The following is a 72,089-nucleotide window of genomic DNA, read 5'->3' on the forward strand; positions in this document are numbered from 1 at the left end:
TCAGCTCAAATTTGAGCTAGGTACCATAGCTTAGCTCATTTGAGCTGAGTTGAAAGTGAGCTGAGCTGAAAGTGAGCGCCCCAACTTCCAACGCATATATCTCGGAATTTTGAAAAAAAATGAAAAAATTTTTTTTGATGCCAAAAGGTAGCGGGGACTCTAACCTACATTTGGGTACATCTCTCATCCCTGTAGGTCCACGCGTTCTCAAACCGGGAGAACTTAAAGTAAAAAAAAAAAATAGGCACGATTCTGAAAAAATAGGCATGATGTGGCGGTTTAACATGGAAGGCGATTTTTTAAAAATCTGACAATGTGCAAAGCGTAGGCCCATGACACAAGCTATCATTTGGCATCACTCCCAAAAATTACTCCCAAGCGGTTAAGCTTCCAGGAGCGTTTAGAGATTCGGGGATTTTTCGAAAAAAAAATTTACCCCAACTTTCAAAACCGATTTTCTCGGAATTTTAAAAAAAAGTCGAAAAACCGGATTATACCACTATCGGGTAGCTGAGAATATAAGCTTTCATATGGCACCACTCCCCTGTTTCTAGATCAAAGCGTTCCAACGCCTATATCTCGGAATTTTGAAAAAAAAATGAAAAAAATTTTGTTGATGCCAAAAGGTAGCGGGGACTCTAACCTACATTTGGGTACAACTCTCATCCCTGTAGGTCCACGCGTTCTCAAACCGGGAGAACTTAAAAGTAAAAAAAAAAAATAGGCACGATTCTGAAAAAATAGGCATGATGTGACGGTTTAACATGGAAGGCGATTTTTTAAAAATCTGACAATGTGCAAAGCGTAGGCCCATGACACAAGCTATCATTTGGCATCACTCCCAAAAATAACTCTCAAGCGGTTTAGCTTCCAGGAGCGTTTAAAGATTCGGGGATTTTTCGAAAAAAAAAATTTACCCCAACTTTCAAAACCGATTTTCTCGGAATTTTAAAAAAAGTCGAAAAACCGGATTATACCACTATCGGGTAGCTGAGAATATAAGCTTTCATATGGCACCACTCCCCTGTCTCTAGATCAAAGCGTTCCAACGCCTATATCGCGGAATTTTGAAGAAAATTAAAATAAAATTTTTGATGCCAAAAGATGGCGGGGACTCTAACCTACATTTGGGTACAACTCTCATCCCTGTAGGTCCACGCGTTCTCAAACCGGGAGAGCTTAAAAGTAAAAAAAAAATAGGCACGATTCTGAAAAAATAGGCATGATGTGGCGGTTTAACATGGAAGGCGATTTTTTAAAAATCTGACAATGTGCAAAGCGTAGGCCCATGACACAAGCTATCATTTGGCATCACTGCCAAAAATTTCTCTCAAGCGGTTTAGCTTCAAGGAGCGTTTAAAGATTCGGGGATTTTTCGAAAAAAAAAATTTACCCCAAATTTCAAAACCGATTTTCTCGGAATTTTAAAAAAAAGTCGAAAAACCGGATTGTACCGGAATTTTTTTTTTATGATAAAAAAAGAAATATTTTACTAAAAAAATAGAAATATATTTACTATCAAAAACACCAAGAGAAAAGATCACGAAAAATTATCTGTCTTATTTATAAAAATATCTATGTGTTAAAATAATTCCATTAATAACTAGAAACAAACAACTTAAGCTATGGTGTTTTATAAAAGTTTAAAATATCTTCATATTTCATTATACTTTCCAAATAAAAATCAATGTATCCTCTCACCCATCACAGCTCAGCTCAGCTCACTTTACCTTAGCTCACCCAACAGCTCAGCTCAGCTCACCGACAGCTCAGCTCACCCAACAGCTCAGCTCAACCATCAGCTCTGCTCACTTTCAGCTTAGCTCAAATGAGCTGAGCTATGGTACATAGCTCAAAAGTGAGCTAGCTCAAAATTTGAGCTGAGCTGCGAGCTGAGCTCAGCTCACTTTTGAGCTTTGTAGCAACCCTGCAAGTTGCATATTGCTACTACTAGTGCTGAAGCACACACAATCCTCATAAAATTACCATATAGCATATTTTATGCGCAATTTGTTTACTTTCGTTAAGCATATACCGTACGTTCTGAACCGCACAACATGAGTAAATTTCACAGATTAAATTGAAAACTACATGGATGCAAGGAGGATGAAAGAATTAATTTATTGTTCACTTGATAAAAATGTAAAAAAACGAAGTGTGGATTAATTAATTTAATAATAGAAATTAAAAATATCAAATGAAATTCATTTATATATACTGAATGAGAAGTATAACTTCAGTCGCGTGTACATGTGTACACACACTCTTTTTTTTTTAATATTGTTCAATTCATAAAAATAAATCGTTAAACGGTATTATTATTATTACGCCATTTTGACTTCGAAATAAAAATTTAGCATGGGCAAGAATTTAGTATGGGCACTTTTGGGACTATTGGCTTTTTGGGACCAATTACAGGTTTTTATGTCTCTTCGAAAAAAAACCCTTTCACCAAAATTTTTTTTATGAAAACTCTTTATTCTTGATTTCTATACCAAAATCAATATTTTTACCCAATTTCAGATTCTTAATTCTTATACCAACCAAAACATTTACACCAGGTTTTAAAAATGAATAAAATTTAAGTCAGCTGTTATGATACCTTCCTCACACACAACTTAACCTATCAAAAAAAACACCCTTTCACCAAAAATAATTTTAAGAACTTTATGAATCCTTTGTCCCTGCTTTATCTAAAACCTTCATCCCGAATTTTATTAGTGTAACGTGTTTTTCAAATGGGTTTCGGTTATATTTTACTTGTTGAAGTATAAAAACAAGCACAATTGTTTTTAATCGGCAATAACTTTTCTTAGAGCAATCGTATTGACTTTATTTTTATGTCATTAGATTCAACATCAAAAAATAATTTGAAAACATGTGTCATGATGATATTCGACAAACAATTTTTCAGTATGTTTTTGACCTTCACCCCCTCCCTCTTGTCCGCGAAAAAAACACCCTTCCACCCAACTTTTTTTTTATAGACTTTTTTTGTACTTGGTTCATATCCCAAAAGCAAACTTTTTGCCAAGTTTCATGAGTGTAACAATTTTTTTTTTTTTAATGTCTATTTTACTAGAGGGCTAACTTCAATTTTTGAAAATTAAGTATCACACATTAATAATTAGAAAAATGATTTCAAGAATTTATAATTGAGAAAAAATTAGACGAGGGTTACCTATAGTAATTAAAAGAGTACTTTAACTATTGTCAGCTTTATTGCTTAAACGAGTATTTAACAGGAGAATGGTCATTTTGGACGTTCGGCGGCCATTTATAAAATTGTTATCAAAAAAAAGAAAACTTTTAAGTTTTGAGCACTTTTTATCAAATTTTTGAAAAAAAACGTCCAAAAAGAGATTGTTAACCTAAAACTTCTCTACAACTCTGCTATATAATTTTTTTCTGTATCGCTATAATTACTAATGGTATTAACAGTTTTTTGTTAAAAAAAAAACCATTTTATACCAAATGTAGAGACTACATACGAAGCATTCAAAATTTAAAGATTTTGTTGAAAAAAAAAAAATTAAGAAAAAAGTAAGAAAGATAAAGATAAAAATCACAGACAAAAAACTATATTTTTTGACAAAAAAAATAGTACAACGGAGTTGTTGTGAATTTTAAGGTGAACAATCTTTTCTCGGACAATTTTTTTCAAATTTTTGATAAAAAGTGGTCAAAGCTTTTACCTAGGATGAATAGAAGTCGAGATATTTAACAAAAACTAAAATCCAAGATGTCGACCAAAAGGTTTATTTAACGAGTGCGAAAAATCAGAGTTATAATAATATTTAGCCAATTCTCTATCGAATGATCAAACAAAATTTGGGTATTGTACAAACTGCTGGTTCAAATTATACACAGAGAAAAATAGACCACATAAAATAGAACAAAAACAATAAGATTTCTCTATGGTTTTCATCCAAGAAGGAAACCTTATTAAAACAATCGGGTTTTCCTTATTGTTTTAAAATCTGCAAAAAAATAAAAAAAACGATGACCAGGCTGGGAATCGAACTGGAGACTTCAAATCATTAGTCGCCCACCTTACCACCTGAACCAACCTGCCATGAAAATAATGATCGCGATTTTTGTTCTACTGCTAAGTTGCAAAAAAAATCAACTTTTCAGTCAAATTTTAATAAGATTTTCTTTATAAAAATAATAAGAAATCTCCTTAAAAAAACCTTATTAATCGTTGATTTTAATAAGATTTCCTTATGAAATGTATGGACGGTAAAACAATATGGCAATCTGTTAGTTTTTAGCGGGTCATATTTTTCTCTGTGTATATGACCTGGACTAATAAATTTGTTTTTTTTGTAATGATTTTTAAGATTTATGGTATTTTCGAGTATTTTTTAGCTTAATGGTAACTTCGTAGAAAAAAAATATTGATAAACCTGTGAAATTCACCATCAAAAAAATAGTTAATATCGTCCGTGAGAAGCAAGCGCAATCCGCACGTTGATGTTATGCGGAACATTTCAACATTGCCGATAATATAATAAAAAGTCAAATAATTCAGCACAATCAAGATAATCGAATCGATTATTTACCATTCCGTCAAGTATATTTTTGGGCCATCACGTTTTGCCGTGTATATGCCATCATGCGTTTGTATTTGTATTTGTTCTTTCCCATCACTCTCTGCCTCTCTCTATTGCTTCTGCTATTCTCACGAATGAATGCTTCGTTTGACACTGGTGGCTCGATGGCTCCCAATGCGAGTCTTCCAATATCGCGCTCTGCTCTCAACTCAACCTCTATATCTCCCATTCATTTATAGTTCAAGGACCATCACACCGATGTCTCGAGTACACACGCACAAAATGTTGAACCTGTTCAAGCATACTAAAAAGCCACTGACTCTCAATATAAATGCAATAAAGTCGTTGCGGAAAATTTTTTTTTTTTTATTTCGGGCGGGTTTTCCATTTAACTCCTTTTTGGAATTTAGAGTAGGAAGATCTACTACGACAACTGTGCGAAGGCCTTCAAGAGATGAGATATATAAATTGTGAAATTTTGTGAAGGATGATATTGGTTATTTTTTTGGTGTAAGTGGATGGAGAGACACGGTGGATATCTAGCTTTATAGCTGACATTGGAGGATTAGATTTTGTAATGGGTATCTATCTCTATTCCTGTAAGACATCTGTCTTTTCGGAGGAAAGAAGACAAATTGTAAGGAATTATGCACGTAATAGGCGTAGGCATATTCGTTTAGACTTTTTGATTCGCAATACAACAGTGAAGTTAATCCAATTTGATGCCCAAGCTATTTCGTTGTTGATTAGAATAGTTAAAATATATTAGTTTTTTGTATATAGGGTGTGAATTCTACCGATGTTGAAAGTTCAAATGACCTTAATTTAATTAAATCTTGAGGTTTAATCTTGAACTGACTTAATTTAATTTTCTCTTGTACCGATTCACGGAGTAAAAAAGGGCGCCTTTAAATAAGATGATGTTCACTTTAAACCTTACCTTCTTCAAAAAAAATACTATTTACGCTTAAAATAAGCGTAATCCGCTTAAAATAAGTGGAATCTGCTTAAAATAAGCGGAATCCACCTAAGATAAGTGGAATTCGCTTAAAATAAGTTAAATCCGCTTAAAATAAGTGGAATCCGCTTGAAATAAGTGGAATCCGCTTAAAATAAGTCGAATCCGATTAAATTCTGTTAAATTAAAGGTGGACTTCATTTCATTTTAAAATAAATTTTAATGTTAACAAACCGACAAAAAAATTAACATCAGTCTTTAACTTTTGTTATACGAGTAGAGTAGTTTATCATACCTACTTATTTCCAACCGCGATGGTAAAGCACTCACCTTGTGACAAAACAGTTGTAGGAGCAATTACTAGTGGCTGCCAGTTTTGTTTTAATTAAAATGTTTCCACGTAAAAAAATAAAATTATTTTCCGCTTAAATTAAGTGGATTTTTTTTAATTGCACATTCAAGAAATTAAGAAGATTTATCAACTTAATTTAAGACCGAAGTTATTTGAAAAAAAAAAAAACATGCAGAAATCCACTTAATTTAATACCGAATCCGCTTATTTTTAGGTGTTTTTTTTTTCTCCGTGCGTCGGATATTTTTTTTTTTTTTATTTTTTGATCCAAAATTATTTATCATGGTTCGGCGGAATTTTCATATAAAAAAGGGAGCAGCTGTGTTTCTGCAGCGGCGGTGATCGCGAAATTTTCCGCTAAAATTAAGTGGATTTCTTTTAAATTTTCACATTCATGAAATTATAAGAGTTATCCACTTAAATTAAGACGGAAATCATCTTGACAAAAAACCACACAGAAATCCGCTTGTTTTTAGTTGTTTTTTCCGTTTTCCTTTTTTTGGTTCATTTCACAAAAAATGCCCGCGTAAAATGCTCACGCAAAAGTAAACAAATTTTGTTTTCTTTTTTATGCTGCACAATAATTATAAAAATAGCAGAAACTAAAGAAAGAATGTACTAAAACAAATTGCTTTGACAATTGGAAACCCAGAAGAAACATGTTCCATGTAAATTCTGACAACATAAATGAAGACAAAGTCCATCCAACCTCCAAAGGTAGGATAATCTTAAAAAAAAAAAAAAAATGTGTAATCATTTGTTAAAAAAAAAACGAAAAAAGACACGAAAACCAAAAAAAAATTCTTTAGAATAAAAAAAAACGCAACAACTTTAAGCAAACAAATGACACTGAATGTTTTCCTTTATCCCACATCAGTCATCAGGATGCAAACAGACACCCAGAGCAAACGGAAAACGGATGAACGAAATGCACTTTTCCAGCATATCCTTGCTCCCGTTTTATCTGTGTGTGTGTGTTCGTTTTGTATACCTACCAACTACTTGCTTGCCAGCTTCACAGCTTGTCTGCCAAACATTTACAGTCATGCGAATTTTTACAAAAGCATCCGGCATGCTTGAATTTTTTTTTTTTTCTAAAAAAAAAAAATATTGTACCAAACGAAATCTAAATTTGCACACTCCCAGCATAAAAATAAAAAAAACCATACACACGCACACATAAATAATAATAGTACATTCAGAAAAACCGACCCCTTCACAACAGGAAAAGCACATTTTGTGGTATTAAAGTAGATTTTTTTTTCTCGTCATTTTCTCTTTTTTTTTATTTCTATTTATGTTTTTCTTTCAATTTTTTAACAAAAAAAAAAGCTGAAAAGTTGAAAAGTTTTGACCAAGAATCCATTTAAAGTTTTATGTTTTTTTTTTTGCTTTTCTTTCTTTAAGTTTAGTTCTGATAAAGAAGAAAAAAAAAAACATGGCATGGAGTATTGAATCTTATGATTTACAGATGCAGATGCAATTGTGAAATTGAATGGATTTTTTGGTACCTAAGTCCGTTTTGTAAAATAAAAACTTTTAAAAGAATGAACAAAAGACCAACAAAAAATAAACAAAAAACTGAAAAGAAGCAAAACTTTGACTTCTTCAGTTCATAAAATATTTCTGAGCTTAAGTTACCTTGCACCAATGTGTTGTATATAACTACAAAAATATTTATTTTATAAAGTATAAGTAATACATAACTACAACATCAATGAAAGTCAAATACATAAAATAAAGTAAATCACAAAGATAGACGAAAAAACAATAGTCCTTTGACCTGTCTGTCTGTAAAAATAGTCAATGGCTAAATGGATGGTTCGATTTGTTTTCAACTGGATTTGTCAGAATGATGAAGAATCCCAGATTGGGATTTGTCTTGCCTTAAGCGAATTATTATTAAAAAATATTTTTCACAAAAATGTCACCAATTACCTCTTCAGATTGCTGTGAATATATGTAGTTTTCACCCTACCTGCAATAGAACATTTTTTTTTTAAATCTTATTTTAATTAATTAACGACTAAGCCACTTTGACTTAAATATTTAAAAAGAATCATTAAAGTTAAAATTTTAGTAGGTATCTAAAAAAAATTAAGATCAATGAAATCATTAGGGTTCGAGAACAAAATTAAATAAAGTGACATGACTGGGTTGCATCCACTTGCTTTTATTTTAAAAGAAGCCTGAAATATTATAGCTTTTTAAAATTCATAACTTTTTTTAAGGAATTTATATCTATTATGTATACATTTTGGTCAAAAGATACAAAAACATCTTTTTCAATGGTTTTGTATTCCAATTTGATTTTTTGGAGACGGAATTTTAGAAAAAAAAAAAATTGGAATGCCATTAAAAAGAAAATATATATCAACGACACAAGAAAATAAATTTAAAAAAACTCAATGGTCCGTTTTCAAAAATTTTACTTGTCAAACAAAAAATTTGATTTTTTTTTTAATGCAAAAATTATTTTTTTTTTCCGAATTTCAAATTCTGCCGGGGTCAAAAATCCTAGGAATAAAAGTTTTTTATATTGACATTTATTCTTTTGATAGACTAACTGACGATTGAAAAATCAGGGCTAAAAGAACAAATGAATTAGATAAACAAATAAAAAAATAAATAGCTAAATAGCTAAATCAGCAAAAAAGAGGTTGTCTGTAAAGCCGGTTTACGGAAGATGATTTTACGTGATAACGTCGTAAAAAAACAGGTTGTTTGCTTTTAAAATGAGTCAATTGAAGCGTTTACTTATTTCAAACAATCATAATTTACAAGGAAAAGCTAAACAAAATTACCTTTTTTCTTTTCTCATTATATTAATTTTTTTATTTTAAAAGCTTAAAAATAAAATTATACCATTAAAAAGCCAAATATTTCTTCTAAATATGTAATGAAATCATTTTTAAATTTTTACAATGAGCAAAAAGTATTAAAATAATTTATTAACAATGATTTCTTATGAAAAAAGTGAAAAAATCATTTCCATCACCCAAAAACCTATAAAAAATTTTATACCACCTGAAAGCTTATTGCATCAGCTCAAAATTTATGTATCGATCATGTCTATTAGTCATCTACAAAAAGAGCTAGAATTTTTTGAACTCGATCAAATTTCATTAAAAAAAGCAAAAAAAAAACATTTATTTGTATGTTCTCACGCTATGGAATCAATTTTTTTGTTTGACAACCTATACAAAATTTTATACCATGTGAAAGCTTATTATTTCACCTTTCATATGACGTATCAATCTCATTTCAAAGATGCCTACAAGAGAAGTTAGAATTTCATAAAGTCAACCATGTGGAATTTCCAGATTGAGATTACGTTACTTCCCACACTGGTGGCTGTTCGGGGGGCAACAGATCTCAACTGGTGTTTTGAGGTTTTTCGCAAGTTTCTTGAATTAACATTGTGTAACCTGTAGTTAGTCTACCGTTATGTGTGATATACCAAATGAAAGATAATTGTTTCAGGATGCTCATAAAAGTTAAATAAAATTTCTATCTGCTCTTGGTCAAAAGTTTTACCTGTTGAATTCTTTTTTTTCCGTTATCTCAAAATTATGTTTACGAAAATGATTGAAACTTCGCACACATATAGTCGTAATCATGGTCTATCATTATTCCGTGTATTTTACTCCTGTATCTATTAAAGAAAAAAAGATAAAAATAAAAAAACGATGAAAATCGGTTAAAAACGGTCAAAAAACATGTTTTTTATAAAACTCGTTTCTTCCGTCATTCAGTCAAAACTTACTAAATGATTCCCAGTTATGCATAAAGCCAAAACCTACATGTCCTATAAGTTTAAGATTTTTCGAACGCTCAAAAAAAAAAGCTAAAAATCAAAAATTACCCAAAAATACCCCTAAAAAACAAGGTGTTTTTCAAAAATTCATATTTCGAAACGCCTAATTTTTTTTCAATCATCTTTCACCTGGCATCTTTAGAATTGTCAAAAAAAATTTCCTTTACTCAAAATCATCATTCTGTCATAGCCCCAGCACGTGTACAACGTTCAAAAAAAACGTTTTAGCTTAGTTTCAAAATATTTTAGAATTTTTTCTTAAATGCAGTTATTCTTAAATCAATCTCTTCTATCTATAACAAAAAGAATCAACTCTCTACGATCACGCGTTTAGATTTTAGCCCAAATTTCATCTTTCCGTTTTACCCCCGTTTACCCTTTTAAATGACGGAATTTTTAAAAATCCTTCATTTGGATTAGGCTTTAGATTATTATCTTTCAAATAAGCTTTAGGAGATTTTTGTATCTGTAATAGTTTATTTTTAATTTTTAATTGAAATTTTTGCAGCACCGCGAAAGTGCGAGAGTGTAACGTTAGAATATGGCGTCACTTTTTTGTGGTGGCTGCCATGGTTCTCCAGAACTCCAGAAGACATTCGGTCGGTTTCAATTGGTTTTTCTATTTTTCAGAGCATTCTCCGCGAGACCAATTTTTCGACAGTTCTAGTGTCGGAAAATTCTTCACAGTTATGGAAAGGCATCTAGAAGAATTATAGGTAACGCTTTATTTAAAAAAGTTTAAGAACTTTAAAGGCTTCATTCTTCAATCCTCTTCAAATTGTATACAATCTGGACCTAAGAAACTTCCTCTTTAAATAATAAGCTACGTAGATTACTCCGTTTATTATGCGTCTTTTTGGGGTCAGACTACACAAGATATATTTTCGTAATCTAATAAAAAAAATCCCTTTAAAAAATCTTATTTAAAAAAAAATTTATCTTTTAGAAAAAAATTCCATTACTCGTTTAAAATTCGTCTTTTTAGTCGGAATTTCAACCTAATTTTCGGATTTTTCTTATTCATCAAATTCCTTAGAAAACAATAGTTTCTTAGATTTGTTATGTTTCATTTAGACCCTGATCTCATTTTTTTTAAATCTAGACAGGTGTCTGCAAGGCAAACAAATGTCTTGGCAGCCTAGGAATAACCTATGACAAAGTTATGAAAATTGTTTTTCTCTTTTTTTTTTTAAGAAAACATTATAAATATTTGTATGTAAATATTTTTTTCAAGTTCAATGATGCTTGCAATACAAATATTCTTAGCCATTATCATTTTTCATAACTCAAAGTAAATTATCAAATAACAGATGTAACAAAAATCCATTTTGTTCGTGCTTCAGTTACTTTTAATCCTTTACAAACCGACCAACATCATCGTTTACTTTCATGACAAAAAAATAAACAAAATTTTACGTTCATTTGCCCACAAAATACATCGCACAGACAAAACATATTCATATTTCTAACCCAAAAAAAAAAAGAAAAAAAAATCTATAAAATCGGATTATCTTCGCCTTAATGTTTTTATCCTTGGGCATAAGTCTGGGACTTATTTCGTATTTATATTATTTACCATCAAACATTGAATTGTATTGCCAACAATAAAAATAGACCCGAAATAATGTCTAATTTATTTCGTCTAAATTATTCCATAGAACCTATTACCTCTCTCCTTACTCTTTGACTTTTTCTTGAATTCTGCTTGATTGTTGTGTAGTCTAGGTACCTCGTCTTTACTGCAAATCCGTTTATGACATTTAACCCATATAACCCTATAAGCTTTTAGAGGAGAAAACGCGTGTATATTCATGTTTTGGGATACAACATGAAACAACCACAAGTAATATTGCCTTCATTTTGTGTAGTCGATAAAATTGATTTATCCAATAATACTGTACAGAAAGTTAGTTCTTATTCTTATTGTCGGTCGTCCCAAACTGAGTCATGCACTTCTTACATTTTTAGGCTAAAGTTCATTTGCGTAGGCTTAGGATGTCTTTTTCTTGGTTTTGTTTTTAGATAGAAATTCATATTTAGTAGAATCACGCACATTTGTGTTTTTGTTGGGAAGAGGTACAACACAAAAAGCTGTACGGTGCACAAAACTATCATTTGTGTCGTTGTCCTGGCAATGAACATAAAGACAGCGGACGACAACTTGTGACATTTGTGGTTGGAAATAATACTTCGTACACGTATCTAACCATTTGGACTTCCAAAAACTAAGTAAGAGTACGTGTACCTTCAATATTATGCTTTTCTAGACATGTTTCAATAATGTGACCAGGATAGTGTATTGTGTTGCGTTTCCACTTTAATAAATGTATTTAGCTGCATCTAGAGAAGGTTCAAGTTATAACAGTTCATAATCATTTGAAGTATGAATTGTTGAACGTGCTTCGCTTAAAAACGCAATTGGATCGCACGTACTAGTTAACCTTTGAAGACTCGCTGAACTTGGAAGAACACGAAAAGATAAAATACATACAAGGACACCGTCTTAGTTTTTTGCATAGAATGATTTTATTTTTTAGACCCGTTTTACAACAGAAAAACAAATTTTTCACCTTTCGAAAATAAAATTAAATGTAAGACGAGGATGCACTTACTTGCTTTAATGATTAAAGTTTCTAAAATACTTAAAATATTATCAAATTAATTTTTTTTTTAAATTGTTAAAAATTCACATATCTTTATTTACCTATTTGTTTTTAATGTTACAAAATCAAAGTATTTTTTTTTTTTTGAAAATCGTTAGTGTTAATTTTCAATATATAGCAATAAAACAGAAATTAATTTAAATAAAAACAAAATATTAAAAAAACTGGTCAAAAAAATTGAACTTTTTTGTTGCCACAAGAACCAGGATATAGTATTTTTCTAGAGGTTTTTGATGTGCTGAACTCGATTATGAAGTCAGAAAAATTTGATTGGCCTCCGTTTTTGAAATATTGCCGTTATAAAATACTAAAAAAATATCATTTTGGCTATTTTCGAGCTTCTGTTTTTATGTGATGTAAATCATTATAAGCAAATTTGTAACGGTGATCATAAGAACAAATATCTTAAGTTTCAGTTAACAAGCCTAAGAGAAATTAAACTTAATCTTAAGTTTAAGTCGCTGGTCACATAATTTTGTGCCACAAGAACCAAAATATATTTTTCTAGAGTTTTTGGGTTGTTGAACTCGAATCCGCAATCAGAAAAAATCTATTAGCCTTCGTTCTTAAAATATAACCGTTATAAAAAAAAAAAACTTTTTTTTTTGTATTTTATAACGGTAATATTTCAAGAACGAAACAAACAAAATTTATTTCAGCTAATATGAACCCCTTTCATTCACATAGCTTGACCACTCAAAAAAACACTCCTTGACCAAAAATATTTTACAAGACATTCGAAATTTCAGTAAATAATGTTTTTCACATGGTTTTCGGTTATATTTTACTAGATTAAGTATAAAAAAAATTAATGTGTGCAATTCACACGTGTTAGAAGTGACACCTTAAAAACTCGAAGAAATCGAAAAAATCTATCTTTTTTTCTTCCATCACCTTTAAATCCATTTTGTTTTAAATGACAACCTATAATAAATTTAATATCATCTGGAAGCTTATTATTTTACTTTTTATATGACGCTTCAATTATATTTCTACGATGCCTACAAAAAAGTAAGAATTTTTTAAAGCCAACCATGTCGAAATTTCAAACTGAGATTATTTTACTTCCTACACTGGCCATCGGCAATAGATCTCCACAGGTGTTTTGAGTTTCTAGTTTTCCAATTTAAGATTATGTAACTTGTAAAGCACGTACTGTAATGTGTGATAAATCAAATTAAAGGTTATATTTTCAGAATGCGTATTAAAGTTAAATAAAATGTTTATGTGCTCTAGATCAAAAGATATAATGTGTTTAAAAAAAAAAACATTTTTTCACTGTTATCTAAGGAATTTGAATATGAAATTCATTAAAATTTTGTAAACAATAATAGTTTATTCTATTACCTATCTACATCAGTATATTTCATTCATCTATCTATTAAAACACAAAAGTTATAATTATAATATGATTTATCCTGTCGCTTTTTCGTTTCATCGTGTTTCAAATCACTACGATACTAAAGAAGTTTTCACTTCAAAAAATATTTTCAAAATACGTGCCATATAAATATATTTCACAAACAATTTTTATCACTATTTTGTTGGCATTTTCACTCTCTCCCATTCTATCGCGAAAAATTTTTTTATGAACTCTTTTGATCCTTTATTCTTATAATCATCCTTCATCCAAAAGGAAACATTTTGCCAGATTTCGTAGGGGTAATTTTTTTCTTACACAGAGAAAAATATGACAACCTTTTTTTGCAACTTGGCGCTGGAACAAAAATCGCGATCAATATTTTCGTAGCGGGTTGGTTCAGGTGGTAAGGTGGGCGACTAATGGTCGTCGTCTTTTTTTTTTTTTTCTTTTCAAAACCCCAAAAGTGCAGATTTAAAAAAAAAATAAGGAAAACCCGATTGTTTTAATAAGGTTTCCTTCTTGGATGAAAACCATAGGGAAATCTTATTATTTTTATTCTATTTTATGTGGTCTATTTGTCTCTGCACGGTTAAAAATTCTGGAGTATTTTTTAATACTTCTTGGGTTACATATAGGTCTACACCAGAAATGTATTAAAATTTAATACAAGACAAATATTAAAATTTTTTATTTAATAAAAAATGTATTAAAATGTAATATAGTTGTATTAAAAAATAATACAGTTTATATTAGAATTTAATACCAAATGTATTAAATTTCAATAATTGTATATTAAAATTTAATCTTTTTATATTAATTTCTAATAACAATTTTATTAAAAGATAATACAAAAATATTTCAATTCAATACCAAATGTATTTAAAGTTAATAATAAGTATTCTTTTCCTAAATTCATTACTGAAAATAAATATTAATCATAAATAATATAATAATGGTGATATTATTGTCTCTATTTTATATGTTTCACAAACTGTGGCATGTAAAATCTTATTGCCCATCAAAATTCATCTGCAATGTATGTATTTTGCTTCGGAAAAACACAAAGCGCCTTCAAATTAGTACAAATTTACAAATATTAATTATATTTTTTTTAGAAAATGTACCTCAAACAATGGATTTTTTCATTTTCAAAATGGCTGCTGCTGACCACAGTACACATATAAAAAGGTAATATATTCCAAATCTTATTTCTTTTTTTTACCTACGAAAAACGCACAAAAACCGAAAAACCACGCACACCACTAATTTGTTAACAATTATTCACCATTCACCGCGAAGAAACACAAAGAAATTGGTTATTTTTTAATTTATAATTTTTTCAAATGACATTTTATAAATTAAAACAAAAACAAATTTCCTGTTTACCGCGATTAAAATATAAAAATTAAAGGCCGACCTGACAGATTGGTGGCAGCGTTGCCACTTTGCTGCAATTGCAGTAGATCTACTGCATTTCTTGCAAAAAATAAATCTACTGCCACTTAATTAAATCTACTGCACTTCTTCAAATTAAATTCCAAGCGTTTTAAGGAAATAATAAACCAATTAATTTGTAATAAATAGTATTGGGCAGGTTCAGAAACGTTAGGGACTAAATATTTAGGTAATTTCTCGGTCTCTGATTGGTCAACTGTCAAAAAAATCCTTCCAATTTAGGTAATTTTATTGGAAAGCTAACTGGAAAGTTAGGCAAGAAATTTTTACCTAAACAAGGAAAGTTTTTTTTGTCAACATGACAGCTGATTGTTTTCAATTATTGAATTTCGTTCAATATGTGTGAAAAACGAGTAAAATGTGCATTATCGGTTATAATTAATGTTATTTATTTATTAAAATGAAGTGAAATTTGGTATCTGCCCCATGCGATCTATAAGTTGTTAAGTAGATTTCGAAAATTGACAATAACATCACATTCAAACTAATTTAGGGAATTTACTCAAATTTTCGTTCAGAAAATGACGTTGCCTAAATATCTAGTCCCTAATATTTCCTGAACGTTCCCATTGAAATGTACAAAATCTGCTCTTAACCCCAAACCAGCTCTAAAAAAGCTGCAAAACACCAAGATTAACACTGTTTAAAGTGTTTTTGGCCCAACAGATAGAGTCTGAATTTGCGAAAAAAAATCTAAAAGGAAGTATAAATGTTTAATTTAAAGTCTGTGCATTGGTTGTAATAAGAAAGGTATTCTGACTGTTAGTTCAACATACGGGTATTTTGATTGTTAAATAAAAAATCTACTGCGAATTTGTTTAATCTACTGCATTTTTTTTATGGATCTACTGCGCAAATTTTTTTTGGAAGTGGCAACACTGATTGGTGGCCATTTTTGACAAACAAATTTTGACAACGTTCGGAATATATTACCTTATTATGTGTACTGTGGCTGCTGACGTTTGATTAAAATTTAATATTCTCGTATTACAAATTAATACTTTTTATATTATTTTTTAATAAATTTTTATTAAATTTAATACAAAAATTTCAATCGACTTTTACAATTTAACTAATTTTTGTAACGATTTTTTATATGAAAACAATGATAAACCTTGTTTACTTAAAATAAAATTCATTTTAGCCGCTTTTTCATAATAGTTCTAAAAATACTTTCAGTGATTTGGCCAATAGGTATCTGCGATGAACTTGTTTATTGTAGATAATTCTATAACAAAGAATTCTATTTGAGGTGGTTCCTCCAGAAAATGTCATTACAAATGGTTTTTATGCAAAAACAATTTTTGCAAGGAAATTCTGAAAACGTAAAGTTCCATTTAAGCATACGTTGAAATACACGCCTTTGGCAATTTCAAAGAATCAAATAAAAAAATATCAATGTTGTTAATACTTAATTAGAATTTCCTAGTACTAAATTGTATAAACCACAACGAAATTCGATTATCTAAAATGTTATCATCCTACTTGTTTTTCATCAGAACAACAGTAACTACAGGCCATTATTTTTTCATTGTATTCCATTACCATAATATTCGTAACCTTGATAAAACTACCATTTCCAGGAATTTGGTCACATCAATATACTAAAAATGTTTTTCACTTTAGAACATTTGCATCGACAATCACCATTGTAACCATTGTTTTGAATAAGTCTTCTATATTCATCTGTAAATTGTGTTTTGCAACAAACCAACAACACCACAACAAACAACCAGAGTGTCTGTTACGGCAATTTTCTCTTAGAATTATTATTTATTTTTCAGGATTCTATTTTGATTCCGATTTATGCATTGCCCAGCATTTGTGTTATTTTGTTACTTTTTTTTTATTGGAAAATTTGTGACAATTTACAAAAAAACAAAAACTTAGCTCTCTTTCTGTCTCTCCTTGTGGTGTCGTTAAAATTGTAAGTAATCTGAAATCTGTTTTGTGGACTCTTCAGCAAAAAAAAAAAAAAAACACAAAAACCTTAGATACACGTTTGTTTTTTTTTTTTTTTTTTTTTTTTTTTTTTACGAGAGATGCAAAATACTGGTGGTTTTACAAAAAAAATCGGCTATATTGCATCGACGTTATTTGTTTATCGATCTCCCAAAATTCAATTTGTGTAACGAAATCAAACAAAATCACAAAAAAAAAAGTTTGCTAAAATAACCAAAACACATGTTTCCTCTTGGATGCTATAAGAATTTCCCAAATATATAGCAGCCTTATCCGAAACTCCCAAAGTCCGATAGGGAATTTTCATTCACAATGTTTACGGCCAAAGCCAAACAAACACAAAAAAAAAAAAAAAAAAAACATGCGAAGTTTTTATAGCTCAACACTAATCTCATTGAAACCCAAAATGCTATTACTGTAAATTGAATCCCCTAAAATCGCCACAAAAGCCAAAAGGAAAAATGAATGGTTTTTAGCGGGCGGATGCGAACAAACCATCGTGGTTAGGTCAAATTAAAAAAAAAAAAAAATTCAAAAACGTTTGAGAGAAATTGGAAGTCGTTTTTAGCGCATTGGAATGTAAAAAAAAGAGTGGGTGTCATGGGATTTGTAAGCTGAAAAAAAAAATATACCTAAACAAGACTTAATGACATAGCTTGCGTGTGTTATGCGGTTTGTTACCAAAAAAAAAAAAAAAATACATTTAAAGCCCTAAAGCAATTTATTATGTCAAGATTTGAAAGTATTTTTTTTTTTACTCTCGTTTTGGTCCTGAAATTCAGAACATTAACAAAAGTACAAATAATGAGGTACCAACTTGGAGGTTATAATCGTGTGTTTTGAACTTTTGTACTCGTTAACAATAATACTCGTAAATTCAAAATGAGTTTTTAGAATTCATATCCGCATTTAATTTGAATTTAAAATAAAATGAACTTAATGCCATTTTAAGTTTGAAAGTTCATATCGGCTTAAAGGTTTTTAGCAAAAAGATTAAAAAGGTTATTTATTCCTATCACGACATTTTTTATCTCACAAAAAACTGTTGAACTTAAATCCCACCCTCAAAAAAAAAGACTTAATCCAAAAAACATATCACGTTCCATTGAGTTGTTGATATTTCGGAAATTATTAAATTTTATCAGACCCAAATTAAGAAAAAAGCTTAACATAATTCGTGTCGCCAAATGATCACGTTTTCAAATCAAAATTTAATTAAACCTAAATATAACACACACATGATTTTGTATACCCTTCCTTCCTTCGCCCCTCTCTCACATTTATCGTTTTTTACCTTTAAAAATATCCTAAAAGAGAGACAGTGGAGAAGGGAAAACATTTTTGGATTTTGAGCAGATGGAGCTTTAGTCATTTTCATTTACTCATAATTAAATGTTAACCGCGATTCATGAACTTTTTTTTTTTATTTTTTTATTTTTGTTATAGTCAACAAAACGTGTGGAAAATGTGTGCGAAAGGTAAATAAAGGATATAATACATTTTTTTTTTTTTTTAGGTATTTTCAAATTATAAGACTGGAAAATATTAAAAAGCTTCATGCTTGCGGAGGCTTAATGTGTATTAAAAGACATTCTTTTTATTTGTGTTTGTTCAATATAAGGATGATGTAGAGATAGAGGATTAAATTAATTTGAAACAAATTGGGTTACATGGAATGTTAATACCTTTTAAGCGCATATATATGATTTTGTATAGAAATAACATTGTAACTAATTTTGAAGATTTCAAAAATGAATTAACCGATAGTATTTGTGGAAAGAGTTGTAGACTTTACAATTTAATGTTTAGTTCGATTCTTTTTACTTGTGGTAAATTTTATATTGGCCAGATCTAGAATTCCCGAAAAAAAAAAAAAAAAAATTCGCGAAGTAGAGAGTTGATTTTTTTTGCTATAGATAAATGAGACTAATTTAAGAATAACTGCAGGTAAGAAAAAATTCTAAAAAATTTTAAAACTAAGCTATAACGTTTTGTTTGAACGTTGTACACGTGTTGCGGGTTATGACAAAATGATGATTTTGGGTAGGGAAAATTATTTTGACAATTCTAAAGGTGCCAGGTGAAAGATGAGAGAAAAAAATTAGGCGTCTAATACGGATTTTTTTTCCAACACTCTGCGTTTCGAAATATGAATTTTTGAAAAACACCTTGTTTTTTAGGGGCATTTTTGGGTAGTTTTTGATTTTTAGCTTTTTTTTTGGAGCGTTCAAAAAATCTCAAACTTATAGGACATGTAGGTTTTGGCCTTATGCATACATGTGCAAAAAATTGGAATTTTAGTGAGTTTAGTGAGTTTTGACTGAATAACGGAAGAAACAAGTTTTTAAAAAACACGTTTTTTTTTTAAAGTTTTTAACCGGTTTTCATCGTTTATAAATAAAAATAATCTTTTTTTCTTTAATAGATACAGGAATAAAGTATAAAAAGTAATGATAGACCACGACCACGACTATATGTATGCGAAGTATCAATCATTTTCGTAAACACAATTTTGAGATAACGGTAAAATAAAATTTTACAATTCAACAGGTTATAACTTTTGACCAAGAGCAGATAGAAATTTTATTAAACTTTTATGAGCATCCTGATACAATTACCTTTCTTTGGTATATCACACATAACGGTAGACTAACTACAAGCTACACAATGTTAATTCAAGTAACTTGCGAAAAACCTCAAAAGTAACGTAATCTCAGTCTGGAAATTTGACATGGTTGACTTTAAAAAATTCTAACTTCCCTTGTAGGCATCTTTGAAATGAGATTGATACGTCATATTAAAGGTGAAATGATAAGCTTTCACATTGTATAAAATTTTGTATAGGTTGTTAAACAAAAAAATTGATTCCATAGCCTGAGAACATAAAAATAAATGTTTTTTTTTTTCCTTTTTTTAATGAAATTTAATCGAGTTCAAAAAATTCTAGCTCTTTTTGTAGATGTCTCATAGACCTGATCGATATATATATTTTAAGCTAAGACAATAAGCTTTCAGATGGTATAAAATTTTGTATAGGTGGTGAGGGAAAAAAATGGAATTAATGACGTTAGAAGATAAAAATTCATGTTTTCTTTGCTATTTTTTGATGAAAATGATTGTTTTCAATAAATTATTTTTATACTTTTTGCGCATTGTAAAAATTTAAAAATGGTTTTATTCTTAAGAAAAAATACTTAGCTTTTAAATTGCATATTTTTTTTGTAAGCTTTTATAATAAAAAAATTAATATAATGAGAAAATAAAAAAGGTATTTTTTTTTAGCTTTTTCTTCTAAATTATGATTGTTTGAAATAAGTAAATTCTTTAATTGACTCATTTTAAACAAAAGCACACAACCTGTTTTCTGACGACATTATCACGTAAAATCATCGTCCGTAAGCCGGCTTTACAGACAACTTTTTTTTTTAAATGTTATAAATTTTCCAGATACTCTCTGTTTCAATTATAGTCTTTCCTTATCTACTTACTTATTTTATGTTGATTGGGTCTTTATATAGTGAACGGGTTTTTAATAAGCTTTATGAGCTTCTAAGTTCTATTTGTAGCATCGTCAAGGTTGATGTCTTCATCTTCAGCCTTAGCGGAAATGTCAGAGCATCAGTCCTTATATTCAGAATATGAATTTGTGTCAATTTAGCCGACTCTTAGCCGAAAACTTGCTATTTTTTTAAACTCCCGAAAATCATATGTGGCTGCATTTAAAACTGCCAAACTTTTGAATTCGCTGTTAGAACGCATAAGGCTATATCAAACTGCATACCTACTCACATTTTGGTTATTTTGGACTATAATGTAATGTCCAAAAACATAAAAAAAAAAAAAATTTGTGCACATTGTGTGACGATATCCAAACAATAGAATCTATCTTTTTAATGATAAATAACTTTTACAATTAATTTTTTTTTTTTTTGACGACAATATTGCAGTCCTTAAAATAAATTCAAAAAATTAAACATATCTCATTAAATGTTTTGACTCTTAACTCTTCGTAAATTGATTTTTTTTTTTAAATAAATTCAAAAAATCTACAAAAAAATTTTGTCACTTTCATAAAAAAATATTTGACATATTTCCCAATATTTCGAAGCTTATATTAAAAAAGTAAAAGTTGACAAAAACCTTACAAAATGTGATTAATTTGTTTTAGTATCACAAAAACATTCGAATTCATGATCCACTCTCAAGCTGGACACAACTTCCTAGTTTAACATCGTTAATCAATAGTTTGTGGAAAATTATTCCTCATAAAATCATTATCCACACTAAATTATTGGGCTTGCAACAACAAACAAAAAAAACTCTGAAACACAATTTTTTTTCTCTTTTCCAATTTTCTATATTTAATTCACTATAAATTAGGTATATATTTCATACTTAATACTTTCTTAATTATAAGCTTGGTTTCATTTCATCTCTACGTGGATCGCTTTGAAGTCTTTTAAATCTTGTTTGTCTTAATTTCCTTGTCAAAAACCTCTCTCTGGTATAATACCGAAAACCTAACCTAACTCAAAATCATACCACAAAAAAAAAAAAACAAAAAGAAAAAAAAAATTCATTCAAATTTTTGTCTAACCTTAAATTTTATTTGAAGTCATGAAAATTCATTTACCCCAAAATGTTGACCTTAATATTGAAAAACACAACTTGTTAGGATCTCATTTCTTACTCGTTTAACATCATTGAACTAATAAGCCCAAAGGAATATTCTCTTATTTTTTGTTTCTTTTCCCAACCAACTAAAAAAAAAAAAAAACAATTCTCAAATAATACTTCATATATATCTGAAATGTATCATGCCGCCATCAACCCTAAAAACGAGAGAATGATGATAAAGACCCTTGCATAATTCTATTAAAACCATTCCAACCCAAAATTACAAAAACAACAACCAGCAACAACCAGCAACAACAAAAACAAAACAACCATAAAAAGTACAAAACGACAAGGATATTCTTTATCCGCTGCGTATTTCATGGAATATAACCATCTCTCCCTTGCATGCTATCAGTATACAGACAACCTAACCCAGGCTAACTCATCCCAAAAACCATCATCACCCACCACAAAAACAACATCAATGCGGGCGTAGGGTTGCCTTCGGTCAAAATGGTGGAAGTACACCAACAGAGTCTATATAAACAGAGCACACGCATAATAACAATTTGCAGTAGCTTTGATGGTTGTTGGCAAAAGGACCTTGATGGTGGGGTATGAAAAAAAAAAAACCCTACCCTCTTCTTTCCGGCGAGTCATCAGTCGCCGAACAAGTCATCAGAAATCATCAGACAAATAGCTACTACTTCGGAGTAAAGACGAAAGACGACATCATATTACCATGCCATTTGAGTCCTTATTTTTTTTTTTATTCAGTCAGCCAACCAAACCAAAACCATCCAACAACTGAGAGAGCTCTGTGAAGCTGAATATTATCCTTGGACTATTTGTGCTCTCGGAATTAATTAAAGTTGGCTAAAAACTGTACAACATTCCTGATGACAACGACACAACGTCAGAGCAGAGGCATTAAAGTCTTCTCTTTGGTGTATCCTGTTTGCCAGGATAAGGCCGAAATTATGTTTTATTTTTTTGCAAAAAAAAAATCATAATGGATTTAGCTGATGACTGTGAGTGTGTGTGTGTGTGTGAGTTATATTTTTTTTAACAAAAATCGATTTGATATTATTTGTGACACGGTTACCTTGGATTATGGCAGAGAACATCAAGGCCATATTTGTGTACCTTTCACAGGCAGGGCTGTACAAAGGTAATTTGAAGGGCTAGACGCAATATTTTATTAAAAATCATGTTACACTTCGTGAGATTTAAATTTAAAAAAAAAAAAATTTGTGGAACTCGAGCTGGTTCGATGAACATCGCAGAGCTCAAAGGTTGGAGGGCATAATTGAGTTTAAAATTTCAAAGAGTAGTTAGGTTCAGTGAACGACAAGTTGTTAAGATTGACTGTCAAGCTGAAAGGCTTTTATGTAATATATAAATTTAATCCCAGAGAAAAAAAAAATCGTGACAGGAAAATGTCAAAACAAAAAAAAAAGGAACATGTTATTCCTGTCAACTTCAGAGGGCCCAGGTTTACACATATACGCCTTGTTTGTAGTAAACAAGAGCTCATGAGTCATAACGTCTGTGTCTAAATTGAAAAAAAAAAATATAGCAAAAAAACAATTACCAACCAGGACGCGCAACTTTTGCGTCACTTAACACCATGGCTGGTATACCTACAAAAAAAAAAAAAAAACAGGTAATTAATCTCCCAGGGATATAAGCCCACAAAAAGCTACAGAATGTTCATACTTGCTCATACATTTGTACATTATGAACGACATGACGGCCGACTTATGTGTGTGTGGTATATTCGTAGTATTAAGCTCATTCGTATCCTCTACACCCAATTATTATTACCTTTACCTTGGCTGCTCTTATTACAGGCAATAAAAGATTACATTCATAACGTTAATATTCACAATGGTGAACAATATAAAACCATTAATGTCAGAATGGGGGGGGGACGGGGATATGCGAATGGCTGAGCTGTAGATGATATGGTACATATAACTGGATGCTGGGTTTTAGCTGGAAAAGAGAGGTGTTGTATAAATAGCGTATTATCATAATATGGGTAAAAGTCGTACAAAAAGAACATATCAGATTGTGGAATGGATATGGAATTCTTGTGAATTTCACCAAGACTATGTGGATTTTTCTTAAACCATAGCCTGATTAAATAAATTGCACGACTGGGGTCGCACGTACTTGCTCTTATGCTTAAAGTGACTATAATGTTAAAGCTTTTTATTTCAAGAAATTTAAAATTTGATATTTTGAAGAAATTTCATAAGAGTATAAAAAAATTAAATCTGTTTTTATAATTAATTAAACTCCGTTATAAATTATCTTAAAAAAAAAAACAAATATGCCATTTTTTTTCTTGTATAAAAAGGTATTTTTAGAAAAAAATTTTCGAAAATTGTAGGAGCCGTGATATATGATGAGATGATATATATATATAGGTTGTCATATAAAAAACATGGATTTGAAGGTGATAGAATAAAAATAGGTAGATTTTCTCTATTTTTTTTTTGCAAGAAAAATTATTTTTTTAAGGTTTCACTTCTACCACGTGTGAATTGCACACATGATTTTTTTTTTTCTTTAGGAATTACTAGATTTTTTCAAAGGTACAAAATACCAACTTGTAAAATTGATTGTATATACTTTTTTGTTTTAAAACCGTAATTATGAAGCCAGGAAACTTATGAATAGCAGTCTTGAGTCGTATTTTGATGTGTTAATGGTTTTACTTAGAAATGAATGGTTGTTAATATTTGTCGAATTGGCAGAATTTTTATCTATCAATTACCAAAAAGTTTATAAAGATCGATTATCGGGCTCAGATTTAAATTTTAAACAGCTTTATCAATATGAAAGGAAAAATACGGATTGGTTTAGTAAACAATTTATTGGTAAGTCATTATTGTAAATTAATAGTAAATTTTGTACAATAAGTTTTTTTTTTTTTAAGTAATGTCAAGTTTCAAAACTGTTGAGATAATTTCAACTCTGAATCAAAATTCAATTGAGATAACCTATTAGCCTTAGCCATGAATAAATATATTTTAAGGAATTCACAATGAAAAAAAAAAAAAAATGCAAAACTGGGTCGCACGTATTTGATGTTATGTCAAAAGTTGCTTGAAATATTAAAGCTTTTTAAAAATTCATAAAAGATTATTATTTAAAAGTTAAAAAAAAAAACTTAAAAAAATATAAAATTTGGTTTAAAGTTAAAAAACTTTTTTTTAAATGTATCAAAAAGAATTTTTAGAAAAAGTTTGGAAATCTGGAGCCACTTTTTTAAAAAGAAGTTTTTTTTATGTGAAAATGTTCACAAATTTACCAAAAAAATGGTATAACATTAAAAAGAAGAAATTAATTGATAAATAAAGACAAATGTTCAAATAAAGACAAAAATTTATTTAGCCGTTTTTAAAATAGTTTTTCCATACAAAATTTCGATCTTTTTTTTTAATCCAAAAATGATTTTATTGAAAATTTTGCTTTATTTTAATATAAAGGCCACTAAAACGTTTTTGTTCAAATGTTTATTGAAATCGGTGGTGGTTTACGAGAAAAAGGTTCTGAGGGAAACACCGTTAATTACGGTCCAAATTTTTCACATTACATTTTCATGTCATTTCTGATTATTATCTCGAGTTTGATTGGGCACGTTCAAACAGTTAACATAAAGCTATCGGATAGCTTTTTTTTGTTTTAAACAATGTAACAAATTAGCAAAGAAACGAACCATTTTCTATCAAAAAATAATCTGAAGGCATCCGAGAATTTTTGGTATACCTCATGTATCCGAATGATCAGCTGAGAAACATTTAGTTTTTTTTTTATAATGACTTCTATTCGCGTGATTATTCAGCTTGAAAACAAAATAAATTTGCAAGAAATAAAGTTAAATCGATTGTGCAAGTATGTACTATGCAACAATAAAAAAAAAGGAATTTGCTCAAAAGAAACAATTTCCTCTTTTCAATATTTACATATTTTTTTTAGCTGCTTTGGCAAGCTCTCTTGATAGCTTTTCGTTCAAAGAAATATTCCAGATACGGGTATCCCAGATAGCCTATCCGTAGGTGTTTGAAAGTACCCATTTTTTATGCTGCTGTCAAATTTACTTTTGACTCGCAAAATAGCACGAACAGATGTTCATAAACTCAAATTTTGAAAACAGTAAACATTTGTATTGGATTACACGGTAAAACTTTTTTTCGCTAAAGCGAAACGAAAATTTGTCTAGGTTTCCAAAGTCAAAAAACTTTTTTAGTTTTTTTTTAGTGAAACTGTAAAGTGATAAGTTTTATCACGTTTTCATAATAAATTCGGTTCCAGATTAATGAAAAAATTAAAACAAACTTCCAAAGTGTAATAAAAAAATTAAAATAAACTTCAAAAATTTTTATGACAAAATGATGATTTTGAGTAAAGGAATTTTTTTTTGACAATTCTAAAGGTGCCAGGTAAAAGATGAGAGAAAAAAAAGTAGGCGTCTAATACGGATATTTTTCCAACACTCTGCATTTCGAAATATGAATTTTTGAAAAACACTTTGTTTTTTAGGGGCATTTTTGGGTAGTTTTTGATTTTTAGCTTTTTTTTTGGAGCGTTCAAAAAATCTCAAACTTATAGGACATGTAGGTTTTGGCCTTATGCATACACGTCCAAAAAATTGGAATTTTTGTGAGTTTAGTGAGTTTTGACTGAATAATGGAAGAAACAAGTTTTTAAAAAACACGTTTTACCGTTTTTAACCGATTTTCATCGTTTATAGATAAAAATAATCTTTTTTCTTTAATAGATACAGGAATAAAGTATACAAAGTAATGATATACCACGACCACGACTAAATGTAAGTATGCGAAGTTTCAATCATTTTCGTAAACACAATTTTGAGATAACGGTAAAATAAAATTTTAGAATTCAACACAGGTTATAACTTTTGACCAAGATAGAAATTTTATTAAACTTTTATGAGCATTTCACACATAACGGTAGACTTTAAATCAAGAAACTTGCGAAAAACCTCAAAACACCAGTGGAGATCTGTTGTCCCCCGAACAGTTACAAGTGTGGGAAGTACCGTAATCTCAGTCTGGAAATTCGACATGGTCGACTTTAAAAAATTCTAACTTCTCTTGTAGGCATCTGTGAAATGAGATTGATACGTCATTTGAAAGGTGAAACAATAAGCTTTCACATTGTATAAAATTTTTTATAGGTTGTTAAACAAAAAAAATTGATTCCATAGCGTGAGAAAATAAAAATAAATGTTTTTTTTTTTGCTTTTCTTAATGAGATTTGATCGAGTCCAAAAAATTCTAGCTCTTTTTGTAGATGTCTCATAGACCTGATCGATTTATATGTTTTGAGCTAAGACATTAAGCTTTCAGATGAAAATTTTGTATAGGTTTTTAGGGAAAAAAATGGAATTAATGACGTGTGAGAAGATAAAAATTCATGTTTTTTTTGCTTTTTTTGATGAAAATGATTGTTTTCCATGAATTGTTTTTATACGCATTGTAAATTTTTTTCTTAAGAAGAAATACTTGGCTTTTAAATTGCATAATTTTTTTTGTAAGCTTTTAAAATAAAAAATTAATATAATGAGAAAATAAAATAAGTATTTTTGTATTAGCTTTCATTGACTCATTTTAAACAAAAGCACACAACCTGTTTTCTGACGATGTTATCACGTAAAATCATCGTCCGTAAACCGGCTTTACAGACAACCTCTTTTTTGTTTTCCTTTTTTTATGAAAAATTATTGTTTAGAATAAATTATTTTTATATTTTTTGCGCCTTAAGTATAGCTTTATTATTTAGGAAAATTTTTAAGCATTTTAATGGTGTGATTTTTTTTTCAAGAAAAATGATTTTTAAGGTTTCACTTCTAACACGTGTGAATTGCACACATGATATTTTTTTTTTTTTTAATTGGAGAAAAACACACAAATGTATGGCTTAGAGAAAAGGTAGGTAAATGCATTAAAACTGTGTGTCCTTGGCAAAATTTTGAAGAGATTAGACGTAATACCCTTTTGCGGAAAGCGATATAATCCTGTTACAGAGTTATTATCACGTAATCGTATCAAAACAATCTTCTTTTTGGGGAGGTTACATGTGAGTGTTATGTTAGAAGTTATCATTTCATAGAAAACGTTTAAGCGGCTTATGTAAGTCCAATATAAAAATGTTTCATGATAAATTTGCTCATATTTACTTTTTTTTTTTTGTGTACAATAAAATAAATTCTATTTGCTAATTATTATTTTAAAAAATGAGATTTTTCAGTTTTAATAAAGAGAGATAAATAATTCATAAAATTTTTTATTCAAATTGGGTGTGAGTTAGTGGAAAAAAATTTTTGTCTGGATGTTTACAATTTATTAACTTAAAAACTTTCCAAAGGATGGAATTTTTGTTTAGTCGTTGGGAAGGATTTGAACATGAATAAAAGTCTTTTTCACTATTGGATCTCAAATTTTTTTCGGTAATTATTTATTTTCAATAATTTTTCTTTATAAACGATAACATTCTGTTAATAAACACTAACTTTTAGGACACGAAAATCCTTTGACTAAAATTTAATTGCAATTTTTGTGTATGCTTTCTGATTACTAAATAGCTTGAATAACATTCAAAGTATTTATGCTTAACTACCGTTGCCAAAAAACTCATAACCATAATCAAAAAAAAATTGTTCCCTCAACTCGTATTTACATTTTCGTGTTTTTTAGCAACATAACGCGCGTCAAAAAATTATTATTATTTATATATATTTACTTTCAAATGCTCATTTTCAGCTGAACAAACAAACAAAAACCTCAGCGTGTTTCACTGAGCGAAAATAAAATTTAAAATCAACACTCACAGCCATTTGCATAATTTTCCACTTAAAAATTTTCCAAAGCACAAATTCCACCCTCCCAAACCCAGCAAAAAAAAAAAAAAAAAAACTCAAATACAATCAAAAATAAATAAAACGCAAAAAAAAAAAGTAGTAGAAGAAGAAAAACTAAACGTCAACCACTAACGAGCAACGAACGTTTCGTATATAATATACATTTTACTCGTATAGCTTTTGGGTGAAAATTAGCAGTGAAAAATAATTGCTTTCGTTCTGTTTTTAGTTTATGGACTGCAGAAGCGATGCCATTTTCATTTCTGTACCAGTCCAAACTTGCATCCAAACCAACACCAACACAACATTAAATCCACCTAGTGCACATAAATCACAAAATTACTGCCCCAGAAAATGTTGTGTGTATTACGACAATACGACAACGACGGACGGACGGATGCGGGGCTAAAATTTGGTTCTTGCGTCGCGTCGCCCATTCATAGTCATCATTCACAATGTGACTGTGTACTTTACCTTCTTTACATTTAATGTAGATTAAAATCTACTTTGTTTTGGAATCCCGGCCCGCCTTCCCGGATACCAAGACCAAAGAAAATACTAAATTTTAAGTTTATACTTAAAACTTTGGGGAGGCGCACGTGAATCCGTTAACATGCGGAGAAAGTTGCATTTGTCAACCGAGCTTGCGACATGACTCACATGTGGTTGTGGTGAATCTTAGAAGATAAAAAATTACTTTCCATACCCTCAACAATGAGAACGAGAATGAGGTAACTTGGGTACATAATTTGCTTTGGTTAAACACTTGACATGTAGAAACGTATATCCCACGATTTACCTAGGACTTATCTCTTTTTTGGCGGAGGGCATCCTTTAAAGTTGCACAAGTATGCATTTTTGAAATTTGTAAAATTCATGAGTTTCATTTGTTTAGAAAGAGTACATTAACATTTAGATTGTGCTATGAGTTTTGAAAGTATTTTTGCCATTGGAGATTCAAGGCTAGCTGAAACGAAATAATCGTATCAATCGTACAAGTAAAATAGGCAAACAAATTTGTTATCATCATGAAACTTGGCAAAAAGTTTGCTATTGGAATAAGAACCAGGTCAATATAGTCTTTAAAAAAAATGTAAAGGGTGTTTTTTTTTCGAAGAAACAGTAAAATCTGTAATTAGTCGCAAAAAGCCAATGAACGTTTTAAACAAAATCATTGGCTTTTTGTTAACAAAGAAATATTCAGCCATCTCCTTGAAAAAAACACCCTGTCACTCAAATTTTTTTTATGAAAATTCTTTATTATTTCTATCTGGAATGCAACGTTTTAGGATGGCCCACAAATTTTATTTTTCACTCAAAAAAACACCTTTTAAACCATGATAGACACTTTTAATTCTCGTTTCCAATCTCAAAAGTAACACAATTGTTGAATTGTACCACAATTATTACTTAGTTTTTGCCAATTAAGCCACATTTTGCTTTCACAAAAAAAAAAACACCCTTTCTCACGAGCAAAACGTACAGACTTATTTTATTCGTATCTCCCATATCAAAGACAACATTTTTAATAAAATTGATTTTACCGGAATTATCAGGATATTCCTCATTTCCCAAAAAAAAAAAACACCCTTTCACCTAAAACATTCTTATAGACTGCTTATATTCCTGGTTTATTTTATACATAAAACATTTCCACTTTTGTCCTAGTATTTTTTGTGGTACTAATTCTGAATTTAATCGCTTCTTAAAAAAAAAAAACACCCTTTCACTCAAGATAATTTTGTAGATTCCTTAGACTCACAACTTATTTTTACTGTACTGATTCATTTTATTTGATGAAAATGGCATACCTTGTTAAAAATTCAAGGCGTAGAAAAACTGTAAAACTTTTCATTTCATAACGCATATTGAAAATAACATTTTTAAACGATTTAAAAAGGACTTATCATTTTGTGGATCTCAGGGATATAAAGTTTTAAAAGAACACTCTTTTATAATTTAAAACATCACACAACTGCATATAAGAAAAATTTGTTAAATTATATTTAAATTTAATTTTTTTTTTATTATAAATTTTTCCATATAAAAAATGTTCCACATACGCCATAGTGACCCATCTTGTCTATAGTTTACATAAATTGCTGTATCTTTATCATTTCTTAACCGATTTTCAAGATTGATGCATCAAATGAAAGCTAGTATGGTGTTGTAAATTAATTAAATATTAGGTGAACTAAATAAAAAGAAAATACAAATAATAAAATAAAAAATTAAATTAAAAAAAAAAAATAAAGTAAAAAACATAAAATAAAATACTACATACACCCTTTTTTCCTGTTATCAGTCTGTTGAATAGCCAAAAACGTATTTAATTACCTCATTAATAACCATAAACAAATACCGCCAAAAGTTCTATTGAAAAATTCAAGGGAAATTCCCATGTTGCACATAAATTTTTTTGTAATAAATATTTTTCAATATTCAAAACAAACCATAACCATCAAATCGATTGTCATCGATATTATATATAGGGGCTCTAATGAAATTATCTTCTCATAATTCATCACAAAAGTCAGAACCGAAAACAAAGCCAAAAACCAAAAAAACATAAAAAAAACACAAACCGTCAATTTTCGTTTGAATAGAACCCAACCCATTTGCACATTAATTTTGTTTTGAAATAATTTATGAACCAAAATTAAGGCTTCAAGCGATTTCTGACTAACGCTACATAAGAAATGAACAAAATTTAGACCAACCATCAACATTGAACAAACAACTAAAAGCATCCCGCAAATACAAAATTAATATAAATATATCAACAATATTCTACAGATACATAAAAGGTTTGTAGACATTTTAGATACAGATACAGAGAACCCGCCTTGCAATATCTGATTTTATGGAGAAACATTTTTCTCTTCCCAAAAATATCCTTCAAAAAACCTCCCCTTTGATATATATTTTGAAGCAAATTCAGCATAATTCAGAACAGAATTGGGTTAGGTATATTGCATTTTGTATTCTTTGTTGTTTGTTTGAATGAATGAATAACATACAGGGGGCGTAATAGGTCGTTATAATGTCGATGAGGTCAGTATTGAATTCTGTTGTTGTCATTGTCTATCTTTTACATACATTTATAGAATGACGTGTTGGCCTTTTTGCTGATATTATTATTATTATTTCAATTTTGTGAATTGGATTTGTTTTGTTCGTTGTTTAGAGGATACTTTGATTATAGTTATAATTTACATATATTTGATTGTATGCAATTGTTTTTTTTTTTATATAGTTATTTTAGATAGAAAAAACAAAATTATGCATTTCTGTGAAAAGTTGCAAATCATTTTTTTTTTGTTTATTTTTACTATGCAAGCAATTTGATATTATAAATATTGTTTTTTAGGCTTAGAAATTATGAGTCAAATGATATTTAATATTGGAATTTGTATGCATAATAATAACAAAATCCAATACTTGTTTACGTTATATAATTTAAAAAAATAATATATATATTTAAACTAAAAACTAAATTTAAATGAAAAAATATAATGACCTATATAATATATCATTTTCATAATGTGAATAACTGTTATTGGATACACCAGTATAAAAATATGCATATAACAACAAAACTTAAATAATTTAATTTGATGGATTTTGTTATTTAACTTATTTTTAGACATTTTAAACATACTGAACGACAAAAAAATGTATTTCCAAATAGCTAATGAGGAAAAAATAGTTTCTTAGAACTAGAATTTGCCTCTAATTGGGTGCGTTTTTGTATTAAAATATTTAAATGCAATGAATTGGCACTCAAATGATAGGAAATAATGTGGAAAATGCATAGTACTTTTATATTTTCGCTGTATAGGACATACTGGAACCTAGATATTCACAAATGTCAAAAAACTGTATTTTTATTGAAAAAAAAAGATTTTGTCTGTAAAGCTGGTTTACGGACGATGATTTTACGTGATAACGTCGTAAGAAAACAAGTTGTGTGCTTTTAAAATGAGCCATTTGAAGGGTTTATTTATTTCAAACAATCATAATTTACAAGAAAAAGCTAAAAAAAAAATACCTTTTTTCTTTTCTCATTATATTAATTTTTTTTATTTTAAAAGCTCACAAAAAAAATTATATCATTAAAAAGCCAAATATTTCTTCTAAATAATAAAACCATTTTTAAATTTTTACAATGAGCAAAAAGTATTAAAATAATTTATTTAAAACAATGATTTTCATCAAAAAAAGAAAATGCTCACGCTATTAAATCCATTTTTTTTAACAATCTATAAAAATCTGAAAGCTTATTGTCTTAGCTAGAAATATATATATATAGATCAAGTCTATGAGACACCTACAAAAACAGCTAGAATTTTTTAAACTCGATGAAATTTCATCAAAAAAAGCAAAAAAACATTTATTTTTATGTTCTCATGCTATTAAATGAATTTTCTTCCTAAAAACCTATAAAAAATTATATACCATGTGAAAGCTTATTGTTTCACCTTTCAAATGACGTATCAATCTCATTTCAGAGGCTTACAAGAGAAGTTAGAATTTTTTAAAGTCAACCATGTGGAATTTCCAGACTGAGATTACGGTATTTCCCACACTGGTGGCTGTTCATGGCGCAACAGATCTTCACTGGTGGTATGATGTTTTTCGCAAGTTTCCTGATTTAACATTGTGTGGCTTTTAGTAAGTCTAGCGTTATGTGTCATATACCAATTGAAAGGTAATTGTATAAGTATGCTCATAAAAGTTTAATAAAATTTGTATCTGCTCTTGGTAAAAAGTTATAACCTGTTGAATTCTAAAATTTTATTTTACCGTTATCTCAAAATTGTGTTTACGAAAATGATTGAAATTTCGCACACATATATTCGTAGTCATGGTCTATCATTACTCCATATATAATATTCCTCTATCTACTAAAGAAAAAAAGGTAAAAATAAAAAACGATGAAAATCGGTTAAAAACGGCCAAAAACCTGTTTTTTTAAAACTTATTTTTCTCCCTATTCAGTCAAAACTCTTTTAACGATTCCAATTTCTTGCACGTGTATGCGCATTTATCATGTTTCATATAACTTGAGATTTTTTGAACGCTCCAAAAATAAGCTAATAATCAAAAACTACCCAAAAATACCCCTAAGTAGGTACTTTTCAAAAATTCATATTTCGAAACGCAGAGTGTTGGAAAAAAAATCCGTATAAGACACCTAATTTTTTTTTCCTTTATCTTTCACCTGGTACCTTTAGAATTGTCAAAAAAAATTTCCCTACCCATAATCAACATTTTGTCATACCCACAACACCTGATCAACGTTCAAACAAAACGTTATAGCGGAGTTTAAAAATTTTTTAGAATTTTTCTTAAATTTAGTTATCCTTAATCAGTCTTCTCTATCTATAACAAAAAGAATCAACTCTCTACGACCACGCGTTTAGATTTTAGCCCAAATTTCATCTTTCCGTTTTACCCCTGTTTATCCTATTAAATGACGGAATTTTAAAAAATCCTTCATTTGGATTAGGCTTTATTATTATTATTATTATTATTATCTTTCAAATAAGCTTTAGGAGATTTTTGTATCTCGAATAGTTTATTTTTAATTTTGAATTTAAATTTTTTGCCGCACTGCGAAAGTGCGAGAGTGTAACGCTAGAAAATGGCGTCACTTTTTTGTGGTGGCTCTTAAATAAGCCTTAATTGATCCATAGAACAAAAATTGACAGTATTTCTGATCGCAAGGTAAAATAACGTTTTGTGTACTTCCACTGTAACGGGTGTGACACACATGTATAACTGCAGTTACTTCATTTAAGGTATTTTTTGCTTTATTTAGTTGTAAATATAAATTTTTAAAATAACATTTGAACTGCCTGCCTTATACCGTCCCAACCTTTTAAGATCGTATAACGGGTGTGACGTTAGAAATTCGATTCATTAATTTAGAAGACTTTTACAAGCCTTGTTGTAAAATAAGCAACTTGAAATATGTATAAAATCAAGTTCGTTCTCTTATTTGATGGCCAAAATATGAGTATACTATACTCAACGATTTTTGAGAAGTCTATGAAATTTTTTTTCAAACATTCAATACATTATGGAATAGTTGAAGGAATCAGCCAAATTGATTGAAAAAAAAAGAATAATTATAAGATTTTTTTCATCTTTTGGGAACATTTAGGATGTTAGGGGAGAGTGGGGCTAAATGTAACAGGGGTAAGAATTAACAGCTAAAAAAAGCGATGTTCCTTTCAATATTAAGAAACGCGTAAAGGAGAAAAATGCTCAATTTTTGCATATCTACCGGCACATTTTCTTCAGATGAAGATTAGACGACAGGGTGAGAAGTTACACTAGTGGTGCCCAAAAAATGCATGTTTGTAACTTTTTTTTTTAATTTTATTTTTGGTCTACCTCTTTACCCGAAAAAGATAGAGTGCTAAGTGTTTTTTTGTTATATGCAACTGTGTTTTGGCTCAAATTGCGTGTATATGTTATGTCTATATCAGTTTCGCTTTTTTTTTAAATTGATTTTATGTGCCAAATTTCATGCTGGGGCTAGTTGTAACATTTTTCCGGGGCAAGTTGTACCATGTAAAAACCTACCGATACTGAAAAAATTGTTTACCTAATATAATTAACAACCCTGAATATGAATGCTTGTAATTGAATTTGTATTTATTTTGAAATTGGAAACACATTTTTGAACCACCACTTGAATTCATAAAGCTTATAAAACAATTTATGAATTCGAATAACTTTTATTTAAGACTACTGTCAAATTTTCTCTGGAAATCTTGGATTTGCTCCACTTTTTACAAATTTGCACCAATATTTCATGACTGAGGTTTGTTTTTATTGTTATTATTTAAAAATAAATAAATATAAACAAATAAAGGTATTTTTCTCTTATTTTTAGTTCTTGGTACAACCTACCCCGGTATGTGTTACACTTTGCCCCGTATGTGGGGTAAGTTGAAACAACACGATTTTTTTTTTGGAAGCTTTATTTTTCAACATTACCGTTATGTTTTGCTAAATTTTTATGATGGATCTTGGAGCTAAAACATGGGTCCTTAATTTAAAAAAGGTCTGGTTGACCCACTTTCAAACTTGTAGGAGAACCATCGATTTTAGAAAAAAGTGTTACATTTGGCCCCACTCTCCCCTACAGTAGGTCGTGGTCTCCTCTATCGTCATCAATGTTTTTGAATTTGCCTCTTAAAAAAAAATCGTAGTGGCATCATGTTTTACACAACCTAAATAATATTGTACTGTACAGAAAAAAATAAAACAAAATTAGTTTTTAGCGTTCTAGTTAAAGAATTAGTGACAAATTTTTAAAAATTTTCATCGGTCATAATCATGTGGGAAATAGTGACGGAGTTATGCACGACAGAGTTATGTGCGTCAAAGTTATGAAAAACCGATGTTATGAAAAACCAAAGTTATGAAAAACCAGAGGTATGAAAGCCAAACCTATAGAACGTGGATTTCGGGCTAGCAACCATTGAGAGGAACGATATACAAGATGATTTAGAAGGAATATACAAAAAAGCAAGAGCGTGTGGGTTGGGTCAAGACAAGAAAAAAAAATTAGCCGGGAGGGCAATTTTCTAAAAAAAATTGACTTAATTTGGAAATACAAATTATTAAAAATCAACGATTACACCAACAATAACGTGCTATACGTTTTTGCTAAGCCAAAAACTTTGTTGTTTATTATATTTTCTAATGAAGCCGTTTAAATAACTAGTTTTTGAAAATTCAATTTACAAAATCAAAGTTTTGAAAAAAAAAAATAATGAATTATTACCTATTAAGTACCTTTATAGCATTAAAGAGTTTCAATTATAAATATTTGGTGATATAATTTTTCGTTATTTGCGGAAACTATTCACTCGTAGTTTGTCATCAAAAACTGATTATAAAAAAAAAAAAAATATTTTTTGTGGTGTCTTCAATTTAGGATAACGCTGCTAGACCATCATAAGCTGCTTAAAAATTAGAACTACACTTAGTCTACGTATTTTATACACCAAAGTTCCTTGCGTGGAGTTGTTAAATAAGAAAAATCAGACGGAATTAAAAAAAAAACAGAAAATAAAAGAAAGAAATTTTTTTAGGACTCAGTTCATACGAACCTCTTCTAACAGTAAATAAATTATTGAAATACTGTCGAAATGAGTCATTTCGCTTAAAACACAGTTATTTCTAATAAATGATAGCCAAAAGTGGAAAGCTCGTATTTTAATTTTCGATCTGAGAGCAAAAACGTATTACTATAAATTTATTATTTTTGTTTGTTGATATTGCGTTTTTATCTTCAAAATATTTTTCCTTTTTTTTTTATAGAAATTAACAGATTTTGTCAAGCAAAAAAAACACTTTTTTAATCATGCAATTATACAGCTTTGCATAAACTTTCAAGAATCCTTTTGAATGATGATTTTTGAATTGAGTTGATTGTTGCCAAACCTGGCAACGCCTATTGTGCGGCTAGAAGCTAAGCTGCTGGCAATTGTCAAAAAAAGTTGACCGCCGCCATCTTGTTTCCGGATTTCACTATTTTTGCCACGAGTCATTCTTTCTTCTTCACCACCGCCATAGTTGCGCACCGTAAAAAACACACTAAATTGTAAGAAAATCTTAAGTATAATAATTTTAAAGTATTTAATATAGTATAAAATTATGAATTATATTGAATTATGAATATATATTATACCTATATTTTAGGAATAAAAGTTTCTTATCCAAAAAAGAGAAATCTAACAATTTATTACCACGGGCAGTCGCAACATTCTTTTATTCAATTTATGGAGACCAAACGATAGAAGTTGGATTCGCTTGTTACCTTGGGAATCGCTAGCCTTCGTTTGTAATAACGAAATTGGATTAGCAAGCTCCTTCATTCAACAGTTTTTCCAAGAATTGCTATCCTTTGTTTGTAAAAACAAAGTTGGATTAGCAAGCTCCGTATACCAACAGAATAGCTAGCCTTCGTTTATAAAAAGGAAGTTGGATTAGCGCACGCCATCCAACACCAATTTTCCAAGAATCGCTAGCCTTCGTTTGTATAAAACGAAGTTGGACTAGCGCCCAGCATCAAACCAATCCAGCCAACGTCACAAGCATCGATTCCCTCAGCAACGAGTATTCATCGCAAGCAACGAGTGAATCATCGCAAGCATCGAATCTTACATTGCCCCAGACGCTAACGCCTATTGCAACGATTCCTTCACCGCCAGCAACGAGTGTTCAACGCAAGCACCGAGTGAATCACCGCCAGCATCAAATCCTTCATCGCCTCCGACGTCAATGCTAATCAACGAAGTTATCAAGAACATAAGGTAAGTCCAAGTAGAAAACGTAGTATTTTTATTATAATCCTCTACCTCTGCGTACCTTTATAAAAGCTCAGTACCTATATACATTTTTATATCGTAAAGAAAAATGGGGGATAAAGAAGAATTTAATTGTAAGTCATGTACCAACGCCGATAATGAAGATATGGTCCAGTGCGATAGTTGTAACGACTGGCACCATTTCGAATGTGTAGGTGCGAACGCGGACATTGAGGACAAAGATTGGTACTGTCCTAAATGTATACAATTGAGCACCGAAAACCCCGGAGGTGCACCACTGCCGAACCCCGAATTAGCTTCCCAAACAAATGAACCTGTTGATCCTAATGCAAACGATCAAGATAGTATGTCTGGTGTTAATAAATCACGTCCAATGACTTCTAATAAACGTAGAGCATCAATGGTGAAACAACGTGCACTTATCCTCGAACAATTAGAAGAGGAAAGACGCTTAAAAGAGCAGAGGGATCAAGAGTACATCGAAAAAAAGTATACAATGTTACGCCAATTAGAAATCGATACGTCTGATAGCGACACCGGGGAAAGCCATATAGAGAATGGAAATAAAAAACCAAATGCTTTCGCTCACGAGCGTGGCTCAACTCCAGTGTCACACGCTGGAAGGCCTAAGTCCACAACTGTGCATTTAATTAATCAATCAACTATACGACCAGAGTCTGGAACCGTCCCTAATACCAACGTTACATACCAACATGGTAATTTGACCAAAGCAACAGCGAATGCGACCTTGACTGTCACATCCAATACTACAAGTGGGTCTAATTCTCTTACATACAGTGTTCCAATGCTCCATACAAACCCATATGCATCGTGTAGTCTTTCAATGAACCCACCGATTCAATCTACAAAATTGACAAACACTTACACCTCTTACAGTAACCCAGCCACAAAGACGGCTGACACAGCATCCCCTTTAGACAATGCAACAGTCAATAACGCGACAGCATCTAACTATTTTATGCCGGTTATGCGTACTGAGGAGTTCGTACCTACAAAGGCGCAAATGGCAGCACGACATGTAATGGTCAAGGGACAAGTTCTTTTTAGTGGTCGCCCAGAGGATTGGCCAATGTTTATCAGCTGGTACAACAGTACAACGCTTGCGTGTGGATATACAAACTCGGACAATCTTCAGAGACTGCAAAGTTGTTTAAAAGGTGAAGCTTTGGAAAATGTTAAATTCAGATTGTTCATTCCGGATCAAGTTCCTGGAGTCATTAACACCCTTACTCGTTTATATGGCCGCTCCGATGTCATCATTGACAGCTTAGTTGATAAAATGCGTAATGAGCCACCAATACGAGAAGATAAGCTTCAATCGATAATTAAGTTTTCTCTGACAATTGAAAATATATGTGGTGTTATGATGGCAACAGGTTTACACAAACATCTGGCCGACCCAAGCCTGCTAAGAGAACTTGTAGATAAACTACCACCGATCCTTCGTTTGGATTGGGGACACTACTCTAGAACCGTAAGCGACGTCGATATCTCGGTTTATAGTTCATGGTTGGCAGATAAGGCGTATTCTGCTTCCATAGTTACTCCACTAAATAGCATTAAGGCAATAAATAAACCAGGGAAGAGTTCATCTAGAGCACTGCTAAACATTCATCAAAAATCTTCAAGTACAAATGAACTTAACTGCCTTATTTGCCAACAGGATTGCAGAACTGTAGAGCATTGTGAGGAATTCGCAAATATGAACCTCAAAGAAAGATGGGATGCTGTTAAACGGTCTTCGATTTGCAGAACCTGTCTCCGAGCTCACGGAAGAAAAAGATGCTACATAGACAAAGCGTGCGGCATAAACGGCTGCATTTACAAACACCATAAAATGCTCCATAATGCTGCAAATGACCATAGAGAACAGATGACAGTTAGCCAGCAAACAAATCTATTTCATAAAAACTACTATACAAGCATTCTCTTCAAAATAGTTCCAGTCGTACTCTACAATAACAATAAAGAAATAAAAACTTTCGCTTTCCTAGACGATGGCTCGTCAATATCGCTTATTGATGAAGACCTCGCAAGAGAATTGAATGCTGAAGGAGAGTTGCAACCGTTATACTTGAAGTGGACGTCAAACACGCATCGCACAGAAAATGGCTCGCAGAAAATAAAGTTAGAAATCTCATCTTCTTCTACTGATAAAAGATATAAAATAAACCTACGAACGGTGAGTCATCTCGACCTCCCAAACCAATCCGTTGACGTAGAACGATTATCAAACAAATACCCATATCTAAATGGCCTCCCTATAAAAACATATTTCGAAGCAAAACCTCGTTTACTTATTGGATTAGATCAATGGAAGCTATGTGTACCTCTGCGATCGAAAGAGGGAAAGGAAAACCAGCCAATAGCATCTAAAACTCGACTGGGCTGGAGTATTTATGGCCCATGTACACGCGATGATAAACCATGCAATCGCCGTCAAAGCTTTGCCAACTTTCATATTTGTGAATGCCAACAAAATGAAGACAAGAACTTGAGTGAACTCTTTAAGAACTACATTGCCATAGATACCATGGGGCTAAACACAATGAAGACTATACGATCACATGATGACGAAGCGGCAATATCAATTCTTGAGAAGAGCATATATCGAGAAGCAAAACACTACGTTGTTCCGCTCTTATGGAAGTTGGACAACAAAGAAATGCCCGATAGCCGCCAAATGGCTGAGCGCCGACTGATATGCCTTGAGAAGAAAATGTCCAAAGACGTAGAATTGTATAATAAGTTGAATGCACAAATCGAAGAATACGTCAGAAAACAATACGCTAGAAAACTTACAAAAAAAGAGCTCCGAAGCGAAATTTCACCAGTTTGGTATCTTCCAGTTTTTCCGGTCACAAATCCTAATAAGCCTGAAAAGGTGAGAATGGTATGGGATGCGGCTGCATGCGTGGGTAACATCTCATTAAATTCAATGCTCTTTTCTGGTCCAGACATTGTTCCTTCTCTACCATCGGTCCTTTTTAAATTCAGAGAGCGCAGAATCGCAATATGCGCCGACATAAAAGAGATGTTTCACCAGGTGAACATAAGACAAAGCGATCAACACGCCCAACGCTTCCTATGGCGAAACAAGACTACAAATAGAGTTGAAGAGTATATCATGCAAGTTATGACGTTCGGTTCAACATGCTCACCCTTTTGTGCCCAGTTCGTTAAGAATCTGAATGCAAATAAATTTAAAGCCAAGTATCCCCGCGCTGTACAGGGCATTACCGAAAGACACTATGTCGATGACTACCTCGACAGTGTAGACTCCGAGGAAGAAGCAATACAATTGGCAAAAGAGGTAATAGTTATACATAACGAAGCAGGGTTCTATATACGCAATTTTATGTCGAACTCGGCAAAGGTACTCGTAAGCGTCAAAGAGAGAGCAGCAAATTACGATCATTTTGAAGGTAGTCAACAAATTCTTCCCGGTTCCGAAAAAATTCTTGGATTGTGGTGGTCCCCTAGATCTGATTCGTTTTCCTTCGCAATAAGAACGCACAATTTGAAATATAACCTTTTGCTTGAAAATGCTTGGCCTACCAAGAGGGAGATGCTTAGAGTACTCATGTCCATATTCGACCCATTGGGATTAATAGCGAATTTTCTAATATTTCTTAAAATCCTTTTGCAAGAGGTCTGGAGCTCAGGCATTGAATGGGATCAGAAAATTCTACCTCAACATTATGAAAAATAGTGCACGTGGAAAAGCTTTATACCATCCATCAAAGGAATCGCTATCCAAAGACCATACACTTTGAAATTGTCGTTTAAGGGAAACTATTCTTTGCAGCTCCATATATTCGTAGATGCTAGCGAGAAGGCATATTCAGCAGTCGGGTACTTTCGAGTTTCAAAGGGCGGAGCTATCGAATGTTCTCTGGTTTGCTCTAAAACAAAAGTTGCACCATTAAAGTCAATATCGATCCCGAGACTAGAGCTGGAGGCAGCCGTTTTGGGTACGAAACTAGCACGGATGATAACAGAGGGTCACTCAATCGAAATATCAGAAAAATACTTTTGGTCAGATTCCCGAACAGTCCTTAGCTGGATCAACTCAGACCACCGTAAGTACAAACAGTTCGTTGCATTCAGAGTAGGAGGAATCCTAGAAGAGACAGAGACAACGAACTGGAGATGGCTGCCCAGTAAAGAAAATGTGGCAGATGAAGCCACAAAATGGAATAACAAATGCGAATTCCATTCTCAGAGCCGATGGTATAGCGGACCACGGTTTTTGTACGATTCGTGCAATGAATGGCCAGGGAAACCTGTTAACTTAGAACCGGTAACTGAAGAAATGAGACACGTTCATCTACATCAGGAAGAAAAAGCAGACTTTCAAATAAACGTTTCAAGGTTCAGTAGCTGGAATAGACTTCTGCGAACCATGGCGCAAGCAATCAGATTTATTCGAGAAAGAATTTTGAAAGTAGAGAAGTTTGGCGTCACTATACGAGCAGTTCACTTGGCAGAAGCAGAATGTTATTTAATGAGGATGTGTCAAAGTGAATTATTTTCTGAAGAAATTGCTACTTTGAAATATAGCAAAACCCAAATAACTGTCGTCTGCACATCGAGTCCAATCTACAAACTTTCTCCATATCTGGACGACAAAGACGTCTTGCGAATGAGAGGACGGATAGATGCAGTATCGGGAGTACCTCTGTGCACAAAACGTCCTATAATTTTACCAAGAGAACACAGCATAACCCGTCTAATTGTTTTCGACTGCCACGAACGATTCTGTCACAAGAATAACGAAACAGTCATTAACGAAATCCGCCAGAGATTCTATATACCTAAACTTCGCGTCTTATTGAGAAGTATAATTTCCAAATGTCAACATTGTATGAACAACCGGTGCACCCCCGAGCCCCCGCTTATGGGCGACCTACCACACGCACGACTTCAAACCTTTACAAGACCATTTTCCTTTATAGGGATAGACTATTTTGGACCACTCTATGCAAAAATTGGGAGACGTTCAGAAAAACGCTGGGGGGTGTTAATAACTTGCCTTACAGTGCGAGCTGTGCACATCGAAATAGCTTCGAGCTTATCTGCAGACTCTTGCATAATGGCTATCAAACGTTTCATTGCAAGAAGAGGTTGGCCGCTCGAAATATTTAGTGATAATGGGACTAACTTTCGAGGTGCAAGCGTAGAACTAAAAGAAGCAGTGAATAAGATCGACATCGATAAAATAGCTACCGCCTTCGTTAGACCAAATCTTAAGTGGAATTTTAATCCACCGTTATCACCACACATGGGGGGGAGTTGGGAACGATTGGTTCGTTCCGTAAAAGTTACTCTTAGTCATATATCCCCCACAAGAAACCCTTCCGATGAGCTTTTAGGTACAATGATGTCTGAGGTAGAGAAAATAATAAATACACGACCCCTTACTTATGTTCCAATAAATAGCGATGAAGACGAAGCATTGACCCCGAATCATTTTTTGTTGGGAACATCCAACGGTGACAAACTGGCAGGAGAGATTACGGATGATTCAGCTATACTCCGAAAGAATTGGCACATCAGCGAGCAATATGCTAACCGATTTTGGCAACGATGGGTGGACGAATATCTACCAGACCTAACTAAAAGAACAAAATGGTTCTCAACACCTAAATCAGTAAGCGTTGGTGATGTCGTAATAATAGTCGACCCAGCTTGCCCAAGAAACACTTGGCCCAAAGGCCTCATTATCAAAACCAACCCTGGTAAAGATGGCATAGTAAGAAGTGCGGTCGTAAAAACACAAAACGGTGTCTACACCAGACCAACAGCCAGGTTAGCTATTCTAGATGTTGGCAGGTTTGGCGATGATGGAAAGCCAGTTTCATGAACCAGCTTACCAGGGGGCAGTGTTGCCAAACCTGGCAACGCCTATTGTGCGGCTAGAAGCTAAGCTGCTGGCAATTGTCAAAAAAAGTTGACCGCCGCCATCTTGTTTCCGGATTTCACTATTTTTGCCACGAGTCATTCTTTCTTCTTCACCACCGCCATAGTTGCGCACCGTAAAAAACACACTAAATTGTAAGAAAATCTTAAGTATAATAATTTTAAAGTATTTAATATAGTATAAAATTATGAATTATATTGAATTATGAATATATATTATACCTATATTTTAGGAATAAAAGTTTCTTATCCAAAAAAGAGAAATCTAACAATTTATTACCACGGGCAGTCGCAACATTGATACTGCAAGTGTTTTAATTTCAGTACACATTTTTCTAATAATTTTGTCGATTTTCTTTCTTTTTTTTTAAATGTTTTTTAAATAAAAAAAACTATCCCACTGATACTTAACAAGTCAAAGAATCCAACTTTATAGTCGAATTGAGACCGTATCATTGAACACTGTACATTTCACTTTTGACTGTACAAATTTTTCCTCAGATGCAAATAATGTCCTTCTCTCCTGAACGTTTAGTTTCCTTGTCACTAAAACACGAATCCCCATCCTCTTTAACTACTACACAGAAGCGAGATGACCATAAAAAGTTGCCTAACATACATATAGAAGGATATGTCTACAAATTTACGCACATGCAGATTGTTCAGATAACAGAGATGCAGGATGCTACCGGCTATATGCTATGCGTATGCAATGTTGAGTGCGTGCGTATATGAAAAAGCCTCTCTAGATGCTGTAAAAATTTGCATCGACTCTAAATTAATAAACACTCTCGATGTCTATACACGATATGGCCGACAACGATGACAACGTCGATGCTTGCATTCTCACTTTTACTCTGTTTTGTTTGCTTAGCTGTTCAGGAATTCTGGTGGTAAAGTAATGGTTTAAAATTGCACTTCATATACTTTTTGTAAGCCGAACTCGGTTCTGAACTTAGGCATTCTCTGTGTTGTCGTTTCAGGAATTTATTTCAGAGTTTAAGAGAGGTTTTTGCTTGAATTGAACTCTATGGCCAGAATGACTTTCGAGAGCTGCTGCTGCTGTTGGAATGGAGAGAGTGACAAAAATATGCACTATATTTGAGGGAAGTGGGTTGCTTTCGCAAGTGAGTTAACAAAGAGAGAAATTTTGTCGAATACTGATTTTCAGCAGACTATTGGGAGTAACTATAGTGACGTCTATAATAAAGTCAGAACACTTCGTTAGAGACATTGTTTTAACTTGAATTTTAGAAAGACTGGAGGGCATATTTTGGAATCGTGAAAATATATGAAATCGAGATTTTAATCGAAAGTGATGAAATTTTGTCCCTATTTTGGCCTAAGCTATAGAAATATATTCCCAAAAATGGTTTTATGACATTTTTATTTTTTTTTTATTTTCAAAAACTACTGTTTTTAGCTTTCAGTGATTCAAAAAATATATAAAATTTCTTGCAAGAAAATTTAAAGAACAAGTTCATCCAACCAAAGTAGTGCATTAAGGTTTTTAAGGAGAATTATACCATCATTGTCATCTCTGCGGTTCCATGGAAACTTAATTTCAATTATAGCCAGCTGATGCTGTGGCTGTGTGTGGCAATACAGAATAACCACCAGACTAATTAAACTTGCGTTTAATTTATTGTATCTTTTGAAATTATCTCTGATTCACAATATACTCGTGGCTTTTTGGGCTTAAGTGGAATTACAATTGTTACTACGGCAGTATGTAGGTATAATATACATTGTATATACATTTAATTTAAGCTAATTAGGTAAAAATGAAGAAGTGGTAAGCAATAATTGAAATTTGTCAAAACATTTATTGTTATTATGTTTTAGTTATTTTAAGATAGAAACTTATTAAATCAAAGTATTCAAAGCATTAAAATAATGTGTTTAAACAGTTTTTAGAACTTTTAAAACAAAAAAAAAACATAAAAAAGCAAAATAGGTAATTGTTTTCATTACGAAATAATAAATAATATTAATTAAATATTTCATAAATGAAAGTGAGTTAATTTAAAATTCAAGGATTTGATTTTCAAAAGGATTTGGTACCGAAATTCATGAATTCAATTCGTCAGAAAAAAAAAAGAGTTTTTATTACCTATGGTGCTTTTGAAAATTGATGCGGTAGTCTTTAAAGTGTTCATGGAATTAAAATAAAATAATTGTATACAAAATTTTAGTGGTTTTTGTTGTGTAAAATGAAAAAAAAAAAGATAGATAGTAGCTCTTCGTCAAGCTTAATGACAAAAATGCTCATAAAAGGTGAACTTAGAGCACTCAAGCCGGTGGTGGTGGGTGGTGGTCCATCGAAGAACTAACTAGATTAAGAAAGTTTTTGAGAAGAAATACAAAAAACAAAAATCTGCATCAATAAAACTTTATTACTTTAATCATTGAAACTAAGCCAGATACGTAAAAACCCATTTTTCAGTATATTCACTTTTTGCTCCCGTCACTGCGTGGTGAAAAGTTTGACCAAAGTTTTTCGGACAAAACTCTAAAAAAAAGGCCAGGTTTTAGCTAGACATCTTTTACGCAACATATTTTCTTGCATATAAACTTGGTTATTTACAAAAACATCCATTTTTAATTTGTCAGAATTGTTCATATTTTCGACATATGTAAGCTTCCAATTCGACCTTCAAATGTGTATTCAAATAATATAAGATTCTGATTCAACGATCCTAAAAACGAGACATTCTGTCATTGATATCTCCAAAACAGTCAATTTCTGTAACTCGAGCCCAAGAAGGATGCCAAGTATAACATAATGTATAATAGGGGTACATATAAATTTTGACAGATCCAACGGGAACTCAAATCCATAATTTTATTTCAGGGGGCCTAATTCCTATTTTTTCCAACTTTTTTATTTTGCTTACAAATCGGAACACTAAATATCGTTTTAAATTTTAAATCTGACCTTTGAACAAAGAAATATACATAGGTCAAATTCGGCACACTTTCACATAGGTACTTTCGGTGTAAAATCTTTTTTTTTTTTTTAATACTACAAAAACATCCAAACCAAATATGCCACAAATTTTCTAGTGTAACATAAAATTTTTAATTAACTTTGGAAAATCTTTGAAGCCTTTTGTTTCTTATACCTACCAAAAAATTTTCAAAAATTTTCAAAAAAAAATATTAGGTAGAAATTTAAAAAAAAAACTGAAGTTCATTTTTTAAACTCAAAATTGAAATAATATTAATAATTTTATTTATTTTTTTCGAAGCTAAGAAAAATATTTTTTTTTTCAACCAAATTACCAATTTATAATCCTCAATCAAAGAAATAAAACCAAATAATATAATTATCATAATAATTTGATATCGTAATTCAAAAGTGCAAAAACGGAAATTCCAAATCTGATTGCTTGTTTGTCCTAATTTTTCTATTAATGTTATCAAACTATATAATTATTCTTAAAACTATGACACAATTAGGATAACCTCCTTCAACCATTAAAAAAAAAAAAAAAAACAAAGAAACTTTCCCGATCAATATCTTTAGATGACTTTAAAAATTAAGACACTTAACCTTAATTGCTTTAGATGGTACCTAAGACCAAATGGACTCAATTTTCTTAAATGAATTGCAACAAATTCCTTCTAAAAAAAAGACTCAAAAGTCACGCTAAAACTCCTTGAGAATATTTAGTTTTTTTTTTTTTTTAATTTTCTTGTTGTTGTTTACTTCTTACTTTTCTAACTTTTTTTTCAACAACAAACAAAAATTAAGACTACTTTAAAACCTTACACCAGGCTATTTCCGCCAGCCATCTTAAGGTTCTACAATAGACTTCCGTTTTCGCTTATAATGACTCCCACGGCAAATGAAACAATAAGAAGCAAAAAAACAAGTAAACAAAATTAACTTTCGACGATGTTAAGCGTAAAAAACCTCATTCACATTTTTACACGAAAATTCAACAGAAAAGAAAAAAAAATATATATTTAGAAGAAGAAACAAGGACTCTTTTCTGTGTGCCATCTTTGGGTAACAGCCATGGCAGCTCCAACAACGCTACTTCAGACAAAATTGTGACGCACAATAAATGGAGAGGGCGGAGCAGAATAATCATACAATGGCAACATCCATCCTCTGGGGGCTGTTTACCTCTCTCGTTAATTGATCCCACTTGTGGGTACAATTTTTTTTCTTCTTCTTCGTCTGTTTTCTTATACTCGCTGTTAGTGGTAATTTAATTTAACTGGTAAAAGCCATGAACATCTTTTATTGAGGGTGAATTTTATTAGCTTTGATCTGGAATGAAGGACCAAAAAGAAAATGGGAGTGTCGACGAAAGCGACAGAGTGGAAGTTTCTAAAATCCTTTATATGACCATGACCAGCAACATCGTCATCATCATCATTGTGCTTATAGCCATAGTCTCAAAGAAGAACAAGAAGTGGCGTCGTCGAGTCTTGTCGTTTCGTCTATGGGCTAATTTCAATTCATGGGGCATTTTAAAACGGCTAAAACTTTACTCTTTTCAATGCGAGACTTGTGTTAAGCTCTGTATAGTGTGGTCGGTTTTAAGAGTCTACGCTAATGCTACTGACGATGATGGGGTGGACCTGTTGCATTTGACGAATAAAAGGGGTTGAGGGGAGGATTAAAAATCGCATCATTTTCATCATCTTTGTCATGTCATAATCATCAGTATCCAGCTTTCTTTTATGGCGCACTAGTAGAAGCCTGTTACCAACTCATCGCAACCCCATTTTACCCATTCACCATCATCATCAGCAGCATCGTCGCACCATCAACGAACGTCCGCATTAAGTTTGTCTCCTTTTTTTTTAATTACAGAGGCACTTAAGGCATTAATTAAAAATGCAAATGAGATTTAACTAGTTTTTTGAAGTCTTTTTCTATACTTAACCGGCCTTTAATTTCATTTCTTGTTGAACATTGCTGCGGAGTATTCTTTTGAAAGAATTTTCTTCAAAACTCGCAGTCAAAGAAAATGACAGAGAGAGAGAAAATTGAAAAAATGAAAAAGTAGAAATAAAAGATGATGAAGAAAGTGTACATATTTGGATAAAATTTGAGTCTTCTTTAATGGCGATATGCGGGGTCCAGTATCTTCTTCCAGTCAGTAGAAATATTTTTTCTCGCTAAAAATCAATTTTTAGATTATTTTTTTTTTTTTGTCTTTAATTAGTAAAAAGAAAAAGATACAAAATCATCAAAAAAAAAATATTTTATTACGAAGTGAAATATTAAGCTGAAGCAATTTATTTTTAAATTTTTTTTTCTTTTATGGTGGTTGTGATGTTTGAGATAAATTAATGATGATTAATGGTGATTGATTTTAAAACGTTAAGGTTTAAACAAAATTGGAAGAAATTTGTATCGAATTTTTTTTTTTTTTTTTTCAATAGCAAAGTGGTTCTGGTTAAATCTCTTACAAATGAATTTGATAAAATCTTTATTAATAATCATGAAAATTGTTATCATAAATGGAAATTTAAATTGAAGATTTTCACTATAAACAAGATCAACTTGTGTGTGTTAACGCAAAGTTTATTAGCTGGAGTTATAACTATTTTAAGGGGACCAATCCCACTCCTTTAGTTGAACTTGAAGAATTTTTATAACCAACAGGGATTCAAAGAATCGATTGGTATTACTTGTCTTTAAAATACAATTTATAGGTAAAAACAAACTCATATAGAAATGTACACTTAATCAAGTTCGCTGCTCAACTCTTTCGTTTTCCTAGTAGCCCTCATATTTCCAGAACTCAAACCAAAAAACTACCATTGCTTTCTATATTAATTAATTTTTTTACAAGTTTCGAATTGATGAGGACTATTTAGGAAAAAAAAGAGCAGCTAGAATCAAAAACTTAAACCGTGAAAGTTCATGATTTTTGTTTCTGTAGGAAATGATCAAACCAAATATTCTATTGAAATGTTAAAAAAATTTGACCGAACCTTGCATTTTGGGTAGGACAAGATTTTTTTTTTTTTTTATGTGTAGGGGAGGTTAATTTGAGTATAAAATCTTTTTTTTTTCATTTTGGAAAAAGTGGTGTAAACTGTCTTTTATCGAACCATAAGTCCCATAAAAAAATTGTTAATGGAGGTTTTGTAGATAATTTATTTCTCTACAATGTTGATTAAGGTAATTTTTTTTTTTGTAAAAATGAAAATAAGAAAGTTATACTTGAAAATAGATGTACTTTTTCAAGAAAAAATATTTTTAAGGGATATAATTTTTTTTTACAACTTTTATTGAAGAAATACCCATGACAGTTTTTAAAGATCATTTAATTTCCAATAATTTAATATTTTGCAGATTTTGTTTAAATAAAGCTGATGCAATGGTTTCACAAAAAAAGGTAACAATTTATTTTCGTACTTTTATATGTACCTATATATATATTTTTTTTTAGCCAGGAGAGAAATTTTCTAAAAAAAATTGTCTTACTTTTGAAAAAAATTTACTAAAAATCAACAGTTACAACTTGTTATATTTTGTAAAGCCAAAAACCTTTTCTTTTATTCTATTGTAAAATAAACCTGTTTTATAAAATAGTTTCTGAAAAAAAATTTTTCAAAATAAAGACTGAAAAAAAACGAAATAATATTTTGAACTTTTTTTTTTTTAATTTTATATAATTTAGTACTAATTAATGGCGTTTTCGATTGGCTCTCCGGAAGCGTCCTGAATCATTCCGAAGCCTTCTGAAAGTGTTTTATTCGCACAAAACTGACAGACAGAACGCTTCTCAGAAGACAAATTCTCTTCTCAATTTAAAATCAGAAGCACTTATACATGAACACTTAAATGTCAAAAAAAAATACTCAATCATTCTGTTTTTGTTGTCATTCAAAAATTTAAATTAAATTAAAATTAAAATTAATAAAAAGATTAAAATGGGTACCTTAATGCAGTGGAATGATTTTTTTTAACATTTTCTTCTTCCGTCGTCTTCAGATTTATAATTTTTATAATTTTTTTCGTTTGAAAAAAAAAATAATATCAATATTTGACATTTGAAATTTCACAAACACAAAATAAAAAACAGAATTGAGTGGAAGCGACTTGACCTGTTCCATTCGATTTCAGAATGAGTGAATTCTTGAGTGAAACCAATCGAAAACGACATAAGTTTTCAAAATTCAAAGCAGTTATGTGTTTTCAGAAAAAAGTAGTTTGGTTTTCTTTTTTATTTCTCGAAAACGTCGTTATTTTGAAAATTATTTTTTCAAAAACTATTTTATAAAACAGGTTTAATTAAAAATAATCTTCAAATATCCTTCATGTTAAAATATTTCCTAAATTTAGAACCGTTAATTTTCATACGTGACATGAAAATTTTGTTAAAGAAGCTTAAGCGTAGAAAGTTCCTCAATTTTGGGCCAATTTCAATTAACGTTTTCGCATGTAATTCTTTTCTTCCATGCTTTTTGTAACATTATGGTCTGTAAGAAAACTTTGGGCTAGTACTCTAGACTGCAACAGAAGTCCTGCTACCGTCATGGAGCTTATTGAATAATGATACACTTTGCCAATTTCATAATTTATAAATCAGCTCGATAAGTCCTGCGTTTTGATTAGGTGGTTTGGACTCTGACAATGACGGGAGATTCTACGATATCTCAAATGGAATGGTTTTCCCTTCTAGGTTTATTGAAGTTATACTTCTTATGGGAGGGTGGGTATGAAAATTTACTTTTTGACAAGAATGTCAAAGGGATTATGACGCGATCACCCTGGGTAGCAGGGCTGTCGTTTCACCTTTAGAGTAGGCAGTACTTTAGTATTTAAAAATGCAGTACGCCGCAGTACGGCAAACATAAAACACACAACACGTTGCAAGTTACATGTTTCATGTGGCAAGTTGCATGTGGCAAGTCGTATGTGGCAAGTTGCATGTGGCAAGTTGTATGTATCAAGTTGCGTGTGGCAAGTTGCATGTGGCAAGTTGCGTGTGGCAAGTTGCATGTGGTAATTTCCATGTGGCAAGTTGCCAGGGTTGCAAAAAGCTCACATTTCAGCTAAGCTCACAGCTCAGCTCAAATTTGAGCTAGGTACCATAGCTTAGCTCATTTGAGCTGAGCTGAAAGTGAGCTGAGCTGAAAGTGAGCTGAGCTGAAAGTGAGCTGAGCTGAAAGTGAGCGCCCCAACTTCCAACGCCTATATCTCGGAATTTTGAAAAAAATGAAAAAAAAATTTTTGATGCCAAAAGGTAGCGAGGACTCTAACCTACATTTGGGTACAACTCCCATCCCTGTAGGTGCACGCGTTCTCAAACCGGGTGAACTTAAAGGTAAAAAAAAAGTTAAGCCCGATTCTGAAAAAATAGGTATGATGTGGCGGTTTAACATGGAAGATGATTTTTTAAAAATCTGAGAATGTGCAAAGCGTAGGCCCATGACACAAGCTATCATTGGGTATCACTCCCAAAAATTGCTCTCAAGCGGTTTAGCTTCCAGGAGCATTCAAAGATTCTGGGATTTTTCGAAAAAAAATTTTACCCCAACTTTCAAACGCGATTTTCTCGGAATTTTGAAAAAAATCGAAAAACCGGATTATACCACTATCGGCTAGCTGAGAATATAAGCTTTCATATGGCACCACTCCCCTGTCTCTAGATCAAAGCGTTCCAATGCCTATATCGCGGAATTTTGAAGAAAATGAAAATAAAATGTTTGATGCCAAAAGATAGCGGGGACTCTAACCTACATTTGGGTACAACTCCCATTCCTGTAGGTCCACGCGTTCTCAAACCGGGAGAACTTAAAAGTAAAAAAAAAAATAGGCGCGATTCTGAAAAAAAAGGCATGATGTGGTGGTTTAACATGGAAGGCGATTTTTTAAAAATATGATAATGTGCAAAGCGTAGGCCCATGACACAAGCTATCATTTGGCATCACTCCCAAAAATTGCTCTAAAGTGGTTTAGCTTCCAGGAGCGTTTAAAGATTCGGGGATTTTTCGAAAAAAAAATTTACCCCAACTTTCAAACGCGATTTTCTCGGAATTTTGAAAAAAGTCGAAAAACCGGATTGTACCGGAATTTTTTTTTATGATAAAAAAAGAAATATTTTACTAAAAAAAATAGAAATATATTTACTATCAAAAACACCAAGAGAAAAGATCACGAAAAATTATCTGTCTTATTTATAAAAATATCTATGTGTTAAAATAATTCCATTAATAACTAGAACCAAACATCTTAAGCTATGGTGTTTTATAAAAGTTTAAAATATCTTCATATTTCATTATACTTTCCAAATAAAAATCAATGTATCCTCTCACCCATCACAGCTCAGCTCAGCTCACTTTACCTTAGCTCACCCAACAGCTCAGCTCAACCATCAGCTCAGCTCACTTTCAGCTCAGCTCAAATGAGCTGAGCTATGGTACATTAGGGCGTTCGTTATTTTTGAATCAAGTTCCTAAGTGGGAAAACTGTTTCTAAATACAAAAAAAAAGACCCATAAATTTTTTCAGATTTTTATTTTGACGCTAGATGGCGCCCCAAGAGGGTTAAAGTTTTTTAGCACTTGAAATAGGTATGGTATAGGTATTTTTTTAGATATAGACTTTTATCAAAATTTTTTGATGAGGTCCTTGTCTACGTTAAACAACGTTTTCAAAAAGGTATAGATCATTTTTCTAGGACCAGGGCTTTAGTCAGGGCATGCATTGTATGTCTTATGTTTTATTTAAACAAGTATATGAGTAGCATGAAAAATAAAATAAAATCCAACAAAGCCATGCATGCCCTGACTAAACCCCTGGTCCTAGAAAAATGATCTATACCTTTTTGAAAACGTTGTTTAACGTAGACAAGGACCTCATCAAAAAATTTTGATAAAAGTCTATATCTAAAAAAATACCTATACCATACCTATTTCAAGTGCTAAAAAACTTTAACCCTCTTGGGGCGCCATCTAGCGTCAAAATAAAAATCTGAAAAAATTTATGGGTCTTTTTTTTTTGTATTTAGAAACAGTTTTCCCACTTAGGAGCTTGATTCTCGAAAAAAAGTGAAATAACGAACGCCCTAATGGTACATATCTCAAAAGTGAGCTAGCTCAAAATTTGAGCTGAGCTGCGAGCTGAGCTCAGCTCACTTTTGAGCTTTGTAGCAACCCTGCAAGTTCCATATTGCTACTACTAGTGCTGAAGCACACACAATTCTCATAAAATTACCATATCGCACATTTTATGCGCAATCATTTACTTTCGTTAACCATATATAGTACGTTCTGAACCGCACAACATGAGTAAAGTTCACAGATTAAATTGAAAACTACATGGACGCAAGGAGGATGAAAGAATTAATTTATTGTTCACTTGATAAAAATGTAAAAAACGAAGTGTGGATTAATTAATTTAATAATAGAAATTAAAAAAATCAAATGAAATTCATTTATATATGTATACTGAATGAGAAGTATAACTTCAGTCGAGTGTACATGTGTACACACACTCTTTTTTTATTTTTAAAAATTAAATTTAATGAACTTTTCGGTTAAATGCTTTTATCGGCCCATTTTGAAATTTTTTTACAATTTTGATCTAAGCTAATATAAGAAATAACCATTTAAAAAAAAATGGTTACTTACAAAAAAATATATAGGTATTTTTAAAGCTTGAAAAAAAAACATGCTACTATTTTAATATTCGTGCTTAAACTACACTGTTTTAACAAATGTTTCATCAAAGAGAATGCATATTTAAAAATTTGAAATCCTTGGATATAATGTGCTTTCAAATGCAAAATATAATTTTAAATTTCCGTGCAAACCAGTATGGTAAAAATAATTATCTTTTCAAAAAAAATGTTTTTAAATATTGCTATTTTCGTGCTCAAATTTGATTTCATTGTAATTTCCAAGAACGAATTATCAGATTTGTGAAGCAGCCAAATGATAAAAAACCGAATAAAATTATTTGAAACCGAACACTTTAATAAATTAATTAGTTTATTTGATAATAAAAAAAAAAACACATTCATTATAATTAAAAGCAAATAATATATCGATGATTTGATTTTTAAAAGGAAATTCAATAAAATATTAACCTTTCATGGCCCAAATTTATGGTTTCTATTTTATTGCATACAATTTTGTGCCCCATATCCTTTGACAATTATCCATCATTAATTAATTTTTGATTCAATTCTTTCATATTTTCGGAAAATCATTTTTTAACTTACATACACCCACAAAAAAAATCAATATCTCTATCCTGAGTAAATTAATGTTCTAACTGACCTCATGATTTCCAATTATACTTACTTTTAAACTACAAATACATTTTCCTCTTATATGGAAGTTAATTTGTATTGTGTTATTGTGTAGTTGTCGAAATTAAATATCCTTTAATATAACTCGTTCAAAGGACAATAATTATTCAATTATTTGAGTTTCAAACAATGAAAACAACTAAAACAAAAGAACAATGAAAGCATTTAAACATAAATAAAAAATAAGTTTGTATACAATTGTAGATATTTGTTTGCAGTTTTCATAATAATGGATGAATAAATCAATTTAAAATATTATTTTAACTTTCGGACAAATTTCGAATAAAGTTCATGCATTCGTGTTGGTTCAAATATCATAAAAGTAAAAAAGAAATGCTCTTACAGAATAAATTATATGAAAATTAATTGCATGACTGTGCACACCTCCACATAATATGACTACCATAACTTAAATTAGCTTTGACTTTACCTCTACTTAATCTTAATAAAAGTTAAATGCCTTACATTTCTTGGGAAATTAAAAGAAAATTTAGCAAAGGCAAAATCAACAGAATTCTGAGAAATTTGCCAATTCAGTGATTTCAAGAAAAGAAAAAAAAAAAAAAAAACAATGTCAGCTTCAAATTTTTTAAAATTTAAGGCATTGAAATTTGTAGTATTATGTGTTAAAAGAAATTGAAAACCATTAAACAATGCTCATATGAGTTAATATTTACTCTAAATCAAGTTCGCAACTCAGCTCTTTCGTTTACTGACTTGGCAGCATATTGCGTGAATTCAAACCAACAAATTGCAATTAATTTGTATTTTAATGAATTTAATGCAAGTGTCAGAATGACACTTTGCATTTGGAGTTATTTTTTTTTTTTAAGATAAAGGAAATGTCTTTGCCAAATTTAAGTCATTAATGAATGTTTATAAAAATTTCAAATTCTAGTCGACTTTGATCATAAAATGCAGGATTTTCTTAAACTTTGTACAAAACTTAACTCGATATTTTTCAGTTCTTCAGAGGATCAATAAGCTGGACGTCTTGAATTTATTTGATCTTGATACGACGAAGAATAAGATTTTCAAAATTCGTCGCAGTAAGGATGTAGACTTAATTCATATTGAACCGGTAGCAAATATGTTAATTCCCAATCAACAATTTATAATCTCGGTAACAAAATTACCGCGGTTATATTTTTACCTCGAATAACCAGTGTCATAAAGGAGTTAGGAATGGTATATTTTTTAACTTAGGTTTTTTTTCGGTTGAAAACAAACCTTAAATCAACGCAAGGTCATATCCAGTAATTTTGTACCCTTATTGCTCGTTATTTTAATAACCCAGATTAAAAATTGGCTTCAAAAATATTTTTTTTAGAACAGAGTTTTAAATCAGGTTTATTTTTACCAAAAATTATTTTTTTTTTTTTTCAGTTTTCGGGTTAATTTATTACCAATTCAAGCCATCAGGTTCAAACTTAGCTTTAAAATAACTGATTTTTTTTGGTTAAAAAAAAACCATATTTTACCAATTGTATTAAAAATGTAAAACTGGTTAAAAAAAGGAGATGTTAGTTTTTGGTATTAATTTAACCTATTTAGTTTCGAAAGTGAACACGATTTTGAAATAACTTGTTTTACAAGTTATAATGTAACCAATTATTTTTTTTTTTGTTTTATTGGTAACTGACCATTTCGGGTAATGGAGAGGCTTCTGGAGCGTTTCCTAGGCGTATTTAAAACAAATATAATGACCTCAGGTTGCTGCTTTTTAAACTCAAATTTTTATTTGGATTGATTATAAAATCTCGTAAATTAAAGTGTCACAAACGAGTTATTCAACAAAACAACTTAAAATCGTCATTTTTATACAAAATTTCACTGATTGTTGAAAAACTCAAATTTGTCTATTGTTTGTTTGTTTGTTGCCAAAATAAAGCACTATTTTTTTTCAACTTTAAGAGTCTCAAACCACAAGTGTGATTTTGGTCTACATTTTATTTTTATAGTTTCTCTCTGAGTCAGTACAAAAAATAAACAATTTTTTCCTCCCTCCCAAAGGATAGAAAAAAGCCTCAGAAAGTAAGATACATACTAAATATTCTTTAGAGAGAGAAAAAAAAAACAAAATAAAAAGCTTAGTCCGAAAAAATGTTTTATACAGCAATGCAAACTTACTCTTCTTTATAGAATTAAAAAAATAACAAAAAACAAATTTAAAACTCCCATCAAAAAAGTTTTTTTGTATTTTTTTTTTTTTGCACAAAATCATTGAATTTTCACGGTCCCCGCATTAAAGTGTTATGCGGTCTGAAGTTCCGTTCGTACTTATACAAAAAGCAAAAAGTGGCATTACTTTCTAATCCCCACCCACTCAATTAGCAGGGTTGAAATTCCCAGTTCCCGGGTCCATACTCGTTTTATCCTTCCTTAAAAGGATTTCAGTTTTTTTTTTGTTTCATACTTGGGAAAGCAATTTCAGTTTAGAGAAAGTAAACATAATATGGTTGTGGCAAAGAGTAAACAAGAGAAAATTTTTTTTTATTTATTTAGTTGTTTAAGGTGAAAAAAAAAAGGATTAACAAATATTTTTAGAGGATCAGTATAATTATCAAAATGACTTGTTTATTTTTTTGTAGTTTTTTTTTTTTTAATCCGGAAAAATCCTTAAAGCAAAAGAATTGTTAATTTTCTAGACCAATTGGCATTATTGTCTTATAAATTTTATCTCACTTAAAAAAAAAAAAAACCATTAATTTTGATGCCAAATCATCTCCTATTCCATTTTAAGCCAAAATTTATATGTTTGATAAAAAATTCATCAAGAATACATTAAAAGACCATTTATATAGAATTCAAGAAAAGGCAATTAATTTGAAACCAGACCCATATTAGTAATAGCCTTTAATGTGTACCTTGAGAATAAGGATTTCTTGTGAATTAAAATAAACGTTTCGAAGTTTGTAGATTAATTGCTTGATTTTTTTTTTATGGCGATATGGAGGTTCGTGTTTTCACTCAGAAAGCTCATAAAACACGTTTATACTTGTGAATAAAGAAAAAAACTGGAAAGTATATTATTAGGTTGTATGTTGCTACACGAACCATATAAGAATCAATTTACATGTTCAGGTGGCGAACGAGTGTCGACATCGACATTAGTTTTTCTTTCTTTTTTTTTCTTTCTTCCTGTCACAAAAAAGTAAGCAGCGAGTAAGTTATGAAAGCAATTGTTTATGTTTATCCTTTCCGGTTTTTAAAAAAGGGTTTCGTGTTTTTTTTTGTGACATAAAAAATCGTAGATTAAGGGGTTGAATTTTTTATATTTTGGAAGGAAAATAAATTTGGTAGCAGAGGATTTGTGATTTTGTGACAAATTGTCAATTAGTAGACAATTCTATAGTTCATAGGATGAATAATGTGGTTAGTTTAAACCTTTAAGTGTTTTATACTAGTAGTTTTTGTAGAGGAAGATTTTGCGTTAAATCTGACAGTTCTGATTTTTGGCAGAGTTGTTAATGTTTACAGCCCAATGAACATCCTATATTTTCGGAGAAAAAATTCGAACTTCAAAAATGTAAAAAAAAATTAAAAAAAAAACACAACAATTTTTTCAGTCTTTGCAGATATCAGTCCTTAAGGATTAGTTGTTGAAAAAAAATGATGTCCAAGACTTTTAAGCTCATAAAATTTCCTATATTTTGAACAGTAAACCGTCTCTATAATCTTAACGGGTTTCAAAATATATGTAGCTTTTCGTATATATTTTTTTTTTCGAAATTCAGTATTTTTTTCAAAATTGGTTGATGATCAAAAAGATTTAAGTTGATGAAGATAAAAAGCTGAAAAAAAGCTTTTTAGTCGGGTTCCGTTAAAGTGCCTTCCAAAGTGAATATGTTACTTGCGATATAGGTACTATATAACAAGTTATGCATTCGTACAACAAAAAATAAAATTGAAATAACAATCAGACATAACATTACGATGATAGAAAATGCAAAAAAAAAGTCGAATGGACCGATTGACTTCAAACTTGTATGTATGTAGCATTTTTTGGAGACTCTTCTGACGGGTTTTTTGGAATTAATGTTTTAGGACCAAAAATAAAGGTACCTTTCGGAAAAGTTAAATTTTCTCAAAAACGCCTACAAAGAGTTAGTGAAAAAAGTTCAAATGTTAGTTTTAAACAAGGTCTATCTTTTGATGAAAATAATTTTGAAGATCATTATTAACAGTGCCTGCCATAGAACCGCTTTTTTCAACAAAATTCTTTAAACAAATGCATTTATATACATTAATATAAATTAGAAATAAAATTTAGAAAAACAAATTATTTTTGGATTTTTTTAAAAATTAAAATTTTTTTTTTTTTTGAAGTGATAACGTCTTATAAATCGATGAACCATGTGACGCCATTTTCTAGCATTCCACTCTCGCACTTTCGCAGTGCAACAAAAATTTCAATTAAAAATTAAAAATAAACTTTTAGAGATACAAATATCTTCTATAGGTTATTTGAAAGATAATAACCTAAAGTTAAATAAATTTTAACGATTTTAAAAAATTCTATCTTTTAATCTTCTAAACGCGACAATGTAAAGAGTTGAATTTTTTTTTAATCAATAGATAAATTTATTGCAAGACTGACATTGATATTGAAATAATTCTAAAAAAAATTCAAAACCAAGCTATAAATGGTTTTCTTAAACTAAAATATGAGGTAGACCTTTGACAAAGTAGTGATTATAGGTAAGGGAATTTTTTGTTGACAATTTTAAAACGTCATTCGAAAGATAATAAAAATTAAAATGCACGAAATTTGGAAAAAAAAAATAAAATTCGTTTAAAAAAAAGAAAATAAAATAAAATCTGAAATAAAATTGCCCTCCAAAACAAGTATGCAGTTTCGATTGATATATTAACCCTCTGTCGGCACACGGGTGCGAATTTGCCAGGACAAAAATAAAAAAATTACGATTTTTCAAAAAAGTGGTCCCAAAAAAGTCTCTTTATTAGGGTGAAAATATTTTTTTTTCGGAATTGTGAATAAAATATTCGAATTTCTCGGAAAATTCTACATCAATTTCATATATGATTCTGTATAAAATATTGAGACCGAAGAAAGTTGCAGCGACATGAAAAAGTATGAACCAAATTCGCACCCGTGTGCCTATCATGTCACAAAAAAGAGGTGTATCACAGAGGGTTAAGATGCATTTTTAGAAAAAAAATTTTCAAAATCGTTAGAGCCGTTTTTTAAAAAAACTAATTTTTTATAAATAATTTTTTGGAAAAAAAGTTTTAAAATAAAATTGGTATAATTATGTTGGTGGTGATGACCTTTTAGTATATGATATTATGTTATGAAACGGGCTTCAGGTCAAATATACATTTGTTTCATTTGACCTGAAGCCCGTTTCATAACATAATATAAAATTGCTATGCCATTCTGTAGAAATCACTAATCAACATCTAAAAACAAAATTTCAAAAAAAAATCAATGTCCTGTTTTCGAAAATTTGATTTTTCAAAAAAATGCTTCTTCACAAAAAGTTTCGTTGAAATCGATAAGCAGTTTCGGAGATAATCGGATTTGAAAACAAACGGTTCTATGGCAGGTACCGTTAATAATGATTTTCAAAAAAAAAAAATTTTTTTTCATTGAAAGATATACCTTAACTTAAAACTAACATTTGAATTTTTTAAACAAAATCGTTAGAGCCGTTTTCGAGATATTTCAATTTTACTAAAATCGGTATATGACAAGTACCGTTATTTTTGGTCCAAAAAAATTAATTCCAAATTTTTTTTAATTTTTTGTACATTTTTAATGCATGTGCAAAAAATTGGTATTTCAAAATGGTTTTTGACCGAATAACGGGAAAAACAAGTTTTTTTGTCCCAAGTTTTTTTTTTAACTCTTTTAACTCTTTTTTTCTTCAAAAGATAAATAAATGAAATTTATATTGTAGAGACATGAATTAAAATGAATTATATATTTTTCTATTACTTTTTTTCATTTTATATACCTACCCACATTGACCAAATTTCTATATAAAAAGTCTTAAAAAATTTAATCAACTTGAACTCTAAAAGCAAGTTCGTGCGACCCAGTTGTGCATTTTATTTTCTTTAGCTTTTTCCCAGAAGTTAATTATCTCTTTGAGAAATTGAACTTCTACAAATCCATCTTATTTTATACCCTTAAATAGATGCCATATGACATTTATGAAGGTTCTAAACATTTTAAGAACTTAATTTTCCCCTGCCATTATCAAATTAATTATAAAATTTTATGAAATATTAAACCCATTTACATTCAAGACTTTTCTATAAAATGAACACCAAACTTCTTCTTCATTATATGAAGGACAACGAGACGCGCAAAATTTTAGTTCTTTCCATTAAAAAGCAAATAAACTCATTTCTCATATAGTTTTGCATAAAACAAAATCGTTAAGCCCAGGAGGCGCCATTAAAAACTTTCAAATAAACCAATTCCAACAATATAAAGTTGCATCAACCAAAAAAATTACAAAAAAAAAAAGAAGTTTGTTTCTTATCTCGTACACAGACGAAATGAATTCCATGCATTTGGCAATCGAATCATGAAACATTTCCATTTCTACCGGAATGACTTTCAGGAGTGATTTAATTTTTGGCAACATTAATTGGAAACGATCTGGCGCTTGTGTTGGTTGCTGCAAAATTGCAGCACACGATGAAGACTCCGAGGACGACACGGACGTAGTGAAGTCGGGGGCCTTTCGCGTCATCAATTCCCATATTTGCCATTAAAATTCTACTCTATAAATGTTTATATGCACAAAATGCATATATGTAAACAGTTCATGGAGAAATCAGACATTCCGATGGCGACAGACAGACAGTCCCTCTTCAATGCTAAACGCACATCCTTTTTTGAAAAAGAGAGCGATTCGGAATCAGATTTCGAAAAACGGATTCATATACGAAACACCTGAATACAGAACAGAATGCAGTCTACTCTTGTTCAGGTAAGCGACTATAAACTCCTTTCAATTTTAATATTTTCACACAAGTAGTTCCTCGTTTGGGGGTGCCCAGGAATGTTGGCAGAGGATGATGTTAAAGAATTGAATGGAAAAGGGGGTTGATGGTTTTGTTAAAGGTACTGCACTCTGATGCATTTGCAAGCCGATAAGTGAACCACATTCCGTTGATGTTATTCCGCACTAAGGGCGTAATTGTGCAACCATAGACAGAGAATTACAAACTCAAACATTCACAGTCAGTCTTTGATGTGGAATACAGTGTTGCCATGTGTGCGAAATTTCAGAAGTTACTGATGTTAAATTTTATTTAGCGCTGAAATTGAAAATAAAAAAGGTAAATTTCCGCTTAAAAAAAAAAATTCAGTCGGAACGCTTAAACTGATAAAATTTATTTGGAGTTGATAAATCTCGGCAAAAATGGTAGATTTCCTCTATATTGATAAAATTGGGTAGGAACTTGTTAGATTTACCAAAAATTATAAAATTTCCTTTAAAACTGATAAAATACAGTGGGAACTGGTAAATTTCAGCAAAAATGGTAAATTTCCGCTAAAACCGAAAAAATTAGGTCGGAACTGGTAAATTTCAGCAAAAATGGTAACTTTCCGCTCAAACTGATACAATTCAGCCAAAACTGATATTTTTCAGCAAAACTGGTAAATTTCCGCTAAGACTGATGAAATTCGGTCGGAACTTGTTAAATTTACCAAAAATTATAAAATTTCCGTTTAAACTGATAAAATACAGTGGGAACTGGTAAATTTCAGCAAAAATGGTAAATTTCCGCAGAAACTCATAAAATTCAGTCGGAACAGTTAAACTGATAAAATTTATTTGGAGTTGATAAATTTCGGCGAAAATTGTAAATTTCCGCTAAATTTGATAAAATTCGGTCGGAACTTGTTAAATTTAGAAAATATTATAAATTTTCGTTAAAACTGATAAAATACAGTTGGAACTGGTAAATTTCAGCAAAAATGGTAAATTTTCGCTAAAACCGAAAAAATTAAGTCGGAACTGGTAAATTTCAGGAAAAATGGTAACTTTTCGCTCAAACTGATACAATTCAGCCAAAACTGATATTTTTCAGCAAAACTGGTAAATGTCTCCTTAAACAGATAAAATTTAGTCGGAACTGATAAATTTCAGCAAAAATTCAGTCGGAACTCATACCTACATTTCAGCGAAAATGTTAATTGTAAATTTCTACTAAAACTGATAAAATTCAGTCTGATCTTGTAAATTTTAGCAAAAATGGTAAATTTCTGAGTTTTACAAAAATTCAGTTGAAACTGGATATTTTCACCAAAAATGTTAAATATCCGCTAAAACTTATAAAATTGAATCGGAACTGGCAAATTCCATGCAAAATTGTACATTTCCGCTAAAAGTGAAACAATTTTGCATGAATGGTAAATTTCTGCCGAAATTAATAAATCTCCATTGGAATTGATGGTAAATCACTGTAGCTACTGACAAATTTCAGCATAAATGGTAAATTTCTGCAGAAAACCATAAAATTCAGCCAGAATTGATAAATCTCAGCGGAAATGGTCAATTCTAACCAAAAATTTAAATTTCTACCAAAACGTATAAAACTCAGTTGGAACTGTTAAATTTCAGCTGCTTCTAGTAAATTTCAGGAGAAACTTATAAATTTCGGTCAGAATTGATAAATCTGAGTGGAAATTTTAGCTAAATTGGTGAAACTGATAAATATCAGTTAAAATTGGTAAATCTCAGCCAATACTGGTAAATTTCAGCAGAAATGGTAGATTTCAACAGAAACTCATGAAATTAAATCGGAACCGGTAAATTTCAGCAAAAATGATAAATTTCCACTAAAATTGTTAAAATTCATTCGAAACTGGTAAATTTCAGAAAAATTCGTAAGTTTCCGCAAAAACTGAAAATTTCAGCACCATTCTTTAATTTCGGCTAGACTAAATAGTAAAACTTGTCGAAATAGGTAGTAAATTTCAGCAGAACTCTTTAGTTTTCACCAAAACTGGTAAATTTCCGCTAAAACTGGTTAGTTTCAGCAGAATTTTTGGATTTTTCTCCAAGCCTGGTAAAATTTAGTTAGAACTGGTAAATCTCAGCCGAAATGCTTACTTTCGTCAGAGCACGTAAATTTCCGCAAAAGTCAAAGTCAGAACTTATAAATCTCATCCGAAATGCTAAATTTCAGCAGAAATCGTAAATTTCCGTCAAAATCGAAAAATCTTCGACGAAACTGAAAAATTCGGTCGAAACTAGTAGATTCAAACCGGAAATAGTTAGTATATTTCAGATGAACTGAAAAACCTAAGGTTGAAGATAAAAACATAATTCGATATAGCTAACGAGGACAAAATTCAAGTACCTATTATTTATATTTTTTATTTCAAGTTAACCACACACTTGGCAATGCTTCTTGTCTGTCATGTGAGTATGTTATTGGAATGTGTTCGAAGACGAGTCAAGTTCACTTCTCCCAGTTCCGCAGACACACGATTGGCACGAAGTTCAGGATAGAAAAGGCATGCAGGCACCATTGGAAAGAAAAAAAAAAAAAAACTAAAACTACCTAAAGCAAAAGCCAAACAGAACCTCTTCAACCAAATGAACGTGTAAGTAGAAAATATAAGAACGAACGACAACAACTCCATTCCATTGAATGTCGATTTGATTGCAAAAAATTTTACCAACATTGACACGATGTTTTCAACAACTGGCTCCACATATGCAATGCCAAATTCGATTTTCAACTGTCAAAGCAGAAAGCAGGAAGAAAACAGACTACAGTGGAGATATCAGAAGGAAGTAGAAGAACTATATCTCTTATCTATTTTCCTTCATAGTGTTAGCGGATATCAAGGAATGCACAGGATTACTATACTTTTGAATTTTCGATAAGGAAACAGAGAGATATTTGTTGTTATGTTTGTATTTGTGTATAAAATATACAAAATACTCCACAAATAGAGAAATGAATCTCTTTGATAATTTCCGAATTTGATCAGGTGTCATATGACATTGAATATTAAACAGCACAAAACTATGTACTAGAAATGTCTACATAAAGCTTATTTGGTTAAGTATTTAGCATAGAGAATTTGTGTAGTTTTCTTGGTGAGAATTTGAATTTCCTTTTACTCCGAAAAAGGCGGAAGGATAATATTGATTCAATTTGTTTAACATTTCGTATGGATATGTCTTCAAATGGAATAGATTTTTGCTTATGAATTTTATACCTGATGTTATGTTGTACGGTGATATGGTAAACAAATGACGATTTAAAGTACACGAGCGTAAAGAAAATGGGGGGCATTAAAAAAGACTACAAAATTGAATTGTTATTACCATACTCGGTAAGTGTTTGACATGGAAACAAGTTGAAATGTAAGAATGTAAAAAAGTGTTTTAAATGGAATGTGTTTTTTTTTTTGTATTTTTTTCTATCAATAAATGGCAGCTAAATGGTTGTTTACACTCATAACACTAAAAAGTAATGCCGACGATAAGGAAACTATTAGTTGAATAAATGGAGTATTTTAAAGAATGAAATAAGAAATCTTTAAATAAATGTTAACATTTTGTGGCTTTTTTAAATTGCTGACGAATTTGATTTGCTCCGTTAAAAAATAAATTCTCAATTTTTTCAATCTCTTGAAGCATTAGGAATTATGTGAAGTTCACTCATCCACAACTCCAAGGTAAATATTAACTCTTCTCGAAATACCTTTAATCAAGTTCGCTGTTCAGCTCTTTCGTTTTCTTGGTTGGCGGCATATTGACAGAATTCAAACCAAAAACTTGTCATTGTTTTGTATTTAAATGAATTTTATAGAAGTGTAAGATTTGTAAGACATTTTTGGAGTTGAGTTAAGACAAATTGGGGGAGTAGAAATAAAGTTACAAATAGCTTATTCTACATTGGTACACACATCGTACACACATCGTACACACATAAATTAAGGACACCCTTCTAAAACCATACGAATTACGCTTAAAATAAGTGTAACCCGCTGAGTTCTATTAAATTTAAGGTGGACAATTTATTTTAATGTGAATTGTCATCTTAAAAAAACTAACAAAAAATACAAATTTTAGAATTAGGTATAGACTTTAGCTTAAATTGTAGTTTATCACACTTATTTCCAAAAGTGAGATATGCTAATGCAAATGCACTTGCCTAGTGTTAGGGACAGTCGGGGTGGCACAAAAAAAAAAAAATACAAAAAAATACAAAAAAAAAAATACAAAAAAAAAAAATACAAAAAAAATTTTAAAAATTTTAAAAAAATACAAAAAAATACAAAAAATACAAAATTGCTTGCTGTGGCTGTTCTAGTTTTTAAGTACAGTACCTTGCCATATTATTAGGCCCAAGCGAAAAAAATACAATTTTTGTTTCATGTTGCTGAATTTTTAAAGTTTTTGTCGAAATATCCTGAATTTTTTGTTGTCTCATTTACTTACTCTTATCATGTAGATACGGATTGACTTAAACAAATTTAAAGAATTCAAAAATTTTGATAAAAAATAACATGCAAAAGGGAATAAGCTCCAAAAGAGGTTTTCTATGAAATTCATGACCGGAATATTTCCATACGGGTCCAATACTTACATTTTTGTATCAAGGAATAACGTGACATTCCTAACTTTATGACAAAAGCCCCATCTTGCATAAATAGTGAAGCTCTGATCGTCTGGTTATTACGTAAGATTCTTAGATTTCTGGTAGTTTATTCTTTCGTAGAAGACCAGACTTCACAGTATGTTATTCCAACTTTTTTTAAGTCAATCCGTATCTACATGATAAGTGTAAGTAAATGAGACAAAAAAAATTTAAGATATTTCGACAAAAACTTTAAAAACTGAGCAACATGAAAATTTGTAGTTTTTTTGCTTGGGCCTAATAATATGGCAAGGTACTGTAGTTTTAAGTAGTTTTAATTAGTTTTTAAGTTTTAAAATAAACAAAAAAAAAAAAAAATGATCAGAGTCCAAATTTTTTTATAAATTATTTCTTGGAAAAATAAAACCTTGAAATACTATTTGAATTAAATTAGTTTTAAGGCCGAAAGGCAATAGTATTAAGAAAAATTAATTATAACTTAGAAGGCCCGTTTAGGGCTAGTAAGGTAGTTGTAAATAATTGATAAGTAGGCTGGTTTTTATGAATTTCTGTCTAGCTTTAAGATAGTTTTAAGATGAAGAAAAATTAAAATGAATTTAAAATTGAAAAAAATGCACTCGCCTAGTGACCCAACAGTTGTAGGTTCAATCCCCAGACGCAGACGCAGTTTGTTTTTTTTTTAATAAAATGTTTCCAAATACAAATTAGGTTTATTTTTTTTTTTTTTAATTTGCGCATTTAAGAAATAATGAAGATTTTTCCTCTTAATTTAAGACGGAAGTAATTTTGGTAAATAACCATGCAGAAATCCGCTTAATTTAGTAGATATGGAATTCGTTTGTTTTTAGGTGGTCATTTTTCTTTTAAGTTCGACTCGTCATAGTTACTGGTACTGTAGCTCAGGGAAATTAGTCAAAATATGGGCATGAAATCGCATTTTTCGCGGGACAAAATTTTTTTCATGGAATGTGTTCGGGTGGTTGTCCTTATCATAAAAGTCAATTTGTTGGGAAAATTGGAGGTTGGGAACAGCCGCCATCTTGGAAAAGAGATTGGTATCGTTTTTATTGAATAGCTCCATTGTTATTCATTTTAACAGAAAATGACAAAGGTAGGACTTATTAACAATAAAATTATCTAAACAATGATATACAAAACAATTCCGTGAGTTGATTAAATAAAATTTTATAGTTGGTCAAAGTGCGGCTTTGTATCGCAAGGTTGGGACAAAATGACATTTTTTCATATATCTGACGAACTTTTGATTTGTTTGGATAATTCTTCAAGAATGAATTATAGTACTTATAATTACCTATAAAATGAGCCCACAATCGTTATTGTAACCATCGTATTGTAGAAGTAATCTAACTCCGAAACTCTCCATGTACTAGTCAAAAGTGAGAAAAAAGCTAGTTTTTTGCTAGTAGGCCGAGAAAATTTTGGGAGTAGAGGTATAACCAAAATATAAGTTCGCAGTTTTGCTGCCATACTCGTGTTAATGTCGATTTCAAAGGTCTGAAAACTCTAATTTTGGGCTTTATACGGTTTTTGGGGGGTTAAATAACGTAAGTTTTCCAGTTAACGTGAATGGGCTAAATTTATACTATTTGAAATTATAAATATACAAGCTGATGCTCTATCATTTTTCCTAAATCTAGACACCCCAATCTTGATTATGTGACCAATAGAACTCAAGATATAAGCCGTTTATACGATTATGTTTTAGAGGCTTTTTTGTTTTGATTTTTGTTTGTTTATTTGAATTGAAAAGCCTGATATGGTTAGTTAAAAAAGCTTATATCGTGAGTTCTATTAACCCCATAGCCGAGATTGAGGTGTCCAGATTTAGAAAAAATAATAGAGCATCAGCTTGTATATTTATAATTTCAAATAGTATAAATTTAGCACATTCACGTTAACTGGAAAACTTACGTTATTTAACCCCCCAAAAACCGTATAAAGCCCAAAATTAGAGTTTTCAGACCTTTGAAATCGACATTAACACGAGTATGGCAGCAAAACTGCGAACTTATATTTTGGTTATACCTCTACTCCCAAAATTTTCTCGGCCTACTAGCAAAAAACTAGCTTTTTTCTCACTTTTGACTAGTACATGGAGAGTTTCGGAGTTAGATTACTTCTACAATACGATGGTTACAATAACGATTGTGGGCTCATTTTATAGGTAATTATAAGTACTATAATTCATTCTTGAAGAATTATCCAAACAAATCAAAAGTTCGTCAGATATATGAAAAAATGTCATTTTGTCCCAACCTTGCGATACAAAGCCGCACTTTGACCAACTATAAAATTTTATTTAATCAACTCACGGAATTGTTTTGTATATCATTGTTTAGATAATTTTATTGTTAATAAGTCCTACCTTTGTCATTTTCTGTTAAAATGAATAACAATGGAGCTATTCAATAAAAACGATACCAATCTCTTTTCCAAGATGGCGGCTGTTCCCAACCTCCAATTTTCCCAACAAATTGACTTTTATGATAAGGACAACCACCCGAACACATTCCATGAAAAAAATTTTGTCCCGCGAAAAATGCGATTTAAATTACTAATTTCCCTGGGCTACTGTGATAATTCAAAACATTTTTATTCAAACGTTCGTCTTAATAAATTAAATATCAACACAATGCGAAGGAAATTATATGGTTTTTGGCCCCCGAAAGAGACTTTCTAAAATTTAACTGACAAAGGACAACACAGGATTAATATGCTTGATAAAATAAGTTAAACTTTTTCTTTTTTCACAGTTATTTAACTTGTATCCGTTTACTTGGCAAATAATCTCAAAGTAAATTTCAAACTTGAGTAATTAGGACTTTCTACATTTTCCTTCTTTTTTTTAATTTGTACCTTAACACCTTCTTTTTCATTGTTTTGTTTTTATTTTATTTTTTCTTTACAATTCTTAACAAGCTATGAAAACTTTCTTCTAACGACTCACGATTCCTTTTTTTTCTTTTCACAATTCAAATAAAATAGAATTGCCTCCTATAATTTCAATCACCATCAATACCTGATCAAAATTTCCAATTCAAACAAAAAAGTCCTTCAAGGTATTTCTATCCTAACCTTTAACCGATAATCAACTTTCCACTCACATAGTTCTATTTTCTCTCTCTTTCACTTTATTGAAAACTGCCTCTTGCGAATTCGTAATTAATTCGAGTACACATTGAGAAACCAGTTTGCAGCAAACCGCTCACTGCTCTTCACTGCTCCCGTTTATATTAACAAAGACACAACCCACATAGTTAACGAAATGAATTAGTTCCATCGCTAACCAAAGGCATGTTTTGCCGGCAAACAAATAATCAATTCCATTCTCATCCTTGATCCATGGATGCCAGTGCCTGTGTCTCTGTGTCCCTGTCCTTGTCCCTGTCCCATCATTCATCGCCGCGAAGGCGGGTTAGTGGCTCCCTTTCATTATGGGGATATATCTTAATTCATCCAATTTAAGTCCGGGAATCCTTCTCTCATTTTCCTCCCAAGGCCGTCCGTTCTTCGTGTTCACCGTTTGTTGTCGGCACCCTGCTGCCGCTGTCATTGCGTTGATGCTTCTTGGATAGCAAATTCAACTAAGCTACTAGGAATGAGAAATAGCATCCATTGGATACATTTTAATTTATTCATAGAACATCGCTCCCTAATTATCAATCGCGGTGAGGTTCCCTAAACAACCCGACCCGGACCCGGTTGCAATGCCTTTTGGCTAAGTTTTCTTTTTTTGCTTGTTCTTGGTTTTGGATAGAGAGAAAGAGAAATCGAATAAATTCCAACACGGAAATTGAAAGAAAAAGGAGAAGAAGGCTTTGAATATAAAACAACACTCACAGAAAAAAACCGAAGAAATAAAATACCATTCTCATCCTTGCGATCATCCTGTTGAAACAACCCGATGGCAGAATTCAGAATCGAAATGAAATTTAACCAAAACCATAAGGAACAAAAGAAAAAAAAAAGAGAAAAGAAAAGAAAAACGTCCTGAGGAATGACAGGGAAGAATATCTTATTGTCTTTCAATAAAACTTCTCTACCAAGAAGGATGTAAGTTGATAGGTTTTCTTTTATCGAAGTTAAAATGATAGCTAAACTAAATTCCGCAGGGCGCAAAGATTCCATGAAAGAGATATCAGGTTTTAGGTATCCTTTTTGTATTCTATATGTATAAAAATGTGTATATATATTGGATTTGTTTAGTTTCCTTGGAGAAAGTATTATCGAAAAGTTGTGCGGTTTTAACCAGAGGAGAAAAAGATATTTAAATGTTTACGTTTTATACTTTTTGACGATAAAATATGCAAGTTTTACTTTAAAAAGTTTGAGCTTAACAATAAATGGTCCAGCTATTTGGATTCGAAATAGTTTGACCGAATTGATTGTTTTTTTGGTTGTCCTTGTTTAGAGATTTTGTTTATGATTTGCTATCAATTTATTGAAAGTTTTTGGAAATTCATATTTTTTGAAGTTTAAAGTACATTTTTGTTGTTGTTTCGATATTGAGTATTTTCATCTAATCAACTTAAGACTTTTCTATAAAAAAATAAAACATCACTCTTACTTTAGGTATACATTAATTTTCTGTGAAAATTAAAATATCCTTTGCATGATTTATATATTAAATTAAAGCACAAAAAAAAAACGAAAATATTAATTAAAGGAATTTACTATATAAGTTAAAGAGATGCAGAGATATAGAGAGAGAGAAAGAGATAAGAAAAAATGAATTCATGATCAAAAAGACTGACTACTTATATTACGAAACTTGATTAAGTTGTTAGAAAGATGTAAAGGAAATATAATCTTTTTTCCATCAAAATATACATATTTCTTCAAAAGAATTCCCCAAGCCAACCTTTTTGTTTGGTTCGTAGCACTCATTATAGTGTGCTTTTTTGCTTCTTATATAGATTCAAGATTAAAGGGAAAAGATTTTAGTTTATTCAGTGATGTATGATATATTATATTTTATACATCATAATGATGATGATGATGAAATATTTAATCATAAAAAAGACTCCCACAGGACATTAACCTCACTCTTGCGCGTTGTATAAATATGAAATTAGGCTAGAGGCTTACCTTATGTTTTTTTATATGGAATTTTTTCATTCCAAATAAATATGAAGACTTCCGGTTATTTCTTTATAACTTGAAATTACCGGAAAAAAGAAATAACTCTATGAAAAAAAAAAAACTTTAAAATGTTCTCATTTTCAACCAAA

The 72,089-nt window shown here is 30.8% G+C and overlaps 2 protein-coding genes across 2 annotated transcripts; both read left to right on the top strand.

Moving 5' to 3' along the window:
- The first annotated feature begins 37,099 nt into the window (after positions 1–37,099).
- LOC129909789 (uncharacterized) lies at positions 37,100–41,724 on the top strand. Its single transcript, XM_055986865.1, has 2 exons — positions 37,100–37,264; positions 37,363–41,724. Exon 2 carries the CDS (start codon positions 38,080–38,082, stop codon positions 41,722–41,724), a length of 3,645 nt encoding a protein of 1,214 aa, XP_055842840.1. The 5' UTR covers positions 37,100–37,264; positions 37,363–38,079.
- Positions 41,725–42,000: 276 nt separating this feature from the next.
- Positions 42,001–44,231, top strand: LOC129909790 (uncharacterized). Its single transcript, XM_055986866.1, has 2 exons — positions 42,001–44,069; positions 44,168–44,231. Exon 1 carries the CDS (start codon positions 42,004–42,006, stop codon positions 43,876–43,878), a length of 1,875 nt encoding a protein of 624 aa, XP_055842841.1. The 5' UTR covers positions 42,001–42,003; the 3' UTR covers positions 43,879–44,069; positions 44,168–44,231.
- The last annotated feature ends 27,858 nt before the right edge of the window (positions 44,232–72,089 follow it).

The sequence above is a fragment of the Episyrphus balteatus genome, chromosome 2 (genome assembly GCF_945859705.1).
Source record: "Episyrphus balteatus chromosome 2, idEpiBalt1.1, whole genome shotgun sequence".
Taxonomy (NCBI): Eukaryota; Metazoa; Arthropoda; class Insecta; order Diptera; family Syrphidae; genus Episyrphus; species Episyrphus balteatus.

What these genes read in the sequence shown, in the direction of transcription:
- LOC129909789 (XM_055986865.1), top strand. Translation starts at nt 38,080, where the DNA reads ATGGGGGATAAAGAAGAATTTAATTGTAAGTCATGTACCAACGCCGAT.
- LOC129909790 (XM_055986866.1), top strand. Translation starts at nt 42,004, where the DNA reads ATGATAACAGAGGGTCACTCAATCGAAATATCAGAAAAATACTTTTGG.